Here is a 72,089-nt window from a genome sequence, read left to right on the forward strand (position 1 = left end):
TTATGTTGCCCTCTGAGATTCCAAAACTCCCCACAGACCCGCTGGTGAGAGGTGTTTAGAAACTTCTTCACCACACCCTCCCTGGGACAGATCTCCTTCCCTAATTTTTTTGTCTCTCTTTTTATCTTTTATATTTTGTCCTACCTCCTTTGAAGAGAATGGGCTGCCTTTCTGGGTGCTTGGTGTCCTCCACCAGTGTTCAGAAGTTGTTTTGTGGAATTTTCTCAGCATTCAAATGATCTTTCGATGAATTTGTCGGGGAGAAAGTGGTCTCTCTGTCCTATTCCTCCATCATCTTAGGACTGTGCTCAGATCTTGAGTTCTTTTCTCTTCTTTAAATCTTAATAAAAATCCTTGGACAAATACTTTTGACAGTTTCCTAAAGAGCATATGTTTCTTCTTCAGCATGGTTGAAAGTTTGGGATTACCGGTTTAAGTATCCATCTCTGCTAGTCTGTAGTCTTCAAGAGGACAGAGACTTTATCTTTGTTATCCCGAGATATGTACACAATCCCTAGATTATGTCTATAACATAGTACATGCACAAGTAAAATAAGTTGCAATGATAACCCCACATAGAGTTTACTAGTTGTGGAATTGACTAGTAAGTTTGAGATTTTACGATTTTGTGAATTGCATAATCAGGGCTTATTATCTTTATTTTAGGTCACTAATATAAAGGACAAAAATATAAAACAAATTATCTATAATTATCCATTACACCTCTTGCCAAATGATTGACAGCCTAGTCTTTTCTAGTAGCAAACCCAAGGTGGGCTGAGAAATATAGTGCAAAGGGAAACATGAACTTGCTTAGATCTTACCATTCTCTGTCCCCTGTTAAGTTTACTTCATCAGTGTTTGGATTCTTAGCAACTTATTTCTTTTGGGAGTTTTGGCCATAATGATTAGCTATTATTTCTGCTTATTTCAGTTGTTCATTGAGATGTTTAGGCTACACAGTATGAGAACAAGAAGTATTATGCATTAATTTGTAAACCTTTAACTGTATAATCTATTTTCAAGTATGGAAATTGAGAAATAAATGAGTGTAAGTGTAGTTTGTAAACAAGTTACAAAATACTCACTTAGCAGGTCCCTTTAAATTTATTTTAAGTTGAGGTGTATAATGCATTCATAATTACTTAATGAATTCTAATGATGTTGAGGAATCATAGTGATTGATGTTCATACACTGAAATGGATAACATCTCTAGTGAGTTAGTTTACTCATAAATGCATATTTATGTGTCCTAGTTAATATCTCTTCACAACTTTATCTTCATCAAAAATCAACAAATTAACAGGTTATATTTGACCCAGCTGTACTCACAATAATTGATTTGCTTAACTAAATTATTCAATCTGTTTCAAGGGCTTATAGCATGTAAAAATATTTTTAACCAATTAGCCCTAGGAAAACTTAAGATGTACATTATTTAACTTGACTTAACAAGAAGATTTTGATATATTAAGGGGTCTTAATGATAGCAGACCCACTATTATTGTTAAATACATATTAAGAATCATAGTGTGGAATCAATCCATTAACTTGCTGGATAACAACATCCTGTGGAACTGCATTATGTTTCTATCACTCATAGACATATATATCAATGCCTATAAGAAATAAAGAAATAAGTAAATGAATAAGATTAGTAACCTGTATGATGAGATTCGACTACAGAATGAATGCACATATTAAGATCTTTAGCTGATATTACTGATTGCTTGATATATCAGTGTATCTAGTAAACTATTATATATATAGCTTTTTAAGTTTAAGAAGAGAATTTGGGAGAATCAGAAAGATATATAATTGCAGGTATTTTGAACCCAAAGCTACTGACAATTTTAGCATTTACTACAAATAGACTCTAGTCCAAAATATTTCCTTGAATAAATTACTGTTTCATTAATACACAAATAACTGTGCTACTGCTGGTTTTTTCCATAACAGTTTTTTGAAGTGCCTTGATATATTTTTATTTAAGAGCTCTAAATATCCACATTCTATTTACTACCTCAATTCAGTTCAGTTCACTCACTCAGTCATGTCTGACTTTTTGCAACCCCATGGACTGAAGCACATCAGGATTCTGTATCACGAACTCTCAGAGCTTACTCAAACTCATGTCCATACAGTCGTTGATGCCATCCAATCATCTCATCCTCTGTCATCCCCTTCTCCTCTTGCCTTCAATTTTTCCCAGCAGGAGGGTCTTTTCCAAGAAGTCAGTTATTCTCATCAGGTGGCCAAAGTATTGGAATTTCAGCTTCAGCATCAGCCCTTCCAATGATTATTCAGGAATGATTTCCTTTAGGATAGACTGGTTGGATATCCTTGCAGTCCAAGAGACTCTCAAGAATTTTCTCCAACATCATAGTTCAAAAGCATCCATTCTTTGGTGCTCAACTTTCTTTATAGTCCAAATCTCACATCCATACATAACTACTGGAAAAACCATAGCTTTGACTAAATGGACTTTATTGCCAAACTAATCTCTCTGCTTTTTAAAATGCTAAGTTGGTCAAAGCTTTTCATCCAAGGAGCAAGCAATTTTTAAATTTCACAGCTGCAGTCACCATCTGCAGTGATTTTGGAACCCCCAAAATGAAAGTCTCTCACTGTTTCTATTGTTTCTTCACCTATTTGCCATGAAATGATGGGACCAGATGCCATGATCTTAGCTTTCTGAATGTTGAGTTTTAAGCCAGTTTCATCTGAGTATCTTTAGTTCTTCTTCTTCACTTTCATCAAGAGGCTGTTTCACTTTCACTTTCATCAAGAGGCTCTTTAGTTCTTCTTCACTTTCTTCCACAAGGGTGATGTTATCTGCATATCTGAGGTTATTGATATTTCTCCCAGCAATCTTGATTCCAGCTGGTGCTTCATCCAGCCTGGCATTCCACATGATGTACTCGGAATATAAGTTAAATAAACAGGGTGACAATATACAACCTTGACATACCCCTTTCCCAATTTGGAACCAGTCTATTGTTCCATGTCAAGTTCTAACTGTTGCTTCTTGACCTACATACAAATTTCTCAGGAGGCAGGTAAGGTGGTGTAGTATTTTCACTCTTGAAGAATTTCCCACAGATTGTTATTATCTGCACAGTCAAAAACTTTGGCATAGTTAATAAAGCAGAAATATATTTTTTCTTTTTTTTTTCCTGGAACTCTCTTGCTTTTTCAATGATTCAAGAGATGTTGGAAATTTGATCTCTGGTACCTCTGCCTTTTCTAAATGCAGTATGAACGTCTGGAAATTCACAATTCACATACTGTTGTAGCCTCAATGGAGAATTTTGAGCATTACTTTGCTAGCATGTGAGCTGAGTGCAATTGTGCAGTAGTTTGAACATTCTTTGGCATTGCTCTTCTTTGGAACTGAAATGAAAACTGACGTTTTCCAGTCCTGTGGCCACTGCTGGGTGTTCCAAATTTGCTGGCATATTGAGTGCAGCACTTAAACAGCATCATCTTTTAGGATTTGAAATAGCTCAACTGCAATTCCATAACCTCCACTAGCTTAGTTCATAGAGATGCTTCCTAAGGCTTACTTGACCTTACATTCCAAGATGTCTGGGTCTAGATGTGTGATCACACCATTGTGCTTATCTGGGTAATGAAGATCTTTTTTATACAGTTCTATGTGTATTCTTGCCACCTCTTCTTGATAGCTTCTGCTTCTGTTAGGTCCATATCATATCTGTCCTTTATTGTGCCCATCTTTGCATGAAATTTTCCTTCAGATCAGATCAGATCAGATCAGTCACTCAGCCGTGTCTGACTCTTTGCAACCCCATGAATCGTAGAACACCAGGCCTCCCTGTCCATCACCAACTCCCAGAGTTCACTCAGACTCCCGTCCATCGAGTCAGTGATGCCATCCAGCCATCTCATCCTCTGTCGTCCCCATCTCCTCTTGCCCCCAATCCCTCTCAGCATCAGAGTCTTTTCCAATGAGTCAAATCTTAGCATGAGGTGGCCAAAGTACTGGAGTTTCAGCTTTAGCATCATTCCTTCCAAAGAAATCCCAGGGCTGATCTCCTTCAGAATGGACTGGTTGGATCTCTTTGCAGTCCAAGGGACTCTCAAGAGTCTTCTCCAACACCACAGTTCAAAAGCATCAACTCTTCAGCGCTCAGCCTTCTTCACAGTCCAAATCTCACATCCATACATGACCACTGGAAAAACAATATCCTTGACTAGACGGAACTTTGTTGGCAAAGTAATGTCTCTGCTTTTGAATATGCTATCTAGGTTGGTCATAACTTTCCTTCCAAGGAGTAAGCATCTTTTAATTTCATGGCTGCAGTCACCATCTGCAGTGATTCTGGAGCCCCAAAAAATAAAGTCTGACACTGTTTCCACCGTTTCCCCGTCTATTTCCCATGAAGTGATGGGACCAGATGCCATGATCTTCATTTTCTGAATGTTGAGCTTTAAGCCAACTTTTTCACTCTCCACTTTCACTTTCATCAAGAGACGTTTTAGTTCCTCTTCCCTTTCTGCCATAAGGGTGGTGTCATCTGCATATCTGAGGTTATTGATATTTCTCCCGGCAATCTTGATTCCAGCTTGTGCTTCTTCCAGCCCCACATTTCTCATGATGTACTCTGCATATAAGTTAAATAAACAGGGTGACAATATACAGCCTTGACGAACTCCTTTTCCTATTTGGAACCAGTCTGTTGTTCCATGTCCAGTTCTAACTGTTGCTTCCTGACCTGCATACAGATTTCTCAAGAGGCAGATCAGGTGGTCTGGTATTCCCATCTCTTGAAGAATTTTCCACAGTTGATTGTGATCCACACAGTCAACGGCTTTGGCATAGTCAATAAAGCAGAAATAGATGTTTTTCTGTAACTCTCTTGCTTTTTCCATGATCCAGCAGATGTTGGCAATTTGACCTCTGGTTTATTCCTCTGCCTTTTCTAAAACTAGCTTGAACATCAGGAAGTTCACGGTTCACATATTTCTGAAGCCTGGCTTGGAGAATTCTGAGCATTACTTTACTAGCGTGTGAGATGAGTGCAATTGTGCGGTAGTTTGAGCATTCTTTGGCATTGCCTTTCTTTGGGATTGGAATGAAAACTGACCTTTTCCAGTCCTGTGGCCACTGATGAGCTTTCCAAATTTGCTGGCATATCGAGTGCAGCACTTTCACAGCATCATCTTTCAGGATTTGGAATAGTTCAACTGGAATTCCATAACCTCCACTAGCTTTGTTCGTAGTGATGCTTTCTAAGGCCCACTTGACTTCACATTCCAGGATGTCTGGCTCTAGGTCAGTGATCACACCATCGTGATTATCTGGGTCGTGAAGATCTTTTTTGTATAGTTCTTCCATGTATTCTTGCCACCTCTTCTTAATGTCTTCTGCTTCTGTCAGGTCCATACCATTTCTGTCCTTTATCGAGCCCATCTTTGCATGAAATATTCCTTTGGTATCTCTGATTTTCTTGAAGAGATCCCTAGTCTTTCCCGTTCTGTTGTTTTCCTCTATTTCTTTGCACTGATCGCTGAAGAAGGCTTTCTTATCTGTTCTTGCTATTCTTTGGGACTCTGCATTCGGATGTTTATATCTTTCCTTTTCTCCTTTGCTTTTGGCTTCTCTTCTTTTCACAGCTATTTGTAAGGCCTCCCCAGACAGCCATTTTGCTTTTTTGCCTTTCTTTTCCATGGGGATGGTCTTGATCCCTGTCTCCTGTACATTGTCATGAACCTCATTCCATAGATCATCAGGCACTCTATCCATCAGATCTAGGCCCTTAAATCTATTTCTCACTTCCACTGTATAATCATAAGGGATTTGATTTAGGTCATACCTGAATGATCTAGTGGTTTTCCCTACTTTCTTCAATTTAAGTCTGAATTCGGCAATAACGAGTTCATGATCTGAGCCACAGTCAGCTCCTGGTCTTGTTTTTGCTTACTGTATAGAGCTTCTCCATCTTTGGCTGCAAAGAATATAATCAATCTGATTTCAGTGTTGACTATCTGGTGATGTCCATGTATAGAGTCTTCTCTTGTGTTGTTGGAAGAGGGTGTTTGTTATGACCAGTGCATTTTCTTGGCAAAACTCTATTAGTCTTTGCCCTGCTTCATTCTGCATTACAAGGCCAAATTTGCCTGTTACTCCAGGTGTTTCTTGACTTCCTACTTTTGCATTCCAGTCCCCTATAATGAAAAGGACATCTTTTTTGGGTGTTAGTTCTAAAAGGTCTTGTAGGTCTTCATAGAACCGTTAAACTTCAGCTTCTTCAGCATTACTGGTTGGGGCATACTTGGATTACTGTGATATTGAATGGTTTGCCTTGGAAACGAACAGAGATCATTCTGTCGTTTTTGAGATTGTATCCAAGTACTGCATTTTGGACTCTTTTGTTGACCATGATGGCTACCCCATTTCTTCTAAGGGATTCCTGCCCACAGTAGTAGATGTAATGGTCATCTGAATTAATTCACCCATTTCAGTCCATTTCAGTTCACTGATTCCTAGAATGTCGACATTCACTCTTGCCTTCTGTTGTTTGAACACTTCCAATTTGCCTTGATTCATGGACTTGACATTCCAGTTTGCTATGCAATATTGCTCTTTACAGCATCAGACCTTGCTTCTATCACCAGTCACATCCACAGCTGGGCATTGTTCTTGCTTTGGCTCCATCCCTTCATTCTTTCTGGAGTTATTTCTCCACTGATCTCCAGTAGCATATTGGGCACCTAGTGACCTGGGGAGTTTTTCTTTCAGTATCCTATCATTTTGCCTTTTCATACTGTTCATGGGCTTCTCAAGGCAAAAATACTGAAGTGGTTTGCCATTACCTTCTCCAGTGGACCACAGTCTGTCAGATCTCTCCACCATGACCCACCCATCTTGGTTTGCCCCAGGGGCATGGCTTAGTTTCATTGAGTTAGACAAGGCTGTGGTCCTAGTGTGATTAGATTGACTAGTTTTCTGTGAGTATGGTTTCAGTGTGTTTGCCCTCTGATGCCCTCTTGCAACACCTACCATCTTACTTGGGTTTCTCTTACCTTGGCCTTGGGGTAACTCTTTATGGCTGCTCCAGCAAAGTGCAGCCATTGCTCCTTACCTTGGACGAGGGGTATCTCCTCACCACTGCCCTTCCTGACCTTCAACGTGGGATAGCTCCTCTAGGCCCTCCTGTGCCCGCACAACCTTGGACGTGAGGTTGGTCCTCCTGGCCACTGCCCCTGGCCTCGGGTGTGGGATTGCTCCTGCCAGCCGCCACCTCTGGCCTCGGGCTTAGGGGCATGGGGTTGCTCCTCCCGGCCAACGCCCCTGACCTCGGACACGGGGTAACTCCTCTCATCGCTGCACCTGACCTCAGACACTGGGTATTTCCTCTCAGCCGCCACCCCTGACCTCGGACGTGGGGTAGCTCCTCTCGGCCTTTCCTGCGCTGTAGCAGTCTGGTATTCTCAGCCACTGCCCCTGACCTCGGACATGGGGTAACTCCTCTTGGCCACCGCCCTTAGGGCATGGGGTCCTCCTGGCTTCTGCCCCTGACCTCGGACATGAGGTAGCTCCTCTCGGCTGTGCTTAGTGCACCGGTCGCAGCCGCCTGCACTTGTCCTTAGTATCTCTAATTTTCTTGAAGAGATCTCTTGTCTTTCCCATTCTAGTGTTTTCTCTATTTCTTTTTACTGATCACTGAGGAAGGCTTTCTTATCTCTCCTTGCTGTTCTTCAGAGCTCTGCATTCAAATGGGTTCATCTTTCCTTTCTCCTTTGCCTTTTGCTTCTCTTCTTTTCTCAGCTATTTGTAAGACCTCCTTAGACAACTCTTTTGCCTTTTTCCTTTTCTTTTTCTTGAAGATGATCCTGATCATTGCTTCCTGTACAATGTCATGAGCCTCTGTCCATAGTTCTTCAAGCACTCTATCAAATCTAATCCCTTGAATCTGTTTGTTGTTCCATTGTATAATCATAAGAGATTTGGTTTAAGTCATCTCTGGATGGTCTAGTGGTTTTCCCTACTTTTTTCAATTTAAGTTTGAATTTGTCAATAAGGATTCATAATCAGAACCACAGTCAGTTCCTAGTCTTGTTTTTGCTTACTGTATAGACCTTCTCCATACCTACAGGCCATCACATATTGTAACTTGTCTGCAACATTGACCTACCAACAAACCAAAAAGGTAATAAACTTTTTAGTTTGGGGAAAGTGAAAGAATGTGAGTGTTAGTCTCTTTTTCATGTGGACTCTTTACAGCCCCATGTTCTGTCCGTGGAATTTTCCTGGCAAGAAAACTGGAGTGGGTTGCCATTCCCTTCTCCAGGGGATATTCTTGACACAGGGATCAAACCCAGGTCTCTTGCATTGCAGGCAGATTCTTTACCATCTGAGCTACCAGGAAAGCCCAAAAGTTAAGTCTAAAATTAATTACTGTGTGGTAGATTTGGAAGAACCATAACATCCTTTTTGAGAAAATGATTGATATTTGCTTTTATATTCCTTTTTAACATGTTTACCCTCTTTGTACACAATATTTACATTAGGATGGCCATATTGTGGAGGCTCAGAAGGGCTATAAATTTCCTGAAATATCACCAAACAACTAAAGGGTATAAACTTTAAAAATAAGAACCTGTTCTCTGAGCTCTGAGATATTATGCAAAAGAGGTATTATCAAAAGCAATGACAAATAGCCACATAAAACCAAGTCTTGCATTAAAATAGGCATTATCCATCATCACAATAGAGCTACTGAACACCTACTGAGTTCCTGACAGGCAGTAGTTTAACAATTAAGTAACCTCATTCCCTCCAAGATTTTCTTACATAAAAGCTAATTGCTAGGCCCTAGGCTGAGAAATGGGGATGTTCAATTCATGAACATATATGGCACCCCTACTATGTGACCAGCAATGTGCTACAGAAATTAAAATACAGGATCAGCAGATAATTTATAACCAAAACATGTGCTTATGGTCAAAAATGCACATTTGATTGCTGTCACACACTTCTGAAAACTATAAGACTGCCTAAAATATCTAAAAGTCTATGATCTTACCTTAGGTACATGTTCTAAATTATGTCCTGTCATGGAATCTCCTTTAACTCAGACTTTCCAAAGAAATAAATCAGCCTTCAAAAGTGAATAGACTATGGGAGTCTTCACATTTAAGAGGCATCTAAGTTTCCTAGAAAATATAGATGTTTAAAGAAATTAGAGATCACCTGGTTTATTCCTCCATAATTACTCCACCAATAGAAGTTGCCAAAATAAATGCATTTATAAATTCAGCCAGTTATTGGTAAACCAGATCAAATCTGGGCCTTGAGATTTCTAATTTATAGTATCTTCTACCAAAATATAACCTTCAGTTGTTCCTCAAGAATCTTACGTCTAAAATTGATTGACATTGAATATAAAGTTGAGAAAATCATAAGCATAAGATAATATCGTGAGGTTGGTGTTTAGCCAGACACAAGCAGGCTTTAGAACTAGCTCTGGAGGCCTGAAGAAATCTGGCCCAGCAATATAGTTAGCAAACATTTTCAAAATTCTTTAAATCTGTTATTGATCCCAGAAATTTTCACTTCTCAGTGACCGTACTGTGAACACTCATAGCAATGCCTCTAAAGAAATAAAAATAGAGAAAAAATTTAAAAATACATTTCCATAAGACATATTTTTATCTGACATATTTTTATCTGAGGTTTCTTAATCTGTCTTCTTGTTTATGATAATGATTAAAAATCAATCTACTAAATATGCTGCAATGAAATCTCAGTAAGAGGTTTATCTTAATCTGCCACATTTCTCTTCTCACAGTTATTACAGGGTAGGCAATTTTATTTTATTATCATGTCACTTCCTCAGTCTAAGAACAGAGAAATTGAGAGTGATTTGGCTGGTAACTGTACATACTACTATATATGCTAATAGGACTTATGTTTTCATAGTTATTTCTCAGGTTATTGTAGATCTGATTAACTACCCTGAAGAACACCAAAAAAAGCATGGTTGACAACTAGAATTCTCTCTAAATAAAATATCACCGTTATGAGAGGGCCATCGTTGTAGAATGTTGAACTAGGAAGAGAGATTCTTTCTTATCTCTTACCTTGATTAAAAAAAAAAAAAATCACTGTTTTCAAAGCATAGAGATTTAACTTCATGGAGAACAAAGAAAAATAACACTGACTTAATTTGGATCTTCTTTTTCCTAATGAGAAATTGTAATGATGTTAACATCATTACAGTAGCAGTTTTAGAATTTTAGATACAACTCATTAATATGCTTGGATGAACTGAAATTTAAACTTTGTAGCAGTGAATTTGTAGTGCAAGTCTTAGAGAATTTGTAATACCATTTCTGTCATCTACTGGATCACAGAATAGAGAAGTAATGATTAAGTTAGTATGGCCAGAACATTTTTCAAGAAGTCAATTTTAAGAATTTTGTCAGATTTAACAAGTATTAAACTGAAACATGTAAGGAAATGGAACAAAAAAGTGGCTCTTACAAAATGGACTGTGTGTGTATACATGTGTTATGTACCTATATATTTTACTATGTTTTTACGGAATGAAAGATTCTTCAAATTCTGTAGTACTTTACAATTTTTAAAACTTTCACACTTATGCTTTCATATGATCCCATATAATCCTTTACTTCTTATCCTATATTGCCCCTCATTTCCCTCTAACAACTGGTAACCTCTGACTTGGTCTCTATATCTGTGACTACTTTTGTTTGTTTGTTTTATTCACTAGTTTGGTCTATTTTTTAGATTCCATACATAAGTGATACCTTGCAGTATTTGTCTTTCTCTGTTTGACTTATTTCATTTAACATAACGCCCTCCAAGTCCATCCACGTTACTGCAAACAGCAAGATGTCATTCTTTTTTTTTTTTTTTTTTCCGCTAAATAGTATTCCATTATCTATACATCACATCTTCATTACCCATTCATCTGTTGATGGATACTTAGGTTGCTTCCATTGACAATTGTAAATAATGCTGCTGTGAACACTGGGGTGCATATATCTTTTCAAATTAGTGATTTGTTTTTATTATTGTTTTGATGTTTTTATATAGACACAGGGATGGAATTACTGGGTCATATGGTAGTTTATTTTTTTATTTTTTTTAGGAACCTCCATACTGTTTTCCACAGCAGCTGCACCAACTTACATTCCCACCAACAGTGTATGAAGATTCCCTTTTCTCTACATCCTTGCAAACAATTTTGTCTTCTTTATGATGATAGCCATTCTGACATGTATGAGATATTTGTTGTTGTTTTGATTTGCATTCCACTGATGATTAGAGATTTGAACAACTTTTCATGTGCCTTTTGGCCATTTGCATTTCCCCTTTGGAAAAATATCTATTCAGATTTTCCACTCATTTTTAATCAGGTTGTTTGTTTCAGTGTTGAGTTTTATGAGCTTTTTGTATATGTTAAATATTAATCCCGTATCAGTCATATCATTTACAAATATATTCTCAATTTCAGTAAGTTGTCTTTTCATTTTGTTGATGGTTCCATTGCTGTGCAAAAGTGTTTAATTATACCCCATTTGCTTATTTTGGCTTTTATTTCCTTTGCTTTAGGAGGCAGATCCAAAAAAATATTGTTGATATTTATGTCAAAAAATGATCTATATTTTCTTCTAAGAGTTTTATGGCTTTCCCATCTTATATTTATTGTCTTTTTTAGTTTATTAATTAACCTATTTTGAGTTTATTTTTATGTTTGATATTTTATTTTGGTTTTATTCTTTTACATATAGCTGTCTGGTTTTTCTAACATCATTTATTGAAGAGCCTATCTTTTCTCTATGGTATACTCTTGCCTCCTTTCTCATAGCTGAAATGACCATAAATTTATTTCAGTGCTCTCTATTCCATTTATCCTATGTGTCTGTCTGTGTATGTTTATGTGTGCATGAATATGTGCACACATTGTGAGGCAGTGCCACACTGTTTTGATTATAGTAGCTTTGTAGTATAGTCTGAAGTTAAGGCTAATGACTCCTCCCTGTCTGTTCTTCCTTCTCAAGAAATTTTTTGGCTATTCAGCGTCTTTTCCATACAACAAATTATGAAATATTTTACAAATATTAACAGGAATGTTAGAACTGCAATTTTTAAAGAGGCAAGGCATACAGATGTGTAGTTTACATGACCATATTGTGAGTTTGGACAATAGTTTCCTTTCTGGAATAAGATAAGCTAAAGAAAGTTGTTAGCATTATATTCAGTTCAGTTCAGTTCAGTCCTTCAGTCCTGTCTGACTCTTTGTGACCCTATGAATCGCAGCACGCCAGGCCTCCCTGTCCATCACCAACTCCTGGAGTACATCCAAACCCATGTCCATTGAGTCAGTGATGCCATGCAACCATCTCATCTTCTGTTGTCCCCTTCTACTCCTGCCCCCAATCCTTTCCAGCATCAGAGTCTTTTTCAATGAGTCAACTCTTCACATGAGGTGGCCAAAGTATTGGAGTTTCAGCTTCAGCATCAGTCCTTCCAAAGAACACCCAGGGCTGATCTCCTTTAGGATGGACTCGTTGGATTTCCTTGAAGTCCAAGGGACTCTCAAGAGTCTTCTCCAACACCACAGTTCAAAAGCATCAATTCTAGGTGCTCAGCTTTCTTTACAGTCCAACTCTCTCATCCATACATGACTACTGGAAAAAAAAACATAGCTTTGACTGGATTGATCTTTGTTGACAAAGTAATGTCTCTGCTTTTGAATATGCTGTCTAGGTTGGTCATAACTTTCCTTCCAAGGAGTAAGTGTTGTTTAATTTCATTGCTGCAATCACCATCGGCAGTGATTTTGGAGCCCAGAAAAATAAAGTCTGACACTGTTTCCACTGTTTCACCATCTATTTGCCATGATGTGATGGCACCAACATCTGCTGGATTATGGAAAAACAAGAGAGGTCCAGAAAAACATCTATTTCTGCTTTATTGACTATGCCAAAGCCTTTGACTGTGTGGATCACAATAAACTGTGGAAGATTCTGAAAGATGGGAATACCAGACCACCTGATCTGCCTCTTGAGAAATTTGTATGCAGATCAGGAAGCAACAGTTAGAACTGGACATGGAACAACAGACTGGTTCCAAATAGGAAAAGGAGTTCGTCAAGGCTGTATATTGTCACCCTGTTTATTTAACTTATATGCAGAGTACATTATGAGAAACTCTGGACTGGAAGAAGCACAAGCTGGAATCAAGATTGCTGGGAGAAATATCAATAACCTCAGATATGCAGATGACGCCACCCTTATGGCAGAAAGTGAAGAGGGACTAAAAAGCCTCTTGATGAAAGTGAAAGTGGAGAGTGAAAAAGTTGGCTTAAAGCTCAACATTCAGAAAACTAAGATCATGGCATCTTGTCCCATCACTTCATGAGAAATAGATGGGGAAACAGTGGAAACAGTGTCAGACTTTATTTTGGGGAGCTCCAAAATCACTGCAGATGGTGACCACAGCCATGAAATTAAAAGACGCTTACTCCTTGGAAGGAAAGTTATGACCAACCTAGATAGCATATTCAAAAGCAGAGGCATTACTTTGCCAACAAATGTTCATCTAGTCAAGGATATGGTTTTTCCTGTGGTCATGTATGGATGTGAGATTTGGACTGTGAAGAAGGCTGAGAGCTGAAGACTTGATGCTTTTGAACTGTGGTGTTGGAGAAGACTCTTGAGAGTCCCTTGGACTTCAAGGAGATCCAACCAGTCCATTCTGAAGGAGATCAGCCCTGGGGTTTCTTTGGAAGGACTGATGCTAAAGTTGAAACTCCAGTACTTTGGCCACCTCATGAGAAGAGTTGACTCATTGGAAAATACTCTGATGCTGGGAAGGATTGGGGGCAAGAGGAGAAGGGGACGACAGAGGATGAGATGGCTGGATAGCATCACTGACTCGATGGACATGAGTCTCAGTGAACTCCGGGAGTTGGTGATGGACAGGGAGGCCTGGTGTTCTGTGATTCATGAGGTTGCAAAGAGTCAGACATGACTGAGGGACTGATCTGATCTGATCTGATTGGACCAAATGCCATGATCTTAGTTGTTTATCCATACCCTAAAATCCATGTCTATAATATTTAGTATTTTTTCTTATATTGAGACATATGCCTACTAATTTGTAAAAATTTAGATTATATAGAAAAAACACTTCCCTTTTTTTTTTCAGTTACAATATAATCTTAGTCTGTAGCTACACAATTTATTATGTTTTAATCTTTAAATATTACGTTATGGGCAGCAATCCACTTTTTATTAAATTTTCTTTGAAGACATTTAATGCAGACATAATATTCCTTTTTTAAACTATACAGTATTTGCTATTTTGAAAGCTATCATATTTATTGTCTATATATTGGTTATGTGAACAAATAATAATTTACCTAACTTAGTTTCCAAGAAGAGAGTTTGTGATTTGATGGGTATTACCACTGATGGCTTCCCACTAGTATTGAAGGAAGGGTTAGTGTTGCATCAACTGACCCCTTGTCATTACTCACAAATCTTCAATGAGTGACTCAATGCTTCCAAAGCATCTCTCATGAGAAAATATTTTTGGTACCAATGAAGGGTGTTAGGCTGTGGGCTTCACATGGAGAAAGTAGGCATCTACAGGATGTTCTCAGCTGATTCAGGGGAGGCAGGACTCATAGTCACATATGCAGTATTTATTGGGTCTCTAAAATGGACCTGGCCTATGTGAAAGGCACTTGAGAAACATTTTCCGAAACCATTATCCGAATTCTGTAAACTCAGAGACCTGTTGCCTTACATTGGAAAGTTTGCAACCCCGTTCCATGACCTATGAGGTAGAATTGAGGGAAGACTTAAGGGCTTTCTGCTGTCTTTCTCATAAATAGAAATGGGCTTCTATTTCATGAAATAAAGTATTATTAGAACCACCAGGGTTTTTCACTCCTTAATTTAGTTGCATTATACTAATATTCCATGAATTTTGTCTTACACTCTAATAAAAAGTCCTTGCTACACTTTTGCTTTCAGAACCATTTACTTTTTTTTTTTTTGCCTTTTATTTGTCTTTAAAAACATTATAACTGCAAGGTGGTAAGTCTATATCAGGATCTGCTAGACAGATGCAATTTCAATTTAGAGACTCAATATGTCCTTTAACTTTTACCACTTGTGAAAAACCAGTCAGAATTGATGTGAATTAGCCATTTTTATTAGGGCAAGTGTTAAAAATCACTAAGCTTTGGCAAGCACATCACTTCATTGTAAAGAGGTCAAGGTACTATTAAAGTCAGTGCTACTTTATTGATTACTTTCATGTAGCTATGCAACAATAGAAGTTAGAGGAAGAAACACTGTACACAAGAAAAGCACATCAGTTTTGATTGTTTCTCAGAAACTGACACCAATTCTGCTGTTTTTCGAACAGATTTTTTCAAGGGAAGGAATACCAGAAAACTGAATAAGAAATATATTTACAGCAATCTAGAACATGAGGAAAAAACCTTCCAGAACAATATATTCTCTTCAATATTAAATAATTTGTTACATGCGGTCTAACATATATCCTAAAAAAAAAAAAAAAAAAAAAAAAAACTCCCAGCTTCTGCACATAAAGCATTGAGTATTATTAACATGTTAAAACTGAGTGCTCATATAAAGTACATTTTTTTCTTGTGAATGACTACTAAATATTCAGAGATAAAGAAATACAACATAATTTTTTAATTAATATTAATTCATATTTTAGGAGAGATGATTCCTAACCTAGCAATGAAAATAAATGCTGACTCAAATGCGATAGAGAGATAGAGAAGGGACAGTGTTTCTGAAATTAAGTAAAATGGGCAAGAGAGAAATTCAGTAATCATGAACCGACCCTCTAATTCTCTGCAGAAGTCATGAGGATTGATCACTTTGGTGCTATTTATTTACCAAGGGGAAATTAAAGTACAGAAAACAAAATAAACACATGTATGAATGTGTGGACTTGCCTTATTGGAAGGTACTTATGTGCGAAGTTGCTTCAGTCCTATCCGACACTGTACGACCCTACGGATTGTAATACACCCGGCTCCTCTGTCCATGGGATTCTACAGGCAAGAATGCTGGAGTGCTTGCCATGCTCTCTTCCTTGGATCTTCCCAACCCGGGATCCAACCCGCATCTCTTATATCTTCTGCATTGGATATACCACTGCATTACGTCTTTACCACTAGCACCACCTGCTACTGCTGCTAAGTGGCTTCAGTTGTGTCTGACTCTGTGCGACCCCATAGACGACAGTCCACCAGGCTCCGCCGTCCCTGGGATTCTCTAGGCAAGAGTACTGGAGTGGGTTGCCATTTCCTTCTCCAGTGCATGAAAGTGAAAAGTGAAAGGGAAGTCGCTCAGTCATGCCTGACTCTTAGCGACCCCATGGACTGCAGCCTACCAGACTCCTCCTTCCATGGATTTTCCAGGCAAGAGTACTGGAGTGGGGTGCCATTGCCTTCTCGAGCACCACCTGGGAAGCCCTTATTGGAAGGCTGCTGCTGCTAAGTCACTTCAGTCGTGTCCGACTCTGTGTGACCCCATAGTCTCCCCCACCCTGGGGGAAATGGGCTGCCATTTCCTTCTCCAATGCATGAAAGTGAAAGTGAAGTTGTGTCCGACTCTTAGCGACCCCATGGATTGCAGCCCACCAGGCTCCTCCATCCATGGGATTTTTCAGGCAAGAGTACTGGAGTGGGTGCCATTGCCCTGCTGTTAAATACTACTTGACTTTCATGCAACACGAAGTGAAGTGAGAAGATCAAACACTTCCAAAAGTTTCATTCTGTTGAGTCTAATTACCTAGACCACTTATCTGTACCCTGAAGTACTAAGACAAAACATTGATGTTGTCATTTACCAAAATTAAATTCAGTTGCAGATAGAGTTGGGCATTCATTAGACCAAGTATGGAAGAGAAATCTATGCTTAAAAATTCCCCTTCTTGTTGTGATGTATGTCAGAGAGTGTTTTGCCTATGTTCTCCTCTAGGAGTTTTATAGTTTCTGGTCTTACATTTAGATCTTTAATCCATTTTGAGTTTATTTTTGTGTATGATGTTAGAAAGTGTTCTAGTTTCATTCTTTTACACGTGGTTGACCAGATTTCCCAGCACCACTTGTTAAAGAGATTGTCTTTAATGCATTGTATATTCTTGCCTCCTTTGTCAAAGATAAGGTGTCCATATGTGTGTGGATTTATCTCTGGGCTTTCTATTTTATTCCATTGATCTATATTTCTGTCTTTGTGCCAGTACCATACTGTCTTGATAACTGTGGCTTTGTAGTAGAGCCTGAAGTCAGGTAGGTTGATTCCTCCAGTTCCATTCTTCTTTCTCAAGATCGCTTTGGCTATTCAAGGTTTTTTGTTTTTCCATACAAATTGTGAAATTATTTGTTCTAGCTCTGTGAAGAATACTGTTAGTAGCTTGATAGGGATTGTGTTGAATCTATAAATTGCTTTGGGTAGTATACTCATTTTCACTATATTGATTCTTCCAATCCATGAACATGGTATATTTCTCCATCTATTAGTGTCCTCTTTGATTGGATCCTCTATGACCCACCTCCCAGAATATTGGAAATAAAAGCAAAAATAAACAAATGGGACCTAATTAACCTTAAAAGCTTCTGCACATCAAAGGAAACTATTAGCAAGGTGAAAAGACAGCCTTCAGAATGGGAGAAAATAATAGCAAATGAAGCAACTGACAAACAACTAATCTCAAAAATATACAAGCAACTCCTACAGCTCAACTCCAGAAAAATAAATGACCCAATCAAAACAATGGACCAAAGAACTAAATAGACATTTCTCCAAAGAAGACATACAGAGGGCTAACAAACACATGAAAAGATGCTCAACATCACTCATTATCAGAGAAATGCAAATCAAAACCACTATGAGGTACCATTTCACACCAGTCAGAATGGCTGCGATCCAAAAGTCTACAAATAATAAATGCTGGAGAGGGTGTGGAGAAAAGGGAACCCTCTTACACTGTTGGTGGGAATGCAAACTAGTACAGCCACTATGGAGAACAGTGTGGAGATTCCTTAAAAAACTGGAAATAGAACTGCCTTATGATCCAGCAATCCCACTGCTGGGCATACACACTGAGGAAACCAGAAGGGAAAGAGACACGTGTACCCCAATGTTCATCACAGCACTGTTTATAATAGCCAGGACATGGAAGCAACCTAGATGTCCATCAGCAGATGAATGGATAAGAAAGCAGTGGTACATATACACAATGGAGTATTACTCAGCCATTAAAAAGAATACATTTGAATCAGTTCTAATGAGGTGGATGAAACTGGAGCCTATTATACAGAGTGAAGTAAGCCAGAAGGAAAAACATAAATACAGTATACTAACGCATATATATGGAATTTAGAAAGATGGTAACAATAACCTGGTGTACGAGACAGCAAAAGAGACACTGATGTATAGAACAGTCTTATGGACTCTGTGGGAGAGGGAGAGGGTGGGGAGATTTGGGAGAGTGACATTGAAACATGTAGAATATCATGTATGAAACGAGTTGCCAGTCCAGGTTCGATGCGCGATACTGGGTGCTTGGGGCTGGTGCACTGGGACGGCCCAGAGGGATGGTGTGGGGAGGGAGGAGGGAGGAGGGTTCAGGATGGGGAACACATGTATGCCTGTGGCGGATTCATTTTGATATTTGGCAAAACTAATACAATTATGTAAAGTTTAAAAATAAAATAAAATTAAAAAAAAAAATTCCCCTTCTTTCAATAGACTTGTTCACTTGGTAACTGAGGGCAAGTTACCTATCTCCTTTGTGTCTCACCTTTCTTGTCAGTAAAATAGACAATAATACAATTTAGGTGCATATGCTGCTGCTGCTAAGTCACTTCAGTCGTGTCTGACTCTGTGCGACCTCATAGACTGCAGCCCACCAGGCTCCCCCGTCCCTGGGATTCTCCAGGCAAGAACACTGGAGTGGGTTGCCATTTCCTTCTCCAATGCATTAAAGTGAAAAGTGACAATGAAGTTGCTCAGTCATGTCCGACTCTTAGCGACCCCATGGACTGTAGCCTACCAGGCTCCTCCGCCCATGGGATTTTCCAGGCAAGAGTACTGGAGTGGGGTGCCTAGTTGCATATATTTACATGTATTTTAGGTTAGGTATCATCTTCCCTAAAAATTTCTCCCCTGCTCACCTATACAAATGAAGACCCTTTGTTCATGATTCTATGACTAATTATTCTCCACTACAGACTAGATCATAAACTGTGAGTTTCTTACTGATATAGTGGAAAATTATGAGAGACTTGAAAATTAGTAAATATCCTGACCAGATTCACCTTCTTGGTTATCTCTACCTATGTTTGTCATTAATTAGGCTATTTTATACCTAGAAATGTAAAATAGCTTGTAGAATGCTGGTATAATACAAGTGTGTCCAGTAGACTGCAGTTGATTATTACCTTGAAAATATTAAACAGTTTTTCTATCCACTTATATATTTATTTTGGTATTCTTTTTCTGATTCTAAGTGTGTAACATTTTGAAATCTCCTTTGAACCATATTCTACAGGTTTCCATATTAACTAGTCAAAATTTTTTAAAAGATATTCATTTTATATCTATAAGATGTTTTATGCTCTGAAAAAATCATACATTCACTATTTCATACTCTAAAAAATTAACATTTAAGAAAGAGCTGCATCTTGTTCTCTGTGTTATCCCATTTTAAATTTAAGAAATTTTGGCAATTCTTTAGCACAGAAATAGTACAAAGAATGAAATAATTATTTCTAGGTTGGATCCTTGGGATTTAGTGCTGTTAAACTATTATGGATAGAGTTTATAGCACAGGTTTAGATGGAAATTGACCTAAGGAAAAAAGGGGAAAAAAGATTTTAAGGCCATGCCATAGAATATTATACATCACTTAAACCCACATTCCCTTATCCAAAATTCATTCCAACTGGAATATGCCATATGAGTATGTGCCTAAAAAAGCAGTTAGGGAAAAAGTACAGATCTCTGTTTCTGCTACATCAGTTGTTCCCAAATCAAGTGTTTCATGAAACATGGTTTAAGAAGCACAATATCACAAAACAGTATGGGTTCATCAAATAATTTCTACCTATATTACCCATTCCCCATGACAGCCTCCACTACAGAGGTTATGTAAATATTGTAATAGTAAGGCCCCCCTTCACTTAGGGATAACTGTATAATACTGTTTTTGCCTGTAGGATGATGAGACATGTCCACTGGAAGGGCAGGGCTTCTGGAAAAGGTTCTTACTTACTGTCAAAAAAATAGATCTGCCTATATCCATGCTTTTTATTTATTGATTTTTTTTTCTTGAATGAAGTTTTAAAGCCCTCTGTTACTCTGTGGTAAAATCAAGAAAGTTACATAGATGCCAATCCAGAATCTTGTTTCAACTGAATCATGAGAAAATAGCAGAACCAGATTACTGAGATAAAATGAGTCTCTATATTTTAATTGATCACCAGTCAAATTTTCTATATCTGAACACAGACACATGTAAATAATTCCCAACTTTTGTATTTTATGTTAGAAAAGAAAATGGTTTACATAAATTCACTTTGTGATCAAATATTCTTCAAATATATTTCTTTACTCTATTAAAATTGCATATTTTAGAAATAATATAAATAGCACTCACCTAGTATAGTGTGTGCTGATTTAATCTCCTGTCAGCAGTGCATAAGGGTTCCCTCTTTTCCATGTCCTTGCCAAGACTTGTTATTTCTTGTCATTTTGATAATAGCCATACTAACAAGTGTGAGGTGATGTCTCATGACTTTGATTTCATTTCCCTGATGACTAGTGATGTTGAAAACCTTTTTACGTACCTGTTGACTATTTGTCTATCTTCTTTGGAAAAGTATCTTATCGAGTCCTATGCTTATATTAAAGTTTTTTCCTACTGAGTTGAATGAGTTCCTTATATATTCTGGATACTAACTTCTTATCAGATGCATGATCTGCAGATATTTTTCTCCCATCCGGTAGTTTGCCTGTTCATTTTGTTGATGGTTTCCTTTTTGTGTAGAACCTTTCTAATTTAATGTGGTTGCACTTAGTTATTTTTGCTTTTGCTGTCCACATTTTGGGTGTCTTGTCCAAAAAATTATTGCCAATACAATGTAAAAGAGCTTTCTACCTATTATATCTTCTAGAAGTTTTACAGTTTCAAGTTTTAAATTTGTTTTTGGTGTAATGATAGCTATTTTTAAAGAGAAAGTGTTCAGTGTTCAAAACAAAAATAAGAATGTGATCATATCTCAAAAATTGTAAGAAGGTACTAAAAATAATTTTCACTGGACATGGCAAAATTTTATTTTTCAGTGACATATCTATATTTTTAATATAAGATAACTTAGTTAAATGCATTTAGATACTGATTTAATGACATTTAATTTCTCTCCATTCTTTATGTAAGTAAGTGGTAGATGTTGCCTGATCCTTAGAAAATCCTGCAGGTAAGCAAATACTGTAAGATGAAAAGTGCCAGAACACTGAAGATAATTTGCATTCATTGACTCTGTAGAGGACCTGGACAAAGGCTCATTTTTTAAATGCAGCACAATTAAAAATTATAGACTAGACAAATCAATAATTCTTTATACATGTCAGGTGAAGCAATTATCTCAGCTAGCTAATTGCCTTTAAGGAAAGTATCTTATTAAACTAAAAAATTCAGAGGTAAGGATGAAAAATATCTTTTTATTTCCATCTATTTGAAACCAAAGTCTGAATATCTTAATTACAATTTTCAATGGCATGCCAATTCTTTAGATTAAATTTTATCATTTTTTTTCTAAAGGCTTTTTGCAAACTTTTGAACTTAAAACACATTTGTACTTTGCAAAGAAAAATTTAACCCACTCTACTTTGTAAGGATTTGCGAGGGTGCTCTCTAAGTGAACATGAGTATGAATTTGGAACAGTTGATTCATAAAAGCCAGAGACCTTGCTTCTTTAAAAGGTAAATTTTACATAAGCAGGATGCACAGTAAATTCTCGGTAAGAATTGCTGAGGCGATGCACTGAACTATTCACTTTTCAATATTTCTCCAGCTTGCAAAATATGCATATATTAGAAGTAAAGCTAGAGAAAGTATTTCATAAAGAAACTTCCACAAATGGTGCTATATCCCTGGTATTTATATGATTGGAACTGTTCCGACCACCTCTCCCTATGATATCCTGTCACTGATTGAACTGTGGAAATATGCATTTTGTTACTTAGTAATCTCAAACTAGAATGATGCTGGATGTAGATGTTTTAAAGACTAAAATATTAATTTGCTTCCCAAAATGTTTCTTCTTATATGTCCAGGTATAGGGAATGTCACACACTTGGATGGGCTTTAGGAACTTGAACCCCATTAAATTGTTTTACTGAATACTAAGAGATAAATTAGCATCTTCTTCACTGACGTAAATGACAAACCTAGTTTTTTTTTTTTTTTTTGTCCTTCATTGGGGCTTACATTTGAGTGCCCTGGGAGATTTTGATATCATATCTCTCCTTTCCTTGGACTGCTTGCAATTCAGTTGCAAAATATTTATTCTCTCCCAACATATTTTTTTTTTTAGTTTCTTACTCTTAGACTGAACAACATCAATGCCTTTTTCCCTGGCACAATTAGGAATAAAAAACTAAATGAAATAGGCTGCCTATAGTAGAAATGGCAGAATTTTCCTGTGTGTGTGTGTGTGTTTAGTATAATTATTTTTCCATCTTGGTCAAGCAATCAAGGATTTCAGACAAGCAAGTTTTGTATTGTTTTGTATGTGGTTGATGTGTAAATAGTTAACCTGGGAAACTTGAGGTGGAGAGATTTGACAGGGAGCCCAAGGTTCAGAATATTATTATTACTTTATTAGTTTTAAGATGGAAAAGAAGTATGACCTTCACAAATTAGGCAAGCTATAAATTCAGCTACTCTAAAGGATTTTTTTTTCTCTCATTTTCTCATAATCTCTAGAGTTAGAATCAATGTTGCTATGCTAAACTTTCTCCCTGGCTTAGAACAAATAAATATTTATAAGAAGGAGGAATCAAACCTATCATTCAGTTGGAATTTTTTTTTAATTTGGGTTCTGGAATACCCTTACATTCCATTGAGAAATATTCTTGGATCTTCTCAGACCAATAATTGAGAGCTAAAAATCACAGAACATATTAACTTTCTTTAAGAGTAGCTCCAATTTATCTGCTATTGGAGCTCTCCACTTCAAATTTTATCAAATATCAATTTTAGTAATTAATTACTTGGAAAAGTCCTGTTTTCTGTTTCTCAACTTCCATTGTTCAAGCATGACAATAGCAAATATTATTTCCCTAAGCCTAACAAAGAATGCTCAAACTACTGCACAATTGCACTCATCTCACACGTTAGTAAAGTCATGCTCAAAATTCTCCAAGCAAGGCTTCAGCAATACATCAACCGTGAACTTCCAGATGTTCAAGCTGGTTTTAGAAAAGGCAGAGGAACCAGAGATCAAATTGCCAACATCCTCTGGATCATGGAAAAAGCAAGAGAGTTCCAAAAAAACATCTATTTCTGCTTTATTGACTATGCCAAAGCCTTTGGCTGTGTGGATCACAATCAACTGTGGAAAATTCTTCAAGAGATGGGAATACCAGACCACCTGACCTGCCTCTTGAGAAACCTATATGCAGGTCAGGAAGCAACAGTTAGAACTGGACATGGAACAACAGACTGGTTCCAAATAGGAAAAGAGTACATCAAGGCTGTATATTGTCATCCTGCTTCTTTAACTTATATGCAGAGTACATCATGAGAAACGCTGGACTGGAAGAAGCACAAGCTGGAATCAAGATTTCTGGGAGAAATATCAATAACCTCAGATATGCAGATGACACCACCCTTATGGCAGAAAGTGAAGAGGAACTCAAAAGCCTCTTGATGAAAGTGAAGGTGGAGAGTGAAAAAGTTGATTTAAAGCTCAACATTCAGAAAACGAAGATCATGGCATCTGGTCCCATCACTTCATGGGAAACTGATGGAGAAACAGTGGAAACAGTGGCAGACTTTATTTTTGGGGCTCCAAAATTACTGCAGATGGTCATTGCTGCCATGAAATTAAAATACGCTTACTCCTTGGAAGGAAAGTTGTGACCAATCTAGATAGCATATTCAAAAGCAGAGACATTACTTTGCCAACAAAGGTCATCTAGTCAAGGCTATGTTTTTTCCTGTGGTCATGTATGGATGTGAGAGTTGGACTGTGAAGAAAGCTGAGCACCTAAGAATTGATGCTTTTGAACTGTGGTGTTGGAGAAGACTCTTGAGAGTCCCTTGGACTGCAAGGAGATCCAACCAGTCCATTCTGAAGGAGATCATCCCTGGGATTTCTTTGGAAGGACTGATGCTAAAGCTGAAACTCCAATACTTTGGCCACCTGATGCGAAGAGTTGACTCTTTGGAAAAAACTCTGATGCTGGAAGGGATTGGGGGCAGGAGGAGAAGGGGATGACAGAGAATGAGATGGCTGGATGGATGGCATCACTGACTCGAGGGATGTGAGTCTGCGTGAACTCCGGGAGTTGGTTATGCACAGGGAGATCTGGCGTGCTGCGATTCACAGGGTCACAAAGAGTCGGACACGACTGAGCAACTGAACTGAACTGAACTGAACTTCCTTTACAATTGTAAAATATCAGAATTATTTTATTAATTTTCTACTTGTCTCCAATACATGGAAAGTTCCCACCCTTTTCCAAATCAGTCTGGGCTTACACCGTGGAATTCAAGACTTCAAAACTTCTATGTCTGTATTTTCCCTGCAAAGCCTTCTGTGGTAACTGCTGAAGTCACATTGATCAGTTCCACACTTGATCTCATTGTATGGAAATGATTTTGATGTGTCAATACTCCAGTACTGTTGGAACCTGCAAAGAAATGCAAAACCAATACAATATTTTAAAGTTAGAAAATTAAATTAAATTAAATTAAAAAAACAGAAAGCTGTCTCTGAGCACTTAATGGAAGGAAAAGCACAGTGTGCTTTCTGTGTGAGGAAAGAATCTCACTTTCCTAACTATGCTAATCCATGATTTTCTAGGCAGTGCTTTGACTTTCAGAAATTAGTGAAATCTGTACTTTCTACCAATTCCCTCTCAAAATATTGGAAAATATTATTCAAAGTGGTGACACAGTGGCAAATTATCTGCCTGCCAATGAAGTCTTGTGAGAGATAAAAGTTCTATCCTTGGGTCAAGAAGATCCCCTCAAGTAGACTTAACAACCCACTCCATTATTCTTGCCTAGAAAATTCCATGAACAGAGGATCCTGGTGGACTACAGTCCATGAGATGACAAAGAGTCAGACATGACTGAGCACACACAATAGAACAACATCATTCAAAATGAAGATATGGGCTTAGGTGTGCACACTCTTATCAGGGTTTATTTCTGTTAAGTGGGCCTTAGAAAGCATCACTACAAACAAAACTAGTGGAGGTGATGGCATTCCTGTTGAGCTATTTCAAATCCTAAAAGATGATGCTATGAAAGTGCTGCACTCAATATGCCAGCAAATTTGGAAAACTCAGCAGTGGCTACAGGACTGGAAAAGGTCAGTTTTCATTCCAATCCCAAAGAAAGGCAATGCCAAATAATGCTCAAACTACTGCACAATTGCACCCATCTCACATGCTAGTAAAGTAATGCTCAAAATTCTCCAAGCAAGGCTTCAGCAATATGTGAACCATGAACTTCCTGATGTTCAAGCTGGTTTTAGAAAAGGCAGAGGAACCAGAGATCAAATTGCCAACATCCTCTGGATCATGGAAAAAGCAAGAGAGTTCCACAAAAAACATCTATTTCTGCTTTATTGACTATGCCAAAGCCTTTGATTGTGTGGATCACAATCAACTGCGGAAAATTCTGAAAGAGATGGGAATACCAGACCACCTGATCTGCCTCTTGAGAAATTTGTATGCAGGTCAGGAAGCAACAGTTAGAACTGGACATGGAACAACAGACTGGTTCCAAATAGGAAAAGGAGTTCGTCAAGGCTGTATATTGTCACCCTGTTTATTTAACTTATATGCAGAGTACATCATGAGATATGCTGGACTGGAAGAAACACAAGTTGGAGTAAAGATTGCCGGGAGAAATATCAATAACCTCAGATATGCAGATGACGCCACCTGTATGGCAGAAAGTGAAGAGGCACTAAAAAGCCTCTTGATGAAAGTGAAGGTGGAGAGTGAAAAAGTTGGCTTAAAGCTCAACATTCAGAAAACGAAGATCATGGCATCCGGTCCCATCACTTCATGGGAAATAGATGGGGAAACAGTGGAAACTGTGTCAGACTTTATTTTGGGGGCTCCAAAATCCCTGCAGATGGTGACCACAGCCATGAAATTAAAAGATGCTTACTCTTTGGAAGGAAAGTTTTGACCAACCTAGATAGCATATTCAAAAGCAGAGACGTTACTTTGCCAACAAAGGTTCATCTAGTCAAGGCTATGGTTTTTCCTGTGGTCATGTATGGATGTGAGAGTTGGACTGTGAAGAAGGCTGAGCACCAAAGAATTGATGCTTTTGAACTGTGGTGTTGGAGAAGACTCTTGAGAGTCCCTTGGACTGCAAGGAGATCCAACCAGTCCATTCTGAAGGAGATCAGCCCTGGGGTTTCTTTGGAAGGAATGATGCTAAAGCTGAAACTCCTCATGCGAAGACTTGACTCATCAGAAAAGACTGTGATGCTGGGAGGGATTGGGGGCAGGAGGAGAAGTGGACGACAGAGGATCAGATGGCTGAATGGCATCACCAACTCAATGGATATGAGTTTGGGTGAACTCCAGGAATTGGTGATGGACAGGGAGGCCTGGCGTGCTGTGATTCATCGGGTTGCAAAGAGTTGGACATGACAGAGCGACTGAACTGAACTGAACTGAACCTGACAGAACAAAGAAATATATATTTGTATACTAATGTCTACATACACACACATCTATATCTATCTGTATATCCATGTATATATGTAACCATTTGTAACAGTGTTGAGCTAAAGTTGATTTCCTACTGACAGTTTTAAATTTCTTCCACCTATTTATATATATATTTTTTCCATTTCCTGATTTTATTCTGTATCTTCATATTATCTTCTTTAAATTAGGCTGACTCATCTGAGTAAAAGTATGCTGGAAACCGCTAAAGATCTGTCACCAGCATTCAGATAACTACTAATTAAAGCTCTGGAATAAATGCAATAACTCATAGAAACCTATGAGTTGGGAAGGGTAGGACAGTCTGATGAGTAGTCCAGAAGAGGAAGAGCCAATATAGTATTTTCACTAAAGTCATCAGATAATGTCTGTTCATAGCCAATTAATCATAATTCTCCCAATAAGTTGCTTTCTTTCAAGCCTACATGCCTTTGCGTATGTTATTTGTTCTGCATAGAATTCCCTACACAAACTATTCCAACTGGTGAATTTCTTTTCACCATCCTGTATTCTCTCTCCTATAAATGTAATTGCTCCAGTTAAGGTTTTGTTTTTCTCAGTGTCTTTACCCAAATAGGTGTGTGTATCATTCATTTCCACTTTTTTATTAAATGCCTTTCTTATAATTTTTATCTTATTGTGCTGTAGTTATGTATCTAAAGGTCTTGGTCCTGCAATAAATTGTGCATTTTCTAAAGTTATTTGCCTTCAATTTAAAACAATGTCTGGCACATAGTAGACATTCTGAAATCCTTTATGAATTGAATAACTGAATTAATTAATTAGAGGAGAATATGTACTTACCTTATAGGGGTTAAAAGGGACATTATATGAATAAATTTGTAAATGAAACTCAGAACAAAATTAAGGATGCTAACTCTGGAAAATTCTCCAACTCCCAAATTATTTACTTGTTGAGCATTTGTAATTCACCATCAGAATTTCATCCAGTTCAGTATATTTTTGTTCAAGGTAATGTTTTTCAAAGTGGAAACATGTTCAGCAAGGATAACCTTTTAACTAATAGTATATTGTCAATCTTTAACACCTTAGTGTGTAGAAGACCTCAAACCTCCTCATAGTTTTAGTACTGAACATTAACTACCTAAGTAAAAGACAAGATTATTTGGTTCTTAAGAGCATTGATACTAATATTAAGACTAGGAGGAGAAAATATGTTTTACCCTTTATAGTTTGTGACTTTATTGTGAATAATTATCTTCTCCAAGTCTCAGTTTTGTCATCTGTAAAATGATTCTACAATCAGAGTAATTGAAAGTTGTTGAGCAGATTAAACAAGATTACACAAAAGTTATCCTGCTGCTGCTGCTACTAACTCACTTCAGTCGTGTCCGACTCTGTGCAACCCCATAGACGGCAGCCCACCAGGCTTCCCTGTCCCCGGGATTCTCCAGGCAAGAACACTGGAGTGGGGTGCCATTTCCTTCTCCAATGCATGAAAGTGAAAAGTGAAAGTGAAGTCGCTCAGTCGTGTCTGACTCTTCGCGACCCCATGGACTGCAGCCTACCGGCTCCTCCGCCCATGAGATTATCCTAGAGCCATATAAACAGTAAGCACCGTTAAATATCAACCGTTTTTATTATTTTTTATATTATTCAAGAATGGGAATCTTGATAGAGTTGAATAGAGAGAGATTGTTTTGCTTTAAAGGGCCCATACTGGGAAATCCCAAATGGGATATCAAAAGGACTTTTAGAATTTTTCCTAAACCCAGTGTATTCATTAGAGAGCTGGAAGCAGGAGGAAACAGGTTAAAGGAAAAGTAAAGGTTAGATTGAATGCTAGTGCGGATTAGAGTGTATCCATGCTGCCTGTCCGGAGAAGGCAATGGCACCCCACTCTAGTACTCTTGCCTGGAAAATCCCATGGATGGAGGAGCCTGGTAGGCTGCAGTCCATGGGGTCGCTAAGAGTCAGACATGACTGGGTGACTTTACTTTCACTTTTCACTTTCATGCTTTGGAGACGGAAATGGCAAACCACTCCAGTGTTCTTGCCTGGAGAATCCCAGGGACGGGGGAGCCTGGTGGGCTGCCGTCTATAGGGTCACACAGAGTTGGACACGACTGAAGTGACTTAGCAGTAGCAGCATGCTGCATATCAAAAGGAAACATTTTGTCTATTACAGAATGTTATGGAGGGTTTTTTTTTTTTTTTTCTTTACATGAAGAAACTGAAAGTTGACCAATGATTCATTCTGTAACAAACATTTACTGACAGCATACTATGTATGGTCCAGGCATTAATCTAAGCCCTGAGGATTTAGCAGTAAACAATAGAGGAAAGAGAAGTCTTCGCTCACATTTAAATGTTAGTGGAGGTGGTGGTATTTTTCTAGACTAGAAATAGGGCTCTGACTACAAATGGTTTCTCATGTAAGAATGATTAAAAGTAGGCTATGCTTTACCCTTCTGAAACACATCAAAATAACTTTTAAAATATGAACACATTTATGCAGTTAACATGAACAAGGGACTATGCTAACTCCTCTATTATATAATTAAACCCCCACAACAAATTATAATGTAGGTGTAAATTCTTCCAGTGCAGAAACTGAATCACAGAGATGGAAATTCACTTTCTTGAAGTCACATACCTAAGAAACAATACAGTCAGTATTCACAACCCAGAAAGTCTGACACCAGAGCTCTAATCACCAGCCAATACAATAAAGTTTAAGACAAATAATGTCCTCTACAGCCTGCTGTTGCCATCATTTCCCCTAAGACTACACAGAGAATAGTCAATTGGCACATTTCCAATACTCTTTATCTCTGTGTAGTCATTCCCTTCCAAGTCCATAGGACGTGAGTCATGCAGGAAAGTAATCTGAACCAAAGTGGACTGCATTTTTGCAGCTAGGTCACACATGATTTTTTTTAAATTGAATACACAAAAATCAATACACTAGTAGGACTGGGAGCTATAGTATTTCTCCACAAGTATTAAAAGGAGACATATACATATATATGTATATATATATGTGTGTGTGTGTGTGTGTATAAATATGTCTTTAAGTATAGTCTTTTAATACACCCATTCCTTGCCTAGTCTGCAAAGAATACATCAAATTAAATATTTGTACTAATAGCATAGCCAAGCTAATCTTAATAGGCTATTGTAACAGTAGTTGGCAATGAAAACATTTTGTAAGAAAGGGGAAAAGAGCGAGGAGCATAATTTAAAAACTATCTAATATTACTATAAAGGCAAAATTGCTAAAATATATGAATTCTTGATTTATTTACTGGATTGCCAATTTTTAGGCAAGGAAAGAGTACTAATCTCAAGCCATTTAAAAAGGATCTAAAATTCATATTTTTATATATCTAAATCACATGTCTTAATCCTGTTTAATTAAATATCACAAATGAAATTTTTGTGGGTTAATAGAATCACTGGTGTGCAAACCAAATGAGAACATGTTTAAAATAATGGGAATATTCTCTAAATTCCAGTGAATATCATTAATTTGCTTCATGGGAATACTCAAATCAGATGACTTAGACTAAAATGATCAGCTTTGATTTGATCATTTTGTTAATTTATTATTTAGAGATATTATTTATATTTTTAGACATAATCTTCAACTGAGACTAAAAAATGTCCCAGTACATGAGAGTTTATAATATCTATCTCCTATTTATTTTTGCCTTGTACATAATTTGTGATTAATCATAATTTTCTTCTATAGCCTTTATTTTGCCAGATTATTTCTCATGAATCATTTTAAAGTCTACCTAGAACTTTTATGATAGTATAGGGTTTTTCTCTTAATCATTTTAGATATTTTTAAAGATTCTGTTACAATGTGAGTTTCATGTATAAGATATAGAATTAAGTGATAGTTTCAAGCTTCATCTAAATGCAGAGAACAGACATGAGAAGTTATAGAACCATTTATAGGAATTAAGTACAACAGCATTTCTCATTTAGTATTTTTATTACTATCTCACACTTATAATTACTTTTCAGTAAAAAAAATGATTTTAAGTCTCTTATGCTAGTCTTCTTTGCAGTACCATGATTTACGCAAGTGCTGCTATTTTCAGTTTTAAATTGTTAAGTACAAAAATTGCTAACTTTTTGATTCTCTTAAACTAAAATGGGATGTATGTCATAGTTAAATACTAGAAGATAGAATCTCAGCAGAAGAGAAATCAAATTCTATCTCTGTTACTTGATGGTTATATGGTTTAGAGCAAGGCCCTTAACCCCTTTAAAATACAGGTCACTCTCCTGTAAAAGTGAAGTCAATTATATCTGCTTCATATAGTGGTTGTGAGGATGAACAATACTGCAAATAATATATGGCTTGACATAGAGTAGTTGTTTTCTAGACATGTAAACTGTGGGTTATATTAAGTTATTGTTTGCTTCTTCAAGGAATATCATCTTCATTTCTTAAGTTAGAATTAAATAAAAATTTGTGTTGTGAATTTAAGTTCTTTAGCAAGAGAATGTGTAACAGAAGTACTTTTCGATATTCACAGAACACCAAGGCCATGCACGTTTGGGACTAAGAGAAATTTGAAAAGTGAAGTTAGAATGTAGGTAAATCAGCCCAGCTGTGTTTGTGTATATATATTATATGTGTGAGTGTCTCTGCCTCTGTGGATCTTAATTGGGAGAAGAATGTGATTCACTTTGTCAGTTTCAGTTTCAAGGTGTTTTTTGCATCTTGGAAGTGTTAAATTAGTTTAAAAAGTTTTATGTAGCCTTTAGAGGTTTGAAGAAGAGAAAGAGAAAGAGCTGAAAATCTAGGTTAAGGTATTAAAAGATACTACATCTTCTATGTCCACTCATCCATCCATGAATGGTTAGGTTGCCTCCATACATTGGCTATTGTAAATAGTGTTGAAAAGAACATAGGAATACATATAGCTTTTATTTTTAAAAAAACTTATATTGGTTCTTTTTTTAATTGAAGTATAGTTTATTTACCATGTTGTAGAAGTTTCAGGTTTACAGCATAGTGATTCAGCTATATATATACAGGCTATAAATCCATTCTTTTTCAGATTCCTTTCCCCTATAGGTTTTTATAAAATATTGAATCTAGTTCCCTGTGTTATACAGTAGGTTCTTTCTGGTTATCTATTTTATATACAGTAATATGTGTTAATTCCAAACACTCAATGTATCACTCTATTCCACTTTCCCCTTTGGTAACCACATGTTTGTTTGAATTAAGCATTTTAATTTTCTTCAAGTAAATATCCAGAAGTGGAATTGGTAGATCATATGGTAACAGTGGTGCTTGCCAGGTGGGACCGCTGGTAAAGAACCCATCTGCCAATGCATGAGACCTGAGATGCAGGTTTGATCCCTAGGTTGGGAAGATTCCCTGCAGGAGGGCAAGGCAAACCACTCCAGAATTCTTCCCTGGAAAATCCTTGGACAGAGGAGCCTGGCGGGCTACAGAGTTGGAAAATCTATTTTTAATTTTTTCAGGAAACACCGTACTGTTTTCCACAGTACCTGCACCATTTCTGGAGGACTGACAAACTAGGCTGGGATTAAGAGGCACAAACTTTGAGCTATAATATAAGTCATGGAGATGTAATACACGGCAGAGGGAATATAGGCAATAATATAACTTTGTATGGTGACAGATGGTAGCTGGACTTATTGTGTAGATAATTTCATAATGTATAAAAATATTGAATTACTATGTTGAATACCTGAAATTAATATAAAATTGTATACTAATTATAATTCAATAAAAAGGGCACAAAACAGAAAAAAAGAAAAACATGTAACATTTCAATGACTGAATGGAAGAAGGGCTAAAATATTGATATCCAAATTCAGAGTGATCACAGTTGATTAAGTGACCTGGAAACAATACTAATATTTAGTATGGAAAATATGAATGAAAAATGATTTTTAATTAACAACCAAAATTTATTTGTTTTATAGAAGTAATCTGATCTAACTGGCAAAAGGAAAAATACAATACTATACTTTGTACTTTAATAGTCATCTTAGTGTATATAACTTAAAGGAGGTAGATTCTTAAAATGAAATAAAAGTAATGCCCCAATATTGTCTCTGCATTCAAAATTTCTTTATTCAAACATGAGACAGCAATGGCTATAATCAGCATTGTTTTATTTATGACTTATTTTGATTTTTTTTTCCAATTTGTGACTATTTTCTGAAAATGAAAATACTAAATGAAAAATTTCAAGACTACAAAGGTATGAAACTAACTTTCAGTTCAGTTCAGTCTCTGAGTAGTGTCCGACTCTTTGTGACCCCATGAATCACAGCACACCAGGCCTCCCTGTCCATCACCATCTCCCAGACTTCACTCAAACTCACGTCCATCGAGTCGGTGATGCCATCCAGCCATCTGATCCTCTGTTGTCCCCTTTTCCTCCTGCCCCCAATCCCTCCCAGCATCAGAGTCTTTTCCAATGAGTCAACTCTTCGCATGAGGTGGCCAAAGTACTGGAGTTTCAGCTTTAGCATCATTCCTTCCAATGAACACCCAGGGCTCATCTCCACTAGAGTGGACTGGTTGGATCTCCTTGCAGTCCAAGGGACTCTCAAGAGTCTTCTCCAACACCATAGTTCAAAGGCATTAATTCTTCAGCACTCAGCCTTCTTCACAGTCCAACTCTCACATCCATACATGACTACTGAAAAAACCATAGCTTTGACTAGATGGACCTTTGTTGGTAAAGTAATGTCTCTGCTTTTCAATATGCTATCTAATTTGGTCATAACTTCCCTTCCAAGGAGTAAGCGTCTTTTAATTTCATGGCTGCAGTCACCATCTGCAGTGATTTTGGAGCCCAAAAAAATAAAGTCTGACACTGTTTCCCCTGTTTCCCCATCTATTTGCCATGAAGTGATGGGACCAGATGCCATGATCTTCATTTTCTGAACGTTGAACTTTAAGCCAACTTTTTCACTCTCCTCTTTCACTTTCATCAAGAGGCTTTTTAGTTCCTCTTCACTTTCTGCCATAAGGGTGATGTCAAACAGCAATAATAATAGTTTGAAGTTAATATTCACTGATTGTGTTAAAAGCCAGGGTGATGTGTTATATTATTAACCTATGTTCTATCAATTTATTTATTTATCAGACAAGAAAACTGAGGTAAGGAAAGGGAGAAGTAAATTAATTACTCACAGTCACACAAAACACACACACATTAATTTCCATTTGACTTGAAATCTTGAGTAGGGGAAATGGATTTTTGTTGCAGTTATAAAGGAATGTTGTTAATACTAGAGATTTTTAAACAGTGAAACAAATAGTCAGTCACTCAGTCGTGTCTGACTCTTTGCGACCCCATGAACTTACAGTTCATGCAATTCTCCAGGCCAGAATACTGGAGTAGGTAGCCTTTTCCTTCTCCAGGGGATCTTCCCAACCCAAGGATTGAACCCAGGTCACCGTCACTGCAGGAAGATTCTTTAACAGCTGAGCCAAAGGTAAGCCCAGATTGATTATATTCTTTGCAGCCAAAGATTGAGAAGCTCTATACAGTCAGCAAAAACAAGACCGGGAGCTGACTGTGGCTCAAATCATGAACTCCTTATTGCCAAATTCAGACATCCACTGAAGAAAGTAGGGAAAACCACTAGATCATTCAGGTATGACCTAAATCAAATCCCTTACAATTATACAGTGAAAGTGACAAATAGGTTCAAGGGATTAGATCTGATAAGCAGAGTGCCTGAAGAACAATGGAAGGAGGTTTGCGGCATTGTACAGGAGACAGTGATCAAGAACATCCCCAAGAAAAGAATTGCAAAAAGGCAAATTGGTTGCCTGAGGAGGTCTTATATAGCTGAGAAAAGAAGAGACGTGAAAGGCAAAGGAGGAAAGGAAAGATATATCCATAAAAATGCAGAGTTCCAAAGAATAGCAAGGAGAGATAGAAAGCCTCCCTCAGTGATAAGTGCAAAGCAATCAGCTCAGTTCAGTACAATCGCTCAGTCGTGTCCAATTATTTGCGACCCCATGAATCACAGCATGCCAGACCTCCCTGTCCATCACCAACTCCCAGACTTCACTCAAACTCACGTCCATCAAGTCCGTAATACCATCCAGCCATCTCATCCTCTGTCGTCCCCTTCTCCTCCTGCCCCCAATCCCTTCCGGCAACAGGGTCTTTTCCAATGAGTTAACTCTTCACATGAGGTGGCCAAAGTACTGGAGTTTCAGCTTTAGCATCAGTCCTTCCAATGAACACCCAGGACTGATGTCCTTTAGAATGGACTGGTTGGATCTCCTTGCAGTCCAAGGGACTCTCAAGAGTCTTCTCCAACACCACAGTTCAAAAGCATCAATTCTTCAGCGCTCAGGTTTCTTCACAGTCCAACTCTCACATCCATACATGACCACTGGAAAAACCATAGCCTTGACTAGACAGACATTTGTTGGCAAAGTAATATCTCTGCTTCTCAATATGCTATCTAGGTTGGTCATAACTTTCCTTCCAAGGAGTAAACATCTTTTAATTTCATGGCTACAATCACCATCTGCAGTGATTTTGGAGCCCCCAAAAATAAAGTCTGACACTGTTTCCACTGTTTCCCCATCTATTTCCCATGAAGTGATGGGATCAGACAGTATGATCTTCGTTTTCTGAATGTTGAGCTTTAAGCCAACTTTTTCACTCTCCTCTTTCACTTTCATCAAGAGGCTTTTTTGTTCCTCTTCACTTTCTGCCATAAGGGTGGTGTCATCTGCATATCTGAGGTTATTGATATTTATCCTGGAATCCAGCTTGTGCTTCTTCCAACCCAGCATTTCTCATAATGTATTCTGCATATAAGTTCAATAATCAGCATGACAATATACAGCCTTTACATACTCCATTTCCTATTTGAAACCATGTTGTTCCATGTCCAGTTCTAACTGTTGTTTCCTGACCTGAATACAGGTTTCTCAAGAGGCAGGTCAGGTGGTCTGGTATTCCCATGTCTTTCAGTATTTTCCACAGTTTACTGTGGTCGACACAGTCAAAAGCTTTGGCATAGTCAATAAAGCAGAAATAGATGTTTATTTTGAAACTCTCTTGCTTTTTTGGAATCCAGTGGATGTTGGCAATTTGATCTCTGGTTCCTCTGTCTTTTTTAAACCACCTTGAACTTCTGGAAGTTCACAGTTCATGTACTGCTAAAGCCTGGCTTGGAGAATTTTGAGCATTACATTACTAGTGTGTGAGATGAGTGCAATTGTGCGGTAGTTTGAACATTCTTTGGCATTGCCTTTCTTTGGGATTGAAATGAAAACTGACCTTTTCGAATCCTGTGGCCACTGCTGAGTTTTCCAAATTTATTGGCATATTGAGTACAGCACTTTTACAGCATCATATTTCAGGATTTGAAAGAGCTCAAGTGGAATGCCATCACCTCCACTAACTTTGTTCATAGTGATGCTTTCTAAGGCCCACCTGACTTCACATTCCAGGATGTCTGGCTCTAAGTGAGTGATCACACCATCATGATTATCTGGGTCATGAAGAACTTTTTTGTACAGTTCTTCTGTGTATTCTTGCCATCTCTTCTTAATATCTTCTGCTTCTGTTAGGTCCATACCATTTCTGTCCTTTATCGAGCCCATCTTTGCATGAAATATTCCCTTGGTATTTCTAATTTTCTTGAAGAGATCTCTAGTCTTTCCCATTCTGTTGTTTTCCTCTATTTCTTTGCATTGATTGCTGAGGAAGACTATCTTATCTCTCCTTGCAATTCTTTGGAACTCTGCATTCAGTTGTTTATATCTTTCCTTTCCTCCTTTGCTTTTCGCTTCTCTTCTTTTTTTTTTTAATTGACTAGAGGATATTTTTTATTTAAAATAGTATGCAGCATATTCTAATGTTAAGATCTCTATTGATTTAGTGCACCCTTGACCTAATCTGGCATAGGTAAAATGTTTATGTCTGTATTCTTTTTTTTTTTTCCAACTACAATTTTATTTTAGTTTTAAACTTTACAAAATTGTATTAGTTTTGCCAAATATCAAAATGAATCCACCACAGGTATACATGTGTTCCCCATCCTGAACCCTCCTCCCTCCTCCCTCCCCATACCATCCCTCTGGGTCGTCCCAGTGCACTAGCCCCAAGCATCCAGTATCGTGCATTGAACCTGGACTGGCATCTCATTTCATACATGATATTTCACATGTTTCAATGCCATTCTCCCAAATCTTCCCACCCTCTCCCTCTCCCACAGAGTCCATAAGACTGTTCTATACATCAGTGTCTCTTTTGCTGTCTCGTACACAGGGTTATTGTTACCATCTTTCTAAATTCCATATATATGCGTTAGTATACTGTATTGGTGTTTTTCTTTCTGGCTTACTTCACTCTGTATAATAGGCCCCAGTTTCATCCACCTCATTAGAACTGATTCAAATGTATTCTTTTTAATGGCTGAGTAATACTCCATTGTGTATTTGTACCACTGCTTTCTTATCCATTCATCTGCTGATGGACATCTAGGTTGCTTCCATGTCCTAGCTATTATAAACAGTGCTGCAACGAACATTGGGGTACATGTGTCTCTTCCCTTCTGGTTCCTCAGTGTGTATGCCCAGCAGTGGGATTGCTGGATCAAAAGGCAGTTCTATTTCCAGTTTTTAAGGAGTCTCCACACTGTTCTCCATAGTGGCTGTACTAGTTTGCATTCCCACCAACAGTGTGAGACGGTTCCCTTGTCTCCACACCCTCTCCAGCATTTATTACTCGTAGACTTTTGGATTGCAGCCATTCTGACTGGTGTGAAATAGTACCTCATAGTGGTTTTGATTTGCATTTCTCTGATAATGAGCGATGTTGAGCATCTTTTCATGTGTTTGTTAGCCATGTGTATGTCTTCTTTGGAGAAATGTCTATTTAGTTCTTTGGCCCATTTTTTGACTGGGTCATTTATTTTTCTGGAGTTGAGCTGTAGGAGTTGCTTGTATATTTTTGAGATGAATTGTTTGTCAGTTGCTTCATTTGCTATTATTTTCTCCCATTCTGAAGGCTGTCTTTTCACCTTGCTAATAGTTTCCTTTGATGTGCAGAAGCTTTTAAGGTTAATTAGGTCCCATTTGTTTATTTTTGTTTTTATTTCCAATATTCTGGGAGGTGGGTCATAGAGGATCCTGCTGTGATGTATGTCAGAGAGTGTTTTACCTATGTTCTCCTCTAGGAGTTTTATAGTTTCTGGTCTTACGTTTAGATCTTTAATCCATTTTGAGTTTATTTTTGTGTATGGTGTTAGAAAGTGTTCTAGTTTCATTCTTTTACACGTGGTTGACCAGATTTTCCAGCACCACTTGTTAAAGAGATTGTCTTTAATGCATTGTATATTCTTGCCTCCTTTGTCAAAGATAAGGTGTCCATATGTGTGTGGATTTATCTCTGGGCTTTCTATTTTGTTCCATTGATCTATATTTCTGTCTTTGTGCCAGTACCATACTGTCTTGATAACTGTGGCTTTGTAGTAGAGCCTGAAGTCAGGTAGGTTGATTCCTCCAGTTCCATTCTTCTTTCTCAAGATCGCTTTGGCTATTCGAGGTTTTTTGTATTTCCATACAAATTGTGAAATTATTTGTTCTAGCTCTGTGAAGAATACTGTTGGTAGCTTGATAGGGATTGCATTGAATCTATAAATTGCTTTGGGTAGTATACTCATTTTCACTATATTGATTCTTCCAATCCATGAACATGGTATATTTCGCCATCTATTAGTGTCCTCTTTGATTTCTTTCATCAGTGTTTTATCGTTTACTATATATAGGTCTTTAATTTCTTTAGGTAGATATATTCCTAAGTATTTTATTCTTTCCGTTGCAATGGTGAATGGAATTGTTTCCTTAATCTCTCTTTCTGTTTTCTCATTATTAGTGTATAGGAATGCAAGGGATTTCTGCGTGTTGATTTTATATCCTGCAACTTTACTATAGTCATTGATTAGTTCTAATAATTTTCTGGTGGAGTCTTTAGGGTTTTCTATGTAGAGGATCATGTCATCTGCAAATAGTGAGAGTTTTACTTCTTCTTTTCCAATTTGGATTCCTTTTATTTCTTCTTCTGCCAAAACTTCCAAAACTCTGTTGAATAGTAATGGTGAAAGTGGGCACCCTTGTCTTGTTCCTGACTTTAGAGGAAATGCTTTCAATTTTTCACCATTGAGGATAAGGTTTGCTGTGGGTTTGTCATGTATAGCTTTTATTATGTCGAGTTATGTTCCTTCTATTCCTGCTTTCTGGAGAGTTTTTATCATACATGGATGTTGAATTTTTTCAAAGGCTTTCTCTGCATCTATTGAGATAATCATATGGTTTTTATTTTTCAATTTGTTAATGTGGTGTATTACATTGATTGATTTGTGGATATTGAAGAATCCTTGCATCCCTGGGATAAAGCCCACTTGGTCATGGTGTATGATCTTTTTAATGTGTTGTTGGATTCTGATTGCTAGAATTTTGTTAAGGATTTTTGCATCTATGTTCATCAGTGGTATTGGCCTGTAGTTTTCTTTTTTTGTGGGATCTTTGTCAGGTTTTGGTATTAGGGTGATGGTGGCCTCATAGAATGAGTTTGGAAGTTTACCTTCCTCTGCAATTTTCTGAAAGAGTTTGAGCAGGATAGGTGTTAGCTCTTCTCTAAATTTTTGGTAGAATTCAGCTGTGAAGCCATCTGGACCTGGGCTTTTGTTTGCTGGAAGATTTTTGATTACAGTTTCAATTTCCATGCTTGTGATGTGTCTGTTAAGATTTTCTATTTCTTCCTGGTCCAGTTTTGGAAAGTTGTACTTTTCTAAGAATTTGTCCACTTCTTCCAAGCTGTCCATTATATTGGCATATAATTGCTGATAGTGGTCTCTTATGATCCTTTGTATTTCTGTGTTGCCTGTTGTGATCTCTCCATTTTCATTTCTAATGTTATTGATTTGATTTTTCTCCCTTTGTTTCTTGATGAGTCTGGCTAATGGTTGGTCAATTTTATTTATCCTTTCAAAGAACCAGCTTTTGGCTTTGTTGATTTTTGCTATGGTCTCTTTTGTTTCTTTTGCATTTATTTCTGCTCTAGTTTTTAAGATTTCTTTCCTTCTACTAACCCTGGGGTTCTTCATTTCTTCCTTTTATAGTTGCTTTAGGTGTAGAGTTAGGTTATTTATTTGAGTTTTTTCTTGTTTCTTGAGGTATGCCTGTATTGCTATGAACTTTCCCCTTAGGACTGCTTTTACAGTGTCCCACAGGTTTTGAGTTGTTGTGTTTTCATTTTCATTCATTTCTATGCAAATTTTTCTTTCTTTTTTGATTTCTTCTGTGATTTGTTGGTTATTCAGCAGCGTGTTGTTCAGCCTCCATATGTTGGAATTTTTAATAGTTTTTCTCCTGTAATTGATATCTAATCTTACTGCATTGTGGTCAGAAAATATGCTTGGAATGATTTCTATTTTTTTGAATTTACCAGGGCTAGCTTTATGGCCCAGGATGTGATCTATCCTGGAGAAGGTTCCATGTGCACTTGAGAAAAAGGTGAAATTCATTGTTTTGGGATGAAATGTCCTATAGATATCAATTAGGTCTAACTGGTCTATTGTATCGTTTAAAGTTTGTGTTTCCTTGTTAATTTTCTGTTTAGTTGATCTATCCATAGGTGTGAGTGGGGTATTAAAGTCTCCCACTATCATTGTGTTATTGTTAATTTCTCCTTTCATACTTGTTAGCATTTGTCTTACATACTGTGGTGCTCCCGTGTTGGGTGTATATATATTTATAATTGTTATATCTTCTTCTCTTTTTTTCACAGCTATTTGTAAGGCCTCCCCAGACAGCCATTTTGCTTTTTTGCATTTCTTTTCCATGGGGATGGTCTTGATCCCTGTCTCCTCTACAATGTCACGAACCTCCATCCATAGTTCATCAGGCATTCTATCTATCAGATCTAGTCCCTTAAATCTGTTTCTCACTTCCACTGTATAATCATAAGGGATTTGATTTAGGTCATACCTGAATGGTCTAGTGGTTTTCCATACTTTCTTCAATTTAAGTCTGATTTTGGCAATAAGGAGTTCATGATCTGAGCCTCAGTCAGCTCTCAGTCTTGTTTTTGCTGATTGTATAGAGCTTCTCCATCTTTTTCTGCAAAGAATATAATCAATCTGATTTCAGTGTTGACCATCTGGTGATGCCCATGTGTAGACTCTTCTCTTGTGTTGTTGGAAGAGGGTGTTTGCTATAACCAGTGTGTTCTCTTGGCAAAACTCTATTAGCCTTTGTCCTGTTTCATTCTGTACTCCAAGGCCAAATTTGCCTGTTACTCCAGGTGTTTCTTGACTTGCTACTTTTGCATTCCAGTCCCCTATAATGAAAAGGACATCTTTTTTGGGTGTTAGTTCTAAAAGGTCTTGTAGGTCTTCATAGAACTTCAACTTCAGCATTACTGGTTGGGGCATAAGCTTGGATTACCATGATATTGAATGGTTTGCCTTGGAAACGAACAGAGATCATTCTGTCGTTTTTGAGATTGTATCCAGGTACTGCATTTCCGACTCTTTTGTTGACCATAATGGCTACTCCATTTCTTCTAAGGGATTCCTGCCCACAGTAGTAGATATAATGGTCATCTGAGTTCAATTCACCCATTTCAGTCTATTTTAGTTCGCTGACTCTTAGAATGTCAACGTTCACTCTTGCCATCTCCTGTTTGACCACTTCCAGTTTGCTTTGATTCATGGACCTGACATTCCAGGTTCCTATGCAATATTGCTCTTTACAGCATCAGAGCTTACTTCTATCACCAGTCACATCCACAAAGCAACAGAGGAAAACAATAGAATGGGAAAGATGGAGAAGGCAATGGCAACCCACTCCAGTAGTCTTGCCTGGAAAATCCCATGGATGGAGGGGCCTGGTAGGCTTCAGTCCATGAGGTCATGAAGAGTCGGACACGACTAAGTGACTTCACTTTCACTTTTCACTTTCATGCATTGAAGAAGGAAATGGCAACCCATTCCACTATTCTTGCCTAGAGAATCCCAGGGATGGCAGAGCCTGGTGGGCTGCCGTGTATGAGGTCGCACAGAGTCAGACATGACTGAAGCGACTTCACAGCAGCAGCAGCAGAGATCTCTTCAAGAAAATGAGAGATACAAAGGGAACATTTCATGCAAAAATAAGCTCAGTAAAGGACAGATGATACAGACCTAACAGAAGCAGAAGATATTAAGAAGTGGCAAGAATACACAGAAGAACTATACAAAAAAAGATCTTCATGAGCCAGATAACCACAATGGTGTGATCACACATCTAGAGCCAGACATCTGGAATGTGAAGTCAAGTGGGCCTTAGGAAACATCACTGCAAACCAAACTAGTGGAGGTGATGGAATTCCAGGTGAGCTACTTTAAATACTAAGGTATGATGCTGTGAAAGTGATGCACTCAATGTGCCAGCAAATTTGGAAAACTCATCAGTGGCCACAGGACTGGAAAAGGTCAGTTTTCATTCCAATCCCAAAGAAGGGCAATGCCAAAGAATGTTCAAACTACCACACAATTGTCCTCATCTCACATGCTAGCAAAGTAATGCTCAAAATTCTCCAAGCCAGGCTACAACAGTATGTGAACAGTGAATTTCCAGATGTTCAAGCTGTATTTAGAAAAGGCAGAGGAACCAGAGATCAAATTGCCAACATCCACTGGATCATGGATAAAGCAAGAGAGTTCCAGAAAAACATCTACTTCTGCTTTATTGACTGCCAAAGCCTTTGACTATGTGGATCACAATAAACTGTGGAAAATTCTTCAAGAGATGGGAATACCAGACCACCTTACCTGCCTCCTGAGAAACCCGTATACAGGTCAAGAATCAACAGTTTGAATCGTTGCTTTCCAAAATTGAAAGTACAAATTTGGAAAGGATTATTGTCACCCTGTTTATTTAACTTATATGCAAAGTACATTGTGTGTAATGCTGGGCTGGATGAAGCACGAGCTGGAATGAAGATTGCTGGGAGAAATAACAATAACCTCTGATATGCAGATAACACCACTCTTATGGTAGAAAGTAAAGAGGAACTAAAGAGCTTCTTGATGAAAGTGAAAGAAGAGAGTGTAAAAGCTGGCTTAAAACTCAACATTGATAAAACCAAGATCATGGCATCTAGTTTCATACTTCATGGCAAATAGATGGGGAAACAATGGAAATAGTGAGAGAATTTATTTTGGGAGGGCTCCAAAATTACTGCAGATTGTGCAGCTATGAAATTAAAAGATGCTTGCTTCTTGGAAGAAAAGCTATGACCAACCTAGACAGCAGAGACATCACCTTGCCAACAAGGTCCATCTAGTCAAAGCTATGTTTTTTCCAGTAGTCATGTATGGATGTGAGAATTGGACTATAAAGAAAGCTGAGAGCAAAAGAATTAATGCTTTTGAACTGTGGTGTTGGAGAAGTCTCTTGACAGTCCCTTGGACTGCAAAGAGACACAACCAATCTATCCTAAAGGAAATCAGTCCTGAATATTCATTGCAAGGACTGAAGCTGAAACGCCAATACTTTGGCCACCTGATGCGAAGAACTGACTTCTTGGAAAAGACCCTGATGCTGGAAAAAATTGAAGGCAGGAGGAGAAGAGGATGACAGAGGATGAGATGGTTGGATGGCATCACCAACTTGATGGAAATGAGTTTGAGCAAGCTCTAGGAGTTGATGATGGACAGGGAAGCCTGATGTGCTGCATTCCACGGCATCCCAAAGTCAATCAGACATGACTGATTGACTGAACAAATTGCTGCTAGATCCATTGAAAGGGCAATAGCTTCTCTTCCTCTTGAGTGCACTTAAGTGTTGTTCTTAGAGGTTTATTTCTTAACATGGGCCTCAGGAATTATTGTTATGCCTTTACATTGTATGCAAAACTATGTGTGTGTGCATGTAAGAATGAGAATGTATCTAGGTATGTGTTGGTTATATGCTTGACTTGTGGGTAGATGTAAATTTGTTTTGGTTCATTTTTTAAGGGGCTGAAGGAACAGTAGTTAACATCAAATTTCCAAAAGTTCTCATGATGCAAAATTTTTATAAGAAAGCCTTTGTTTCATAGGGACCAGCAGTTTAGATCTTTAAAAAAGATAAATTGAGGCACATATAAATTTAAGAGTTTGAGGAAAACAATGATTGGGACCAAGGAGCACAAAAATCAGAGTGGTAAAAACACTCAACCTAAAGAACTTAGGGGAACGACTTTTATAGAGAAAAGGTGGAATTAAAGCAATAAATGATTTGATTTGGCTATAGCCTAAGTGTTTGCCTAATTTAGAAATAAATATGCTGTGTATGATCCAGTTGTTCTTCCATTGTTTAACCTTGAGTTATTTAGTCTTAGGTTTGGGTTTGCTTACATAGGCAGGTAAGGTATTACGATCACCTCGGTATGATGATCTTCTGTTTAATTAATTTAACAAGATCAGTGGATGGAATATCTATGCACATTATAACATCTGGAAAGATATCTAAGAATATTGATAATAGGCTCCACCACCATATTTATTATTCTTGGGTGGGGTTTATGCAGTACCTTATTGGAAAAGTTTCCCAAATGATTCTAATATATAATTAGTCTGGAGAACTACTTATTTAAACTACTTATTACTTAAATAAACTACTTATTTAAATGATCTTATAGATCATTTCATATTGTTTCATAGCAATAATTACAATCACTATTTTATTATCATAGGAGAGGATAACTTTAATTTTAGTTTTCATTTAATTTTTTTTAACACACAGCTTTTCTGTCTTAAAGTATGTTTAAACAGTAAATCTTAAGTATACATTTCACTTGCCTACAGTTATTGAAGAGTTCTTAGGGCATAAATTTTTATTCTCAGATTATTGTTTTGAATATAAATAAGCTTAGGAAATAGACACTAGTATTGAAATTTTAAGGAATAAAATATTCCATATTAAATCATCAGTCTGACAAAAGAATACAATTTTGTTCATTGATTCAGATTCTGAGAAGAGATTGACATCAGTGTGTTAATCTCTAGGGTATTGAAAACTTTAGTAGAGAAAGCCATACTTGAAATGATCCTTAAAATCTATACTGTCTGAAGATCATTCATTAATATGGTGCCACTAGAACCAAGTAAAAGTTCTTTCATACAAAATAAAGGAAACAGGGAAAACAAATTAAAATATTAAAATAACAATTACTTTGGGTTTGGGTTTGTTTTAATACAATGTCTTTGGATATAAACCTCTTAGTTTCTTCTAAAATCTGTCTGTTTTTCTTTGATATCATTTTAAGGAAACTAGTGAAAGAGCTATTAGTTATGATTGGAAATGAAACTGCCAACCCCATTTAAAGAGTGATGGATTGTTGGATACTTAACAAAAATTAACAAAATTAGATCAGATCAGTCACTCAGTCGTGTCAAACTCTTTGTGACCCCATGAATCACAGCACGCCAGGCCTCCCTGTCCATCAGCAACTCCCGGAGTTCACTCAGACTCACGTCCATCGAGTCAGTGATGCCATCCAGCCATCTCATCCTCTGTCGTCCCCTTCTCCTCCTGCCCACAATCCCTCCCAGCATCAGAGTCTTCTCCAATGAGTCAGCTCTTCACATGAGATGGCCAAAGTACTGGAGTTTCAGCTTTAGCATCATTCCTTCCAAAGAAATCCCAGGGCTGATCTCCTTCAGAATGGTGATGGAAATATTAAAGAAACTCATATTAACCCTTTAAACAGTCATATTTTAAAGATGAGGAAACTAGGTCTTATGGAATTTACTGATTAAAGTTAACACACATAGGGTCAGATGACACTGGAATAAATATATTTTTGACTTGAGTGGCAATGCTCTTAATCTCTGTACTTTCTATTCATGAACTCCTTGCTTATACCCCTTCCCTTGTCAGCTCCTCTCAATTTGTGCTGTTTCTGATAAGGGGCTCTCATTTCTCAAAATTACTGGATCCACTTGAGTCTCAAATTTAAGTTTTTGGAACCTGTGAACTAAACAGAGAAGTGTTTGGTATGAAAGATAATGACAGTGAAAGCAGTGGACTCAGATTTTAGCCCCACACCTGCTCTGAGAAGTTTCAGGGTGAAGAAGGCTTTTACTTTTGCTTAGTTAAATGTTTCCTACTATATTTCTACACAAAATATTTCCCACCCCCTCTGGATAGCTACTTTTCTAATATCTTAACAAATACTATTTGGGTACTTTTCATTATAGCATTTACATTCTGTACATCAAAGAAATTTAGGAGACATGTAAGGTATTATGTATGTTTCTTCTTCTTCTTTTTTTTTTATTTTTGCTGTGCTGGGTCTTCATTGCTGTATGCCAGATTTCTCTAGTTGTGCAAAGTGGAGAGTACTCTCTAGTTACAGAGCACAGGCTCTAGAGTGTGCAGGCTTTGGTAGCTGTGGCACATAGGCTTAGTTGCCACTAGGTATGTGGGATCTTAGTTTTTGGACCAGAGATTGAACCCATATCTCCTACATTGGCAAGTGGACTCATAATCACTCAGCCACCACACAAGTCCCTATTTTTATCTGGCATCCATTTTACCTGCACTAAGGGAGGTGAAATCACTCATGGAAGCTAGTATTCACTCGGATACTGCTAGAGTGAGTATTCCATCAGATGAAAGAAGCCTCTCATTCCATTAGTGTGTGTACATGTGTGTGCTTATACATGTATGACTATATTTATTCTTAGATCCAGGATTCCTAAGAGAGTCATGTGCCAAATAGTTATTATCCTAAGATACAGAATGATCCCAAATACAAGAAAGCAGCAGTGATTCATGCTTACCCTTTCTTCCCTCTAACCTTAATTTAATATTCCTGATCTCTACACTTTCGTTCTGCTGACTATGATTTCCAGCTTGTGATTTCCCTTATATTCCTCCAGAATATGATTAAATTTCCAAAAAAAAAAAAAAAAGCCCATTGAGTGGTATTTTCTATAAGTAATTAAATGCATTGATCTTTTACATAGGTATTACAATACAAGAGAATGTCAGAATGATATGACCTCATGTGTTACTTTTATTCTCTATGTCTAGTCCAGTAACTGGGCTTTGCATCAATGTCCATTGGAAAAGATTAGAATAGAGGAAACAGCAAAATTCTGGGTGAGTTGGAGAACCAACAAAAACAACAGATGCATTTCAAAATGCATATTTGGATTAAATGTTTATACAAAATCTCAAAGCTCTCCCTTATTTTGCCTTTTGTAATACCTAGGTTTCCTTGTAATTCCACTCACTAGTCTTGTTGTGTTCAGTAAAAGGCTTAGATTTACATCTCCCATGTCATTGTAATGTGCATAGCTGTGCTGTGTTTTTTTTTTTTTTTTCCAGCTACTTTGTGTTGTACCCATATAAGTCTTCCTCCATTATAATCAGAACATGAGGTGGTTTTGTGAAAGGACAATGATCCAAAGGGGGCAAAAAACACATGCATTTATTACTGCATTTGAAAGATCTTTTTACACATCTTTATATTTGTATCATTTAACTTATAGGCATTGTTTGGTGTTAGATTGGTCATTTCTTTCTCACATTCCTTATATGTCAGTTATTTTTCTAATTTACTTTTTGGTCAGTTGTTTGTCTATTTTAATATAATGTTTTTCTTACAGTATATTATTTCCTTAATTTCTTACAGTATAGTACAGTTTTTCTTATGCCACCATCATTTCTCATCAGTTTTAACTATAATCATTTTATTTTTAAACATGAATATCATTTATCAAATATACAGAGTTCTCTTATTGTAGTATAAGTTTAAATGGTTTCCAAAGCATTTTCTTCTTTTATCATTATTTTTAATATAAATTTATTTAAATTGGAGGCTAATTGCTTTACAATATTGTATTTTTTTTTTTACGTATCCCAACACAATATGTTGTTTATTTTTTCTGATTTTGCACTTTGTACAAATGAATCACACAGTATGTTTCTATGCCTTTCCTTTTCACTCAACATTTTTTTTTTCTTTTAAATTTTATTTTATTTTTAAACTTTACATAATTGTATTAGTTTTGCCAAATATCAAAATGAATCCGCCACAGGCATACATGTGTTCCCCATCTTGAACCCTCCTCCCTCCTCCCTCCCCACACCATCCCTCTGGGTCGTCCCAGTGCACCAGCCCCAAGCATCCAGTATCGCGCATCGAACCTGGACTGGCAACTCGTTTCTTACATGATATTCTACATGTCCCACTGCTGGGCATACACACTGAGGAAACCAGAAGGGAAAGAGACACGTGTACCCCAATGTTCATCGCAGCACTGTTTATAATAGCCAGGACATGGAAGCAACCTAGATGTCCATCAGCAGATGAATGGATAAGAAAGCTGTGGTACATATACACAATGGAGTATTACTCAGCCATTAAAAAGAATACATTTGAATCAGTTCTAATGAGGTGGATGAAACTGGAGCCTATTATACAGAGTGAAGTAAGCCAGAAGGAAAAACATAAATACAGTATACAATATTGTATTGGTTTTGCCATACATCAACACGAATCTGCCATGGGTGTACACATGTTCCCCATCCTGAACCCCGCTCCCACTTCCCTCCCCATACCATCCCTCTGGGTCATCCCAGTGCACCAGCCCCAAGCTACCTGTATCCTACATCAAACCTGGACTGGCGATTCATTTCACATATGATATTATACACGTTTCAATGCCATTCTCCCAAATAATCCTACCCTCACCCTCTTCCACAGAGTCCAAAAGACTGTTCTATATACATCTGTGTTTCTTTTGCTGTCTCGTATACAGGGTTATCATTACCGTCTTTCTAAATTCCATATATATGCATTAGTATACTGTATTGGTGTTTTTCTTTCTGGCTTATTTCACTATGTATAATCAGCTCCAGTTTCATCCACCTCATTAGAACTGACTCAAATGTATTCTTTTTAATGGCTGAGTAATACTCCATTGTGTATATGCACCACAGCTTTCTTATCCATTCATCTACCAATGGACATCTAGGTTGCTTCCATGTCCTGGCTATTATAAACAGTGCTGCAATGAACATTGGGGTATATGTGTCTCTTTCGATTCTGGTTTCCTCGGTATGTATGCCCAACAGTGGGATTGCTGGGTCATATAGCAGTTCTATTTCCAGTTTTTTAAGGAATCTCCATAATGGCTGTACTGGTTTGCATTCCCACCAACAGTGTAAGAGGGTTCCCTTTTCTCCACACCCTCTCCAGCATTTATTGCTTGTAGACTTTTGGATTGCAGCCATTCTGGCTGGCATGAAATGGTACCTCATTGTGGTTTTGATTTACATTTCTCTGATAATGAGTGATATTGAGCATCTTTTTATGTGTTTGTTAGCCATGTGTATGTCTTCTTTGGAGAAATTTTGTTCTTTGGCCCATTTTTTGATTGGGTCATTAATTTTTCTGGAATTGAGCTGCAGGAGTTGCTTGTATATTTTTGAGATTAATTCTTTGTTCATTGCTTCATTTGCTATTATTTTCTCCCATTCTGAAGGCTGTCTTTTCACCTTGCTTATAGTTCCCTTTGTTGTGCAGAAGCTTTTAATTTTAATTAGGTCCCATTTGTTTATTTTTGCTTTTATTTCCAACATTCTGGCAGGTGGGTCATAAAGGATCCTGCTGTGATTTATGTCAGAGAGTGTTTTGCCTATGTTCTCCTCTGGGAGTTTTATAGTTTCTGATCTTAGGTTTAGATCTTTAATCCACTTTGAGTTTATTTTTGTGTATGGTGTTAGAAACTGTTCTAGTTTCATTCTTTAACAAGTGGTTGAGCAGTTTTCTCAGGACCACTTGTTAAAGAGATTGTCTTTTCTCCATTGTATATTCTTGCCTCCTTTGTCAAAGATAAGGTGTCCATAGGTGCGTGGGTTTATCTCTGGGCTTTCTATTTTTTTCCATTGATCTATATTTCTGTCTTTGTTCCAGTACCATATTGTCTTGATGACTGTGGTTTTGTAGTAGAGGCTGAAGTCAGGCAGGTTGATTCCTCCAGTTCCATTCTTCTTTCTCAAGATTGCTTTGGCTATTCAAGTTTTTTTGTGTTTTCATACAAATTGTGAAATTATTTGTTCTAGCACTGTGAAAAATACCGTTGGTAGCTTGATAGGGATTGCATTGAATCTATAGATTGCTTTGGGTAGTATACTCATTTTCACTATATTGATTCTTCCAATCCATGAACAGGGTATATTTCTCCATCTATTAGTGTCCTCTTTGATTTCTTTCACCAGTGTTTTATAGTTTTCTATATATAGGTCTTTTGTTTCTTTCAGTTCAGTTCAGTCGCTCAGTTGTGTCTGACTCTTTGCGACCCCATGAATCACAGCATGCCAGGCCTCCCTGTCCCTCACTAACTCCCAGAGTTCACTCAAACTCATGTCCTTCGAGTTGGTGATGCCATCCAGCCATCTTGTTCTCTGTAGTCCCCTTATCCTCATGCCCCCTATCCCTTCCAGCATCAGGGTCTTTTCCAATGAGTCAACTCTTTGCATGAGGTGGCCAAGTATTGGAGTTTCAGCTTTAGCATCAGTCTTTCCAATGAAGACCCAGGACTGATCTCCTTTAGGATGGACTGGTTGGATCTCCTCGCAGTCCAAGGGACTCTCAAGAGTCTTCTTTAACACCACAGTTCAAAAGCAACAATTCTTTGGTGCTCAGCTTTCTTCACAGTCCAACTCTCACATCCATACATGACCACTGGCAAAACCATAGCCTTGACTAGATGGACCTTTGTTGGCAAAGTAATATCTCTGCTTTTCAATATACTATCTAGGTTTGTTTCTTTAGGTAGATATATTCCCAAGTATTTTATTCTTTCTGTTGCAATGGTGAATGGAATTATTTCCTTAATTTCTCTTTCTATTTTCTCATTTTTAGTGTATAGGAATGCAAGGGGTTTCTGTGTGTTGATTTTATATCCTGCAACTTTACTATATTCATTTATTAGCTCTAGTAATTTTCTGGTGGAGTCTTTAGGGTTTTCTATGTAGAGGATCATGTCATCTCCAAACAGTGAGAGTTTTACTTCTTCTTTTCCAATTTGGATTCCTTTTATTTCTTTTTCTGCTCTGATTGCTGTGGCCAAAACTTCCAAAACTATGTTGAATAGTAGTGGTGAGAGTGGGCACCCTTGTCTTGTTCCTGACTTTAGGGGAAATGCTTTCAAATTTTCACCATTGAGGATAATGTATGCTGTGGGTTTACCATATATAGCTTTTATTATGTTGGGGTATATTCCTTCTATTGCTGCTTTCTGGAGAATTTTTATCATAAATAGTTGTTGAATTTTGTCAAAGGCTTTCTCTGCATCTATTGAGATAATCATATGACTTTTATTTTTTGATTTGTTAATGTGGTGTATTACATTGATTGATTTCCAGATATTGAAGAATCCTTGCATCCCTGGGATAAAGCCCACTTGATCATGATGTCTGATCTTTTTAATGTGTTGTTGGATTGTGATTGCTAAAATTTTGTTAAGGATTTTTGCATCTATGTTCATCAGTGGTATTGGCCTGTAGTTTTCTTTTTTTTTTTTTTTTTTTTGTGGCACCTTTTCTGGTTTTGGTATTAGGATGATGGTGGCCTCATAGAATGAGTTTGGAAGTTTACCTTCCTCTGCAATTTTCTGAAAGAGTTTGAGTAGGATAGGTGTTAGCTCTTCTCTAAATTTTTGGTAGAATTCAGCTGTGAAGCTGTCTGGACCTGGGCTTTTGTTTGCTGGAGGATTTCTGATTACTGTTTCAATTTCTGTGCTTGTGATGGGTCTGTTAAGAGTTTCTATTTCTTCCTGGTCCAGTTTTGGAAAGTTGTACTTTTCTAAGAATTTGTCCACTTCTTCCAAGCTGTCCATTATATTGGCATATAATTGCTGATAGTGGTCTCTTATGATCCTTTGTATTTCTGTGTTGCCTGTTGTGATCTCTCCATTTTCATTTCTAATGTTATTGATTTGATTTTTCTCCCTTTGTTTCTTGATGAGTCTGGCTAATGGTTGGTCAATTTTATTTATCCTTTCAAAGAACCAGCTTTTGGCTTTGTTGATTTTTGCTATGGTCTCTTTTGTTTCTTTTGCATTTATTTCTGCTCTAATTTTTAAGATTTCTTTCCTTCTACTAACCCTGGGGTTCTTCATTTCTTCCTTTTATAGTTGCTTTAGGTGTAGAGTTAGGTTATTTATTTGACTTTTTTCTTGTTTCTTGAGGTATGCCTATATTGCTATGAACCTTCCCCTCAGCACTGCTTTTACGGTGTCCCACAGGTTTTGGGTTGTTGTGTTTTCATTTTCACTCATTTCTATACATATTTTGATTTGTTTTTTGATTTCTTCTGTGATTTGTTGATTATTCAGCAGCGTGTTGTTCAGCATCCATATGTTGGAATTTTTAATAGTTTTTCTCCTGTAATTGAGATCTAATCTTATTGCACTGTGGTCAGAAAAGATGCTTGGAATGGTTTCAATTTTTTTGAATTTACCAAGGCTAGATTTATGGCTCAGGATGTGATCTGTCCTGGAGAAGGTTCCGTGTGCACTTGAGAAAAAGGTGAAATTCATTGTTTTGTGGTAAAATGTCCTATAGATATCAATTAGGTCTAACTGGTCTATTGTATCATTTAAAGTTTGTGTTTCCTTGCTAATTTTCTGTTTAGTTGATCTATCTACAGGTGTGAGTCAGGTATTAAAGTCTCCTACTATTATTGTGTTATTGTGATGCTCTTATGTTGGGTGCGTATATATTTTAAATTGTTATATCTTCTTCTTGGATTGATCCTTTGATCATTATGCAGTGTCCTTTGTCACTTTTCATAGCCTTTGTCTTAAAGTCTATTTTATCTGATATGAGAATTGCTACTCCTGCTTTCTTTTGGTCTCTATTTGCATGAAATATCTTTTTCCAGCCCTTCACTTTCAGTCTATATGTATCCCTTGTTTTGAGGTGGGTCTCTTGTAGACAATGTATATAGGGGTCTTGTTTTTGTATCCATTCAGCCAGTCTTTGTCTTTTGGTTGGGGTATTCAACCCATTTATGTTTAAGGTAATTATTGATAAGTATGATCCCATTGCCATTTACTTTATTGCTTTGGGTTCGAGTTTATAAACCCTTTTTGTGTTTCCTGTCTAGAGAAGATTCTTTAGCATTTGTTGGAGAGCTGGTTTGGTGGTGCTGAATTCTTTCAGCTTTTGTTTGTCTGTAAAGCTTTTGATTTGTCCTTCATATTTGAATGAGATCTTTTCTGGGTACAGTAATCTGGGCTGTAGGTTATTTTCGTTCATCACTTTAAGTATGTCCTGCCATTCCCTCCTGGCCTGAAGAGTTTCTTTGAAAATTCAGCTGTTATCATTATGGGAATCCTCTTGTGTGTTATTTGTTGTTTTTCCCTTGCTGCTTTTAATATTTGTTCTTTGTGTTTGATCTTTGTTAATTTGATTAATATGTGTCTTGGGGTGTTTCGCCTTGGGTTTCTTGTTTTGGATTCTCTGGGTTTCTTGGACTTGGGTTTCCTGGTTAGGGAAGCTTGTGTTGGTGTTATGTTAGGTGGAGCTGGATTTATTCTTTCTGGAGTGCAATAAATTGTCCAGTAATGAGTTATGAGATGTCAATGGGTTTGGAGTGACTTTGGGCAGCCTGTATATTGAAGTTCAGGGCTACGTTCCTGTGTTGCTGGAGAATTTGCATGATATGTCTTGCTCTGAAACTTGTTGGCCCATGGGTGGTGCTTGGTTCAGTGTAGGTATGGAGGCATTTGATGAGCTCCTGGCGATTAAAGTTCCCTGAAGTCAGGAGTTCTATGGTATTCTCAGGATTTGAACTTAAGCCTCCTGCTTCTGGTGTTCAGTCTTATTTTTACTGTAGCCTCAAGACTTCTCCATCTATATAGCATCGTTGATAAAACAACTAGGTTAAAGATGAAAAGTTTCTCCACAGTGAGGGATACCCAGAGAGATTCACAGAGTTACATGAAGAAGAGAAGAGGGAGGAGGGAGATAGAGGTGACCAGGATGAGATGAGGTGGAATCAAAAGAGGAGAGAGCAAGCTAGCCAGTAATCACTTCCTTATGTGTGCTCCACAGTCTGGACCACTCAGAGATTTCATGGAGTTACACAGAGAAGAGAAGAGGGAGGAGGGAGACAGATGTGACCAGGAGGATAAAGGGGGGAATCAAAAGGAGAGAGACAGATCCAGCCAGTAATCAGTTTCCTAAGTGTTCTCCACCGTCTGGAACATACAAAGAGATTCACAGAGTTGGATAGAGAAGAGAAGGGGGAGGGAGGAGATAGAGGTGAGCTGGTGGAGAAAAAGGAGAGTCCAAAGAGGGAGAGAGTCAAGCAGTCAAGCCAGTATCTCGCTCCCAAGTAAAAAAGGGTACTGAAGATTGGGTTCTTAAAGGTACAAAATTTATAACAAATACCAAAAAGCAAAGATTAAAAATCTAGAGTAGAGGTTGGATTTTCAAAAACACAATATTAAAGAAAAAAAAAGTCACAAAAATTATAAAAAAACAAAATATATATATATGAATTTGGCTTTAAAAAATAGGGTCTCTCTTTTTTCTTTTGCAAAGTAATAGTAGGTTATAAAAATGAAAATTAAAGGAGTAATAGAGGACTTAAAAATAGAAATAAAAAATTAAAGAGTGATAGTAAAAATATACCTAGGACTTCCTCTGGTGTTGTTGTGGGCAGTGGGGTCAGTTCATTTTCAGATAGTTCCTTGATCTGGCTTATATTTCTCAAGAACTATAGTCCCCTTCCTATGTAGTCGGTACTAAGCACAGGGTTTTAATCTATTGCTCCTGTCACTTCCAAGGAGGTTCCCTCTGGTTTAGCTTCTTCTGTCTGCTGGTCTCTTCAGTGTCTAATTTCCACCCTGACACAATGGGGTGGTGGTGAACACTTTTTTAGGCTTACTTGTTCAGTCGTGCTGTGGGGAGGGAGGGAAACTGCAAACAAATAACGCTGGTGTGTGCTCGCAGTGTCTTGGCCACACTGGGTTTGTCTCTGCTCATGACGTGTGTGCTTTCCATGTCTACATTGCTTAGGCTCTAGGTTGCTCTGCCGGGAACTGTCTGAGGCCGGCTCTGGGTTGTATGCACTTCTTAAGTCTAAGCTGCTCAGTGTCAGGCATTGTAGGCAGACGCTTTACCCTCTTTTCGAGTGGTAGCTATCCCACAGTCTGGTTTGCTATATCAAGTTAGTTCCCTCATATTGCTCTCGGGGCATTCAGGCCCAGTTCTTACTCTAAGCTATGCAGCCCTTGCCTCCTTGCCCAGCCCCCGCTTGCTAGTGGCAGATGCAGGCGTCTGCACTGCTTCTCTGCTGGGAGAGTTACCATTGGGCACGTAATCTGTGGGTTTTAATTATTTATTTTTCCTCCCAGTTATGTTGTCCTCTGTGGTTCCAAGGCTTATCACAGACTCAGCAGTGAGAGTGTTTCCTGGTGTTTGGAAATTTCTCTCTTTTTTAAGACTCCCTTCCCAGGATGGAGCTCTGTCCCTACCTCTTTTGTCTCTCTTTTTATCTTTTATATTTTTTCCTGCCTCCTTTCAAAGACAATAGGCTGCTTTTCTGGGTGCCTGATGACCTCTGCCAGCATGCAGAAGTTGTTTTGTGGAATTTACTCAGCGTTCAAATGTTCTTTTGATGAATTTGTGGGGGAGAAAGTGGCCTCCCCTTCCTATTCCTCTGCCATCTTAGGACCATCCCCTCCTCTTTTATCATTATTTTTTAATGATCCTGAATGTAGACATGATTTAGGATCTGGTAAAATTATGTATATATGTTTAATCACATATATGTATAAATATATATATGTGTGTGTGTATATACAGGTGACCCTTGAAAACAGGGGTTTGAACTGCATGGATCCACTTATAAGAAGGTTTCTTTTTATAGCAAATACTATAAAACTACATGATCCTGAGTTGATTGAACCCATAGATTCAGAGGAACTATGGATACTGAGAACTAACTATAAATTATACAAAGACTTTTGACTGTGCAGAGGGTCAGTGCACCTAATTCCCATGTTGTTAAACTGTCAACTTGATATATCCTTGTGTATATATGTGCTGTGTATATGTTGTTGCTTTTGTTCAGTTGCTAAGTACTGTCAGACTCTTCTGTGACCCTATGAACTGTAGCCTGCCAGGCTCCTCTGTCCATGGGATTTTACAGGTAAGAATACTGCAGTGGGTTGCCATTCCTTTCTCCAGGGGATCTTACCAACCCAGGAATCAAGTCCATGTCTTCTATGTCTCCTGCATTGACAGTTTCTTTACCACTGAGCCACCAGGGAAGCCGAGTATATATTGTAGATGTATCTATACACGTACAGGCTTCACAGGTGGGGAAGGGATAAAGAATCTGCCTGCCAATGCAGGAGACATGGATTCAATCCCTGGGTGGGGGAGATCCCATGAAGAAGGAAATGGAAGCCCACTCCAGTATTCTTGCCTGGGAAATCCCATGGACACAGGAGCCCGGTGGTCCATGACTGACCACACGTCTGTATGTGTATAAGGATATAGACTTATAAATAAATAATATTTTATTTTTTTACTTAATAATAATTGATATGTGAACATAAATGCATAATTTTATATGCCACAAGTGTCTCAATAGTGATTTAGTTTCTTATAAAATGTAGTTATGTGTGACATATATGATAGTTTAGTAAATCTAATCAGTCTTCATTAGTATACATGAAAAACTATAGTGAGTAGCAAAAGGGTAAAGTTACCCCAACCAGATTTTCAAGATCTGGGTCTGGGATTAGATAAAAGTAATCTGAGGATGGTTAGCATCTATAATTACAAATATTTGTAGCATTAAGTCTAATAGCAGTATCGATCCTCACATTGATAATTCCTGCTGCTGTTATTCACCAATTTAACACTGGCATATTGCACTACCTCTCACTAACTCATGGGTTCACAGACAGTGTGATTCATGCCCCTAGTCTTTGAATATAAACACACTGCAATAAAACTTGTCTAAATTTGAAACATAAATTAGTGAAGAATTAATCAGTTTGGCAAAGATGTTAAACAACATTCTAGTCTCTTGACAATTTCAAGACTCTTATCCAGCAGATTGTTTTAAGATGAAATTTTCTCCTGATGCAAGATTTGGGTGCTGCCATTAATAATTCAGTTGTTAATAGGAACTCAAATGTGAAGTTTAATATTCTGATAATGAATGTATCGAGTATCAATACAGGAACTAAAATCTTATTATGAAACTGTATGTACATTTTTGGTCAACTGAATAACTTGAATTCCTCCAACATATCCTTTTTCCTTCCTTTACTCAGACTTCTGTCTATCTTTGCATAGGAACAGCCTGATAGATTTTACTCTGGAGATTCCTATTTTGGAAGACTTTTTTTTAAAAGCTTAGATACTCTCTCCAATGTGAATTTTACCCATAACAGGAAAGAGCCTGATGCTGTTTCTTGGAATACTTTTCTCATTCTATAAAATGTCAAACTACTTGGTAAAACATCCAGAAATATAAGACAGAGAAATGTTTTGAGTAGTGTTGTTCTCTTAGAAAATAATTGGAATCTATTTCACAAGACAGGCTGTTAGAATGAGATTATGATCAGAAAGGAAACTCTTCTAAACTCAAAGTGTTACGGAACCAAACTTGGATCTTCTCACCTGCCAATTTACTGACTTGGTTGTGCTGAGGGAGAGTGCAGTGTTTATTTTCAGGGCACCAAGCAAGGAGAACAAGTAGCTCATGCTCAAGAGACTCAAGTTCCCTGATGTCTTTCAGAGAGGGTTTTTAAAGGCAGCATTTGGAGTAAGGCATGCAGGACATATGACTTCCTTCTGATTGGTTGGTGGTGAGGTAACAGAGTGATGTTTCAGGAATATTAATCATCAATCTTCTGGTTCCAAAGAGTCTGAGGCCTAGTGCCGGTGCTCAACATATAGTCACCACCTACCACTTGGGCAGGGATTCTAAGTTCCTGTAGAGCAACTCAAAGATATATGTTATATCATTATGTATATCCTTTGAAGAGGAACTAGAACTCTCATTTTTTTCTGAACTACTGTTGGTACTTTTCTTGTTAACTGATTTTCCTTTGTTTCTGCATTCCCTTACCTCTCTAATTAGTAAATACTTAGTCTGCTCTTTGGAACTCGGGGAAGGCATAAGAGACTAGGGCCCTGCAGGTCCTTCATGGTTTCAGTCTCCCCCTTTCTTTTGTACTTCTCAATCCAGAGGGGAAATGGGGCAGGGCAGTAAAGGGAATAAAGTTTCAGATACAGAGGTAAGTCACAGACTCAACAGTGGAACTTGGCTTTAGGGGGACTTGATTTCAAAACCTCATAAAATATTTGATTTTAGATGATGGCCACCAGATTTGAAAAAAGCATTCACCAAATTATAAACATAATTCAACCATTGTTACATTTTGAATATCAAATTTGCGTATCAAATTTTATTACCTGACAGATGCTTAAATTGACTATACCTTTTTGAACTTTAAAATTAGGCCTTTACATCTCATTGTCTAAATTTTCTTAGTACCAATGACATAGAATCCCTAGCATGCCAGACCACTAGTGATATTTAGGCTCACAGTAGTAGTTCTCAAAAGTCATTATCTTACTTCTTTTGGAGTTACCCCAGATCATCAATGACATGTTTCATTTCTACTGTTGTGATAGAATTTCTGCTTTAAGATTTGACATTTCTTAGCCTTATCGCAAACATAGCATGTTAAAGACCATAGCTTAATTAACTACAATCTTAAAGGACAAGTGGCCACTACTAGCAATTAAAGTATGTCACCAGTCTCCACATTTGTTTTTAAGTCGCTGAGTCATGTCTGACTCTTTGGGACTCCACGGACTGCAGCATGCCAGGCTTCCCTGTCCTTCTCTCTCTCCTAGAGTTTGCTCAAAAACTCATGTCCATTGAGTTGGTGATGCCATCCAACCATCTCATCCTCTGTCGCCCCCTTCTCTCCTGCCCTCAATCTTTCCTAGCATTGGGGTCTTTTCCAATGAGTCGGCTCTTCGCATCAGGTAGCCAAATTTTTGGACCTTCAGTTTCAGCATCAGTCCTTCCAATGAATATTCAGGGTTGATTTCCTTTAGGATTGATGCTCCACATTATCAAAGTATAAATTATTTCTTTATATAAAACACATATTTATTGCATAAAACACAGGAATGCTGTAATGAGTAGTAAGGTTCCCCTAAACAGTCTACTAAACCCCATTTAATTTACAATGTGATTTTAATTATAGAACCATGACTAGCCTATTTCTGGTGTTCAGGAGCAATTGGTCATGTGATACAAGAAGGAAACTAAAAATGCCATTCCCCATTCCCTCTTCACATACTTTTGATTCAGGAAAAGGATAAGGACATTTTCTGTAATTTTTTTCTGTCACTTTCCTGTATTTTTTCTCTATGCTTCATTCGACTTATATTTTTTTTTCACTATTTCTCTTTACCAATACTCTTCCAAATCATTTGCCTCCACCTAATCAAAACCACAGCTCTACTAATTATTTACAAAAAATTCTCATGATATCTGTTAATTATTAAGTTTACCTATATGATGTGGGAATGATACTGGCAACTTGAATTTTCATCTTGTAAAACTAAAGTCTTTGTAGAAAGGAAAAATAAGCCCTCAGGTACCATAGAAAGGCATATATCTGGACAGAGATTCCAAAAGATGGGACAAGCCTTCTCGGGAATTTATACCTCAGAATTAGCTTCCATATGTGTTCTTTCTGCTTTTCATACATTTTTTTTCTTTTCTCTATTTCAGAATCTACAAATTCTTAAAGAATTTTCAGTATTTTTAAACAGGCCCAATGACTGCCGTAGAAGTCAGGTTTCCCAGAGAAGGGAATGGATATAGTGGCTTTCACATCAGATTATTTGTAGTTTCTGATGTGCTTGTTAGAAACATAAGGATTTAAATATCTTTGGATAAAGAAAATACACATGCACACTCTTTAGGTTCTTGCTTTTGTTATCGCTCTTTAGGCTAAAAGCTTTATTAGGCCCTGACCTCTGTGATTATGGCTCCTAGAATTATTCTAGTTTACTTAGCACCCTCTTGTTTAAACTTAATCTACTTTGCTTTATTATTTTTTCCTTTCTTTTTAATTTTTTTTTGTCTGTGAGTAAGTAGCATCTTGTTACAATCCATATTTTTACCTTTCAGTCCATACTTTTTACCCTAATCAAGTCTCTATATGTGTCCTTTCTCTGGGTAGATTACTCTTTGGCTGAAAACATTGAATATTTCTTCCCCAGATAGAAATATGTGTCCTAATCTGAAGTAGATTTATTTTTCCTTTCAAGGTTTCCTTGCTCTCAGTCACAGCACCTTCTCTTTTGACCTCAGGCCTTGTACTTGACCTTGTCTCTAGTATTAATCAGCAAACATTGTGTATTCCTTGACACCTAATGTTTATTTTTTATAGCATGTGGCTTCTAGTTACTTGTTCCATTTTTTCTTGCCTATCGAGTATATTGCCTTTGATGACATGGTAGCAGTTTTGTAGTTCAAATGCACTCTTCTGCTTTGTTGATCTTTAGGAAATGTTTCTCAGCCTACTTGTTTTGTCAAAAGTGGCTTTAAGACAGTACTTTAACCCATAAGATCTGAGACTTTCAACTCTCAGTCACATATCCATGTAGGGATAGATGGATGAACGTATGTATATATGTATGTGTGCATGTATGTGAATGGTTTTCCCTGGTGGCTCAGACGATAAACAATATTCAATGCAGGAGATCCAGATTTGATCCCTGAGTCAGGGATCAGAGTCCACTATTTTTGCCTGGGGAATTCCATGGATAAAGGAGCCTGGGGGCTATAGTCCATGGGGTCTCAAAGAGTTGCACACCTATTTATCTCTAATCTATGTCTGCCTTTATTTCATCAACCTCATAAGGCATGGATCTTGGATAAATACTTTGGATTAAATGATAGGTGAAAGTTTAACAATTTAAGAAACTTTCATGTTTTTTAGTTTTCCAGTATTTGATAATCACTTTGGCAGTATATGAGAGTTCAAGTTGCTCAATATAATCAATAGTAAGCTTTGTCAGCTTTTTAATTTTAATCATTCTCTTAATTTCAACCATAACCTTGTTATGGTTTTAACTTTCTTTGGCCTGATGAGAAATTGTGTCATGCATGCATTTCAAGCACTTAGACATTTGCATAGATTTTTTTTTTGTAAAATGTCTGTACAGATATGTCCATTCCTTATTGGGGGACGTATGTTCTTATAAATTGGGTTGTAGAAGTTCTTTATATATTCTGAATATAAATCCTTTGTCAGCTGTATGTATTATAAATATTTTCTCTCAGGCTGTGACTTGCCTTTTTTTTATAGCTGTCTTTCCAGAGTAATTTTTACAATTTTGATAGTAACCATTTTATTGTTTTTCAAAAATTGCTCACACCATTATGTCCTATTTAAATGATCTTTGCCTACACCAAAGTCAAAGATTTATGTTTTCTTCTAAAAATGCTATATGCTTGTTTTTAGACTCATGATCCATAATTTTATACTTGATTTGAGGGAAGGGTAGATGTTTATTTGTCCTTTCAAATATCAAATTCTTGCAGCAACATTTGTGAAAAGGCTTTTATTTACCTACTGATTGCCTTGTCACTTTAAAAAAAAGTGAATTATCCACGTATGTGCAGATCTATTTCTAAACTTTATCTCTATTCATCTGTATGTATAAACTTAGGCAAGTATAACAGTAGTGAATAAAAACAGATGCCTTACAAGTCTTGAATTCACATGGTATGAGTGCTATAGTTTTCTTTTCCTCCAGTTATTGCTTTGGTTATTCTTAGGTTGTTGGCTTATCACATGTGTGTGTATGTGTGTGTGTGTGTGTGTGTGTGTGTGTGTGTGTGGAATATATGTATATGATATACTCTTGGCAAGAATACTGTAGAAGGTACCCATTCCTTTCTCTAGGGGATCTTCCTGATCCAGGGATCAAACCTGGGACTCCTCCATTGCAGGCAGATTGTTATTGTCTGAAATAGCTTCCTTGGTGGCTATATCATACACACACACACACACATACACATAGCACGTATACCACTTATAACACATATGTGTGTATTTACACATACAACTTGTCAATTTCTAAGAAAATAAGTTTCTAGCCTCTTCTTACAGAATAAATACTGTATCATAAACATGTCTTTTTTTGCTTGCAGTGTTATTGCCAGCTTCTAGAAAATGTAATCATATATAATAAACATGTGTATGATGTTTAAATTAATGAAGAAATTATGTTTGCTTGTGTAGTTTATTAAAAAAAGGAACAAACTGATAGTCTAATGAGGTGGATGAAACTGGAGCCTATTATACAGAGTGAAGTAAGCAGAAAGAAAAACACCAATATAGTATACTAATGCATATATATGGAATTTAGAAAGTTGGTAATGATAACCCTGTATGCGAGACAGCAAAAGAGACACAGATGTATAGAACAGTCTTTTGGGCTCTGTGGGAGAGGGAGCGGGTGGAATGATTTGAGGGAATGGCATTGAAACATGTATAATATCATATAAGAAACGAATCGCCAGTCCAGGTTCAATGCAGGATACAGGATGCTTGGGGCTGGTGCACTGGGATGACCCAGAAGGATGGTACGGGGAGGGAGGTGGGAAGAGGGTTCAGGATGGGGAGCACGTGTACACCCGTAGCGGATTCATGTTGATGTATGGCAAAACCAATACAATATTGCAAAGCAATTAACCTCCAATTAAAATAAATAAATTTAATTTTTAAAAAAAGTATTAGAGCTTAGTATAAAGAATTTAGAGAATGTGAAAACCAATTTTTTTCATGCATAAACAATCATCTTTAATTATATGTTCTATAAATTCTCTTTGATTCACAAGTTATGGATATGCTTTTCATGGATAAGTATGGATATACTTTTCCCAAAAACAAACTTAGCATTTCCCCTAATATTTTAATTTTAATTCTACTATAGCAATTATCAAACTATATTGAAATATTTTCCTTAGTTGCTTTATCTCTTATTTTCTCTAGGACTGTGAAGACAGGGACATTATCTTATTTTCATCTTTATATCCTGATAGCCAAGCACAGAGTTTGCCCCAAGCTCTTCTCACAAAGAATGTATGATTGAATGGCCAAGCAAATTTTTGGTGATTTGTCTTTTGAGTGTGACATCAGGTAGTGCTGATAAAACTACTCAAGATGATGAATATGGCATCCTTGGCAGTTATATTTCCTGTGACCATATAGATTAGACACAAATACTACTCCTGAGACTTGCAGCTTTGCATAGTTACTATATCATGACTGTCAACTTCCCAAAAGACATACTGACCTTTCTTAATCAGTGCATCATTTGGAATATGTGGCAGTGGAGCTTCTTGACAACTTTTAAGCTTGAAAACCATAGTCTGTATGTAAAGATTCCCTTGTGTAGGCAGGCCATGATTTCCATCTTCATGCTTGTCATTAGCAGTTCTTTGCTGACCCTGCACATATTCTTTAACATGTAAGAATGCAGTCAGTAGCAGTTTCTGAATTACTGTCCTAAGAATTTATGATGATCTTCATAGCCTGTTGAGTTAAAAAAAAAAAAAAAAAGTTTCCCAAGGGACAAGAGGTACGGTACGTTATGACACCAGTTTCCATTTTTAACATATGTCTCAGGGTAAATTTAACATAGTAATGAAATACTTTAAAATAGACATTTCTTCCACTTAAGAAATACATACTTCTTTTAATTAAAAATATTCTGTCTTCTCCAGTGAGAAAAGAAAATCAAATGGCAGACAGGAAAATAAGAAAAAAAGAAAAAGAATGAAATGTGTATCAATTAGGCAATTGTCTATTCTTGTATTTAATTTGACAATCAGGTTAACTTTATGTGCTGAAGTTGATTATATACTAAGGTGATTATAATCTATTAGTCAAGTTTGTTCCCACAACAGTTAAAAATCTGAAGTGTGCAAACAAATCACTCAGTATTTTTCTTTTCCATCTTACTCAATTATTTAGCTTCAGAGTTACAAAATGTCATATCTGACCACATGCTATTAAAATATTCAGGAATTTTATAACTGGTTCAACAATTTATAAGCACTTTTTAGTCCATTTTATGTTTGCATGTATTCTTGATTGACATAAGTTGTAATGGATAATTACAAATGAGAAAATTATCACATTGCATTAGAACAGACTTCTAAGGAAATCATCTCTGGGAATTTTGGTTGTTTTATTGTTCCTGTTACACTAGCAGATGTATGTGCCGAAATGTCCCAGATATAAGTGGAAATGATAAGGTAATGGTACTGGCATAAAATATCATTCTGAGAACAAGAGTCATATTAAGTACTGAAAGATAAGGAGGTACAAAAACAAGTATAGTAGCCTACCCGGTGTTTCTGCCTTTATGCATGATTTCCTATCCACCTATTCTCCATATAGCAAAGTTTTAAAATGTAAATCGAGTCATCAGTTCAGTCGTTCAGTCGTGTCCGACTCTTTCCGACCCCATGAATCGCAGCACGCCAGGCCTCCCTGTCCATTGCCAACTCCCAGAGTTCACTCAAACTCACGTCCATCGAGTCGGTGATGCCATCCAGCCATCTCATCCTCTGTCGTCCCCTTCTCCTCCTGCCCCCAATCCCTCCCAGCATCAGAGTCTTTTCCAATGAGTCAACTCTTCGCATGAGGTGGCCAAAGTACTGGAGTTTCAGCTTTGGCATCATTCCTTCCAAAGAAAACCCAGGGCTGATCTCCTTCAGAATGGACTGATTATTCGCTTAATCAAAATTTACTAGCAGATTTTCTTGGGTAGTCATGTTTAGAATAAAATTTGAAGTCCTTTCCAAGTCTGAACAGCCCCACATGACCTAGACTCTTACTACATCTTTCTCTTTATCACTACATCTGTGCCCAGTTCATGTTACAGCTACTCGATCTTTATTGCTGTTCTTGCATGAGCCTAATATGCCCCTTCCCAGGGATGTATGCTGCATCCTCTGCCTACAGCACTCTTATCCATGTATTCATTGGCTCTTCTGCATTTCACTCTGGCCCCAGAGAAGTTTCTCTTTCACCTTAACCAAAGTAACTTAACCATTATGTTTCTTTACCCTGCTTTCTTTTTATATAATATTTATCACAATCTATTTTCTACTTACTTATTTCCTCTCTTTTTTATTAGACTATAAACTCAATGAAGACAGATTTCATTCCTTTATGGACCCTACACCTTCTCATTTTTACTTTGTCACCTGTTTTGTTAAAGTTTATTTTCCAGTAAATTTCTAAAAAGTAGACTGTAAGAAGTGTTATTTGAAGGCTTGTATGTAAGGAAATATCTTGAATCAATCACCCACCCACCCTTGGAATAATAATGAAGGCACTATTTCATAAAATTCAGTTTGTTGTTAGTGACATTTTTGAAAAAAAAAAAGTCACTTTGTTTCCCTTTTTATGTTAATGTGACTTTTTTTCCTCTCCTTATTTATGGGCATTCTTAAAATCATTTATCTATTTTTTTTAATTGCAAGGCAATGTATCTTAATATGATCTTCTTTCCTTTCATTATACAGGAAATTTGGTGGGTCCTTTTTTTCTAGAGACTGGGATTCTTGGTTTGTGGGGTGAGCTATTTTCTACTCCTTTGTTGTCTATTTCATCTGTGCTTTCTCCCTGTCTCACTTTGGAAATCCTATTAGGATTTTTGGTGTTGAAAATTATGAATAGATACTCCAAATTGATACTTGTGTCTGTTTTTTTCTAACCCATTGTTTTAACCTTTTCCTACAAGTGAAAAGATTTCCTTGAATTTATCTTCTCACCATTCTGGAGGACAAAGTCTAGGGAAAAAAAAAAAAAAAAAAACTGCTCTTTTAATTTCCAAGGACTTCCTTTTTCTCTAAATTTGGTATTTAAAACACATCAGTCTTTATGTTTACATGCAACATTTTGCTTATCTTTGAAATAAATTAGTTTTTATGAAGGCTTCTTTAGTTTGTTTTCTAGGTACTTTTATCTGTTTGTTTTGAACTCTTCTTTTTTTTTGGTGGAGGTTTTTTCTACATTGCTGGGGAGCCCTAACTCTCCCTCTCTATTCAAGAGTGGGTGGATTTCATTGACAGAGTAGGTCACCTCATGGTGTTTAAATGTCAATCTGCATTTTCAGTGGAAGATTTCCAACTCTTAGTGTCTAAAGGGAAGAAGGTGGAGCAAGGATGCTGTATCAAGCAGAGTGCCCCAGACAATTGGTTAATTCAATCCCACATGGGCGCTCAGGAGACCCAGAGCTGGTCTAAGCAGGAGGCAAGTAAGTTCGTGTATGTAGACTCTGTTGGTCATCAGACACAGGCCACCAGCTGCTCTCTGGCATACACAGATATCTGGGTGGCCTAGAAATACTAGCATTTCTGACAGAAATGCTAGTATTAGCTGAAGGGGATGATGTGTTATCCAGAGACAATGTGCATGGAAAAGGTAAGGATATCTCTTACCGTCTAATCAAAGCTATGGTTTTTCCAGTAGTCATGTATGGATGTGAGAGTTGGACTATAAAGAAGCTAAGCGCCGAAGAATTGATGCTTTTGAACTGTGGTATTGGAGAAGATTCTTGAGAGTCCCTTGGACTGCAAAGAGATCTAACCAGTCCATCCTAAAGGAGATCAGTCCTGGGTGTTTATTGGAAGGACTGATGTTGAAGCTGAAACTCCAGTACTTTGGCCACCTAATGCAAAGAACTGACTCATTGAAAAAGACCCTGATGCTGGGAAAGATTAAAGGCAGGAGAAGGGGACAACAGAAAATGAGATGGTTGGATGGTATCAGCGACTCATGGACATGAGTTTCAATAAACTCTGGGATTGGTGATGAACAGAGAAGCATGGTGTGCTGCAGTCCATGAGGTCGCAAACAGTCGGAGACGACTGAGCAGCTGAACTGAACACACATGCACCATATTAATTAGTAACTTGCTGTAATTTTTGTCATAAGTCAGTCAAGTTGGTCAACATAATGGGGCAATAAACAGCCAAAAACTGTGAAGGGCAAAAGATGGGAGAATAGTTTGAATTAACAGAATTGGAAATGTATCAAATCATGTTTTTTTCAAAGATTAATGAGACTAGACATGGAACAATCTTAATGAAAATACATTTTATTACATTCTTACATTCTGTTTAATCTGATGGATCTAAAATGTAATACATGTTTTCTAGGAACATTTTCTTGATGGTGTTGTTTTAAAAATGACCTGTAGTATTTAGGAAAGTGCTGAACATATAATACATATTCAGTAAATAGTTGTATCTGGCAGTTAAATAAATGACAGTGTCTAAAATTTAAAGGTCAAAAATGCTTATGGTAGAAAAATACCAAGAAGTTTCATGATTTTATTTATATTACAAAATATATGAAATAGGAAACTATCTAAACAGAAACTAGTACAGTAAATGATTATTCAGTTATTTTCAGACTCATTTCTCTGAGTGGTACAGTAGAAATGAACAAAACTATATTTTGTTGATCCATGGTCTTCTGTCCATGGTCATTCTCCAGGCAAGAATACTGTAGTGGGTTGTCATGCCCTCCACCAGAGGATCTTCCCAACCCAGGAATCAAACCAGGGTCTCCTGCACTGCAGGCAGATTCTTTACCAGCTGAGCTACCAAGGAAGTCCATATATATTGAATATTTATATATGTATATATAAATTGTTTTTCATAAAGGTTATAATACCGAGAGTCTTCTTAATCTATCAGATCTTACCTGAGAACTAGAAATAACTCAGTGGAGATGATGTCTCTGAGTATAAGCCTTAATGGTTATATTTTGCTTTCTTTTAAATAGAATACTAGCACTTCTATGTCATTTAATACAAGCCAGCTGTTGTTCTAAACATGATGTTGTCCCTTACTTTACAAATAAGGGAATTGTTAAATTGTTGGAGAGTTTCTGATATGAATATGATGGCACAAGCAAGATTTACTTTGCAGGATCTCTTTGACTAGGAATACTTGACAACACCATGGTCCAATCAAGTAGCTAACTAACCCATGTTGTCCTTGCCAGTTGTCAAGGTGAAAGTGAAGTCGGTCAGGCATGTTTGACTATTTGTGACCCCATGGACTGTAGCCTGCCAGCCTCCTCCATCCACAGGATTTTCCAGGCAAGAATACTGGAGTGGGTTGCCATTTCCTTCTCCAGGGGATATTCCCGACCCAGGTATCAAACCCGGGTCTTCTGCATTGCAGGCAGACTCTCTACCATCTGAGCCACCAGGAAATCCCCATTGTCAAAGCCCTGTGCATTAAGAACAAAAGGAGGAGTGAACACTGTTAAGGGAGGTTATTTGATATATCACTTATGGAAATAGTCTTTGGAGTTTTAAGCTTTAGCAAAGTCCTTAACCATATACAAGTGTCTGAAAAACGATTCTTTATTCTTTTTTGCCTAGAAATCCAAATATTTAGGGAGTATTTTTATACTTCTATTCAGTTTTTAATTCTGTTTTTTATCATATTTCTTATGACTTACAGCAATGATTAGCTAAGAACATTATCATCAGAGGCAGTGATACTTAACTTAATTGCAGTGTACTTTTTGTAGCCTGTAAAGGCATATCAAACCATTTAGTGTGAATGATGAGCAGGGGAATCAACACAGTGAAAGACTGAAAAAAAAAAAAAAGAACATTTTGTTACTGTAGCTTAAATGGAAAAAAGCAAACTTGCAAAGAATAGTCATTCATCCCTTGACATAAAGAATCTAAATGAATATGCTTCCTTCTTTTCTACTGTTAAACACTAGTTTATGAGATACCTAATCCTTTAATCAAGATTGAAATCCTTTAATCTTGCTGAGTAGAGCCCAAAATGAGAGTTAAGAAAGGTATATCAGATATATTCATTATTGTACCAATGAAACTACAGTCCTTGCCCAGACAACTCATGTCCTCGATTGCATTTTAGACCTTCTTCTGATCTAGATAAGAAAATTAAAAAAAAAAACATAAACAGCAAGCAGTTTTGGAATTACCAAATAGTAGTTGAAAGAGCTGAGAAAGTAGTTTGTTTGCTGTGATACTGAAAGTATAACTTAAAGCATTGCTTATTTATAGATTGATTTACAATTTTTATACTGTGTGTTGTTGTAAAACTTGTTTATTACACCTACTGATAATAATTATAATAATAATAATTAAGATTGAGAAATAGAGCTATAGCTTGAATGTTTCCAAAAATATATTGACTAGAAAATATATGTTTTTTTTTTTGAAACATTCAAGCTATAGCTCTATTTCTCAATCTAGAAAATATATGTGGAGAAGGCAATGGCACCCCACTCTAGTTCTCTTGCCTGGAAAATCCCATGGATGGCGAAGCCTGGTAAGCTGCAGTCCATGGGGTCGCTAAGAGTCGGACTCGACTGAGCGACTTCACTTTCACTTTTCACTTTCATGCATTGGAGAAGGAAATGGCAACCTACTCCAGTGTTCTTGCCTGGAGAATCCCAGGGACGGGGGAACCTGGTGGGCTGCCGTCTCTGGGGTAGCCCAGAGTCAGACACGACTGAAGCGACTTAGCAGCAGCAGCAGAAAATATATGACTGGACAATAGAATTAACTCTAAATATAATAATTGGTCTGAAAAGTGCTTCATAACTTTCATGAATTTCATCATTCAGAATTTGTACTGCTTTGGTTTTATCTTTGACAAATGGATATCAAGAAATATACAGTTTTCTGCTTGATTGAGAAAGTAAAATTATATGTTTTTGTATGTGAGTAGAGGAAAATGCATTATTAAATGGTAGTTACCTAAAAGCAGCTTCATAAATATCTGTTGAGAGATTATTTCATCCTGCTTACACTAAATAATAGGGCTGGCTGAATTCTTCCTATGGTTCTAAATAACAATTTTTTTTTTTTTTTTTGCAGTCATCCTAGAAAGAGAACCCACCTTCAGTTTGAATTTTCAAATCACTTTAGAGTTACATTTGTCATTTTGCTGTATTTCTCGTTTATTACTCATTTGTTCTTTAGAAGACAGAAAAATGGAGGAGGGGAGGGCAAAGGGACATTTGGAGAAAAGAGAACAGTAGTAAGCTAGTAGAAAGATAGTAGATTTAAATCCAACCATGCCAATAACTACATTAGATTTAAATGCTAAATACTCCAATAGACATTGTCACATTGGAAAAAATCTGTAGCTGATTATGTATTAAATACAACATGCCTAATTAAATTTAAAGGTATAAAGTAAAAAGTTGGAAAATATATACCAAGCAAATAGTAATTGAAAGAAAATTAAAGCTAAAAAAAAGGGGGGGGGGGAATTGAAGTAGTTATAGTAATATCACATGAACTAGATTTGAGAGCAAAAGATTCTAATATTTGATGGATAAGACCATCATAACTTCATCAAAAAGACATGGACCTTAAAGATTTATGAATCCAATAAAAGAGATTAAAAATACAGCAAGTAAAAATTGATAGAACAGCAAAAAGAAGTAGACAAATTCACCATTATGATTGGAGACTTCAACACAGTCTTTTTGATAACTGAGAGAAAACAATGACACAAAATTGGTGAGACTATAGAAGACTTGAACAGTCTATCAATGAATTTGATCTAATTGATATACAACAATGCAGAATGCATGTTATTTATAAGGTCACAAAGAACTTTCATCAAAATACACCATGTTCTGAGAAAGCTACTCCCCATACATTTAAAAGTACTCAAGCCATATCAAGTATGTTATCTGATTGCAATAGAATTTAATTCAAAATTAATAACAGAAGATGTTTTGAAATATGAAAATGAAATGAGATATTTCAAAGCAAACCAAAGCCAAATAAGTAAGAAAAATTACAAAAAAAAATTTAAATAAAATGAATACACAACATATCAAAATTAATGAGAGGCAGCTAAAATAGGGCTTTGAGGGAAATTTATAGCATTAAATGCCTATAAAGGTCTCAAACTAATGACCTAATCTTATGTTTAGCAGAGCAAGCAACAACAATAACAAAAACAGGAATCAAGCCCAATTTTAGAGGAAAGACAATTTTCCTAGAAGAAAGGAAATAGTAAAGATAAAAGCACAAGTAATGATATACAAAACAAAAACAATTTGAAAAACAAATCAGTGAAATAAAAACTAGTTATTTGTGGAGATCAGCAAATTTAACTCACTTCTAGCTAAAGTGATAAGACAAAAACAAATAAAAAATATCATTATTAAGAGAGTGAATATCCCTTAAAATCAGATAAAATATAAGAAAGGAATTTGAATAACTTTTTGTAGTTTAGAACTATATCCATTATTCCTTATTAATTCTCTTTTAAAAAGTTGAGTCTTATTGCCCTGTCCTTCAGTTTTAAGCAGGACTTTATAATTTGTTTCTAACGAATAGCATAAGTGAGAATTATGCTGTGCAAATGTGGAGGCTGGGCCATGAAAGGCACTGTGACGTCTTCCTCTCTCACTCTCTCTTAGATTCCTTGCTCTGGGAGAAATTTTCATGTTGTGAGAAAGCTTAAGTACTTAAGCAGCTTATGGAGGGGCCATGTGGTAAAGAACTAAGACCATTTGTGCCAAGAGTCATCAAGGAACTGAGGTCTTCTTCCAACAGACACGTGAATGATCCATCTTGAAACTGGATACTCTGAGTCCTGCAGCCAAATAAGAGACCTTGAGCCTGAAAGATCCAAATAAACTGCTTCTGAATTCCTGAACCAGAGGAACTAGATATAATAAATGTTTGCTGTTTTAAATATTGAGGTAATTACTTACATAGCAATAGATAAGTGGGAAAAAAAAAAACCTTTATGCTAATTACTTTGAAACTTAGATTAAATTTAAAACTTTCATGGAAGATGAAAAATACTGACACTCAATGAGAAATAAATAACCTGAATAACTTTAAATCTACTAAAAGAATTGAATTTATAG

This window comes from Bos indicus x Bos taurus, chromosome 8 (genome assembly GCF_003369695.1).
Source record: "Bos indicus x Bos taurus breed Angus x Brahman F1 hybrid chromosome 8, Bos_hybrid_MaternalHap_v2.0, whole genome shotgun sequence".
NCBI classification, from domain to species: Eukaryota; Metazoa; Chordata; class Mammalia; order Artiodactyla; family Bovidae; genus Bos; species Bos indicus x Bos taurus.